The sequence below is a fragment of the Dryas octopetala genome, chromosome 3 (assembly GCF_963921425.1).
Source record: "Dryas octopetala chromosome 3, drDryOcto1.1, whole genome shotgun sequence".
Lineage (NCBI taxonomy): Eukaryota > Viridiplantae > Streptophyta > Magnoliopsida > Rosales > Rosaceae > Dryas > Dryas octopetala.
The window spans coordinates 26,546,324-26,618,412 of NC_141368.1; the positions used below are offsets into that span (position 1 = coordinate 26,546,324).

At 38.7% G+C, this 72,089-nt stretch overlaps 1 protein-coding gene and 1 pseudogene across 1 annotated transcript; one reads left to right on the plus strand and one right to left on the minus strand.

Moving 5' to 3' along the window:
- Nucleotides 1–10,706: 10,706 nt before the first annotated feature.
- Nucleotides 10,707–19,561, plus strand: LOC147292125 (PHD finger family protein). The gene is made up of 13 exons (XM_086237798.1): nucleotides 10,707–10,889; nucleotides 11,000–11,354; nucleotides 12,627–12,804; nucleotides 12,880–12,929; nucleotides 13,598–13,690; nucleotides 13,771–13,859; nucleotides 14,683–14,761; nucleotides 14,987–15,069; nucleotides 15,803–15,881; nucleotides 16,018–16,759; nucleotides 17,457–17,537; nucleotides 17,700–18,294; nucleotides 18,975–19,561. The coding sequence occupies exons 1-13, from the start codon at nucleotides 10,858–10,860 to the stop codon at nucleotides 19,114–19,116; spliced, it is 2,598 nt and encodes an 865-aa protein (XP_086093924.1). The 5' UTR covers nucleotides 10,707–10,857; the 3' UTR covers nucleotides 19,117–19,561.
- Nucleotides 19,562–35,171: 15,610 nt separating this feature from the next.
- Nucleotides 35,172–39,486, minus strand: LOC147292126 (uncharacterized; annotated as a pseudogene).
- Between the last annotated feature and the right edge of the window lie 32,603 nt (nucleotides 39,487–72,089).

Consider the following 72,089-nt stretch of genomic DNA (forward strand, 5'->3'; position numbering starts at 1 on the left):
TGGTAGTGGTGCTTCGTTGTGGTTGTAGCAGGTTGAGGCGCGATGTTACAGGTGAGCTCGGAGAAGAAAGGTGAGGCTCGACTTGCTAGCTGGAGACGATGTGCTCGGCCATTGGTGTTGCAAGCGAGATGAAGAAAGGAAGGAAGGGAGGGAGGGAAGGAGGGAGGGATGAAAGAAGAAAAGAGAGAGAGAAGGAGGTTGGGGGTGGGGTCGGGTGCTACTTGCGGTGGTCGGGTGAGGGAGGGAGGGGGCTGGGTGGGTGGGTCGGGTGAAGGAGGGGAGGTGGTCGGGGTGAGGCTGAGAATGAGGGGTGTGTTTTTTTTTTTTTTTTTTGTCTGAGAATAAGGGGTGTGTTGGGCGAGGGGTGAGTATGTCTCTTTTTTTTTTTTTTACAAAATGGTGTGCAAAAAGAAAAAGAAAAAGGTGTGCAAATAGCAGCCCTCATTTTATTTATGAAGGCTGCTATTTGAACATCTTTTTTTTTTTTGCACACTTTTTTTTTTCTTTTTTTCTCCTACACACCCTACACACTTACCTCAAATTCAAAACCTCTCAACACACACTCAATCCATTACCAAAATACCCTTATTTCATTACACACCCCATCCTTCTCTGTCAACACACACCAGCACACACACCCCTATCATCTCTCACAAGCTCTCCCTTTCTCTGTCAATGCATATGCACCACCACCTTGCAGTAGGCAGCACCACCCCACACCTTCATCTCTCTCTCCTCTTCTCTGAATGGCGCATAACCACCACCACCACCACTTTCTTCTTCTTCCCCTTACCTGAGCCAAAACAACCACCACTACCACCACCACTTTTTTTTTTTTCTTTCTCTCTCTCTCTCTCTCTCTCTCTCTCCTTTCCTTTCTCCTCTCACCCAAGCAGACAAAAAAAAAAAAGGGTTGCAAGTAGGGGTGAGTTCGGTATGGTTACCGTACAGAAACACTCATACCGAATTCCGACCGATAGGGGTCGAGATGAGGATTTTTGGTTCCGATACCCTACCATCGATAGTCAGTAACCATTCACTTCGGTATCGGTCGAAGAATGGCGGTATCAGAGCGGTATTGGGCTGCCGACTACAACACCAACAACCAAATTAAAAAAATCACAGAGAGAGGGGGAGAGATAAGACATAGAGAGGGAGAGAGGGAGGCGATGATAGTTTCATGGTGGAGTTCGTGGTGGTGGTGGCAGGTGGGAGTCTGAGAAGACACAGAGAGAGTGAGAGAGATAAGACAAAGAGAGGGAGGCGTGGTTTAAGGGTGGAGTTTGTGGTGGTGGTGGTGGACCAGTGGTGGCTAGGATGGCGCAGAGAGAGAGAGAGGGCTGTGATCGAATGGATATGGTGGGAGTGGTGGCTAGGTAATTGGATATTAAAGACTTAAAGTATGTGTGAGTGTGAGATTTTGGACTTGACTAAAAAAAAAAAAACACAAAACAAAAGGCCCAAAAAAAACATAAGTCAGAGGCCAAAAAAAAACAAAAACTAAAGGACCTAGTAAACAGATAAAAAAAAAGAAGAACCTGTTTCTGCACATCTGAAACCAGATAAGAAGAAGAAGAGAAGAAGAAGAAAAGAAGAAGAAGATAACAAGATATGGTATCGGTACAAATTGGTATACCGTCGGTATGAGTATATCAATACCGTTTTTAGCCGATACGATACGGTATTTATTCTGATACTAAAAAATATATATATCATACCGATCGGTACGGTACCGATACGGCATCGGTATTTTCGATAAATCGGCAAAAAAACCTAGCCCTAGTAGGTTTCGTTCGGTGGTTACCTGCCAAACGAAATCGATGAGTTCGGCACTGGTCTGCCAAACCACCTGCAACCCTTTTTTTTTTGTTGGCTGCTTAGGCGAGAGAGAGAGAGAGAGAGAGAGAGAGAGAGAGAGAGAGAGAGAGAGAGAGAGAGAGGAAAGAAGAAGGTGGTGACTGTTTTGGTGGTGTTATGGGGAAGAAGAAGGTGGTGGTGATGGCTGTTTTGGTGGTGGTGGTGTGGTGGTGGTGCATGCAGAGAGAGAGAAGGAAGAAGGTGGTTAGTGGTGGCTCGGGTAGGGGGAAGAAGAAGAAGGGAAAAAAAAAAGGAAAAAGGTATGAACGAGAGAAAAAAGAGAGGGAAAAAGGGGAGGGGTTGTATGGTTTTTTTTTTTTAATAAGGGTGTGCAAATAGTAGCTTTCTTATTTATTTATGAGCAAACTACATTTTAGTACCTTAACTTTACATGTTGTTTCAAGTTAGTACTCAAACTTTGGAAACTTGTAAAAAAAGTACCTCAACTTTCATGTTTTGTCAAAATAATACCTCTATTAGTTTTTCTGTTAGTGAAACCGTTATCTGCTGACGTAGCATGAGTATTTTCGTCCTTTTCCTACATGTAAAAACAATATTTAAAAAAACTTTTGAATAAAAAAAATTCTTAAAAAAATTAAAACATTTAAAATAAACATTAAAAAAAAACTTCCCCCACCCACCCACAGACCCCACCCTTCTGCAATTCCCTTTCCCCCATCCCCTTCCCCTAGCCTTGCCTTACGCAGCACCACCCCCCCAGCCCCAGCCACCTAGCTTCATTGCACCTCCACCTAGCACCATCCCCCCGACCTTTCTCCCCCCAACCTAGCCCCTCCCCGACCCACCCCTTCTCACCCAGCCTCGTCCCGCCCCGCCCCATCCCCTTACCCAAGGCCGACCCACCCCCACCCCCACCCCTCTCCCTCTCCCTCTCCCTCACCCCCAACCCACTCCCTTGTAGATTTTTTTGGGTTAATTACAATTATATACCTGAATTATACATAAATTTTCAACTTTGTACCTCAAGTTCAAAAATTTGCATTAGAGCACCTTAACTACTAAATCTCGTCAACTAAGTATCTTTGTTACTCTTTCCGTCAGAAAATTCTTTAACTACTGATGTGCCACATTGACTTGGCTTTTAAAATTAGCTAGGTGGATAGAAATTAATAAGGTTAATTAATTACAAAAATATACCTCAATTATATACCATTTTTCAACTTGGTACCTCAAGTTCAAAAAGTTGCATTAGAGTACCTCAACTACGAAATCGTGTCAACAAGCTATCTTCGTTATGTTGGAATATGCCCTAATGCAAATCGTTTTTATAAACATATTGTGTATATTTCTTACATCATGGGCAAACTTGTGTTTTATGCTTCATCCTTCATATACATACTATATCCTAATATATATGTGTATGCATAAAAGAGGTCCATGATTTCAAGTTAAAGGAATAATATCCTAATGAAGTTAGGATAGTGAGACTTATATTCTTTAGTACTTGAAGTCTAAATTGTTCATGGTTGCATGATTGATATATGGACAATATCAAATCCGGTAAAACCAGCATGATCTATCTCTGCTTAACGTCTAGGATAATCAGTCTCAGATTATCGGTGTAGAGACATTAGGAGAAGATTATGGCTGGTGCCAGTATATGGTTCACTAAACGTGACCAAAGTAACAAATACCTGTCATGGAGTATTACACACCCGTAAACAGGAAATCGTTAGTCTTGATAATACAACAGGTCCCTGAACTTGAGACACCATGGTTGTCTTGTGCGCTTGGTCACTATGCTTTGACTGTATCATAAGGCTAAGCGCGCTTCTAGAGTTTATGAAAGGTATAAATTGGGCATAGTCACTGACGTATGAGGACATATGTGTGTTTAACAAAGAATTTATCACTCCTGGTAATATGAGAGATGTTTCAAGAGGCAACAGATGTCTAGATTTATGAATTTTTTGCTAGAGTACTAGATCATGGAAACAAGCTTCCATGATCGAAGATGATCGAATGGAATCTATACATAAGTGTTGGACCTCAAGATCATGCTAGGGTTGACGAAATTCCATACCCGACCATGATTCAGGAAGATAGGATGATAGAGAAACTGTATTGTATTGTAATCAAAGATAGAATAGGTTCTTCTCTCTTTCGGTTAATCCGGGTAGTCATGACACTCTGTTAGGTGTCAATCTTGATTTTTAGAGATCTACGGGTAAAATGATAATTTTACCTGAATTAGATTATTTTGGGAACATGTCTTAATCCACTGCCGAATTCAATTGAAACTTAAAATGTCACACACCAATAGGTGTATGATGGTTTTAGAAATAGGCTTGAGAAAAATTAATTAAAGAGTTAATTAATTGGATTTTAAACTAATTAATGGAAATATAAATGATAAGACTTTTAATTAATTAAGTGGTTAATTAATTTTAGGTTAATGAGTTAATTAATTGACATTGGGCTATTGAGCTTATTAATTAATTAAGTGGTTAATTAATTAATATTGGGTTAATTGATTTATTTATTAATTAAAGGGTTAATTAATTAATAATCAAATTAAAGGTTAATTACCTAGTCAAATAGACAAACTTGGTTCATAAGACTAGGTGGTCGGCCCCCTATAGTGGAAAAATGGTTTCCACTCAAGTCTATAAATAAGGCCTTAAGTTAAGAAGTCAGACTAGTGGAAGTTCCTGTAGAATTCATTCTACGTTCTTTCTATTTCTAAAAGCCACACTCGTGAAAGAGAGCTAACACTCTTATTCTCCAGTGAGCTCAATCCCTCCTTTTCCTCCTAGTGTGGACTAATTAGAGGTCATACATCTTTGTGTGACTAGAAGAACCAAATGATGGAGAGCTTGTGAATTCACACTTTGATGGGATTCCGATTAAGTAAACAAGGTATGAATCCTCCTTGAATAAATTATGTTTTATTGCATCATATTTCAATTTGAAGTATGATCATATGAATTTTTATTTCCGCTGTGTTTATATGATCAATTTCCAACACGTTAGTCTTGTCGTTAGAAAATCCGTTAACTGCTGATGTGGCAATGACATAGCACATATGGACCCCACTACTAAGCATTGACTTAACTTTTAAAAATAGTTCATTAAACAAAAGAAATGGTTAATTACAATTATATACCTCAACTATACACCACTTTTCAACTTGGTACCTTAAGTTCAAAAAGTTGCATTAAGGTACCCCAACTACGAAACCATGTCAGTTAGGTACCTCCGTTAGTCTGGCTGTCAAAAAAGCCGTTATTTAATGACGTGACACACCACTAAAAGGCTTCATTTCAATTTAGTACCTCAACTTTATCATATTTTTCAAGTTCATATCTTAAGTTCAAAAACTTGCAAATCAATAAATGTTTTTCAGTTTTTATCTCAACTTCACCCCAGCTTTTGACCCATCAAATCTCTACCAAAATTATCAATCTTATACTCATTTTAAAGCTATGAATCTCATCTTTACAACCTTATAAAAATCATGCAAAAAGAAGTTATGAAATATGAAATAATTGGTCACAAAGTAGGCTACCCGAAACTGCCAAATTTTCCAAACAAATTGGCAATTTCGGGTAACCTAATTTGTGACTATTTATCTCCCGTTTCATAACTCATTTTTTAATTATTTCTATATGGTTATAAAGAGGGGATTCATAGCTTAAAAATGAATATAAGATTGTTGATTTTGGTGAAGATTTGCTAGGTCAAAAGTTTAGGTGAAGTTGAAATAAAAACTAGAAAACATTTATTTATTTGTAAGTTTTTTAACTTGAGGTATGAACTTGAAAAACATGGTAAAGTTGAGATACTCAATTGAAATGAAGTCTTTTAGTGGTGTGTCACGTCATCAGATAACGACATTTTTGACGACCAGATTAACAGAGGTACCTAATTGACACAATTTCGTAGTTAGAGTACCTTAATACAACTTTTTGAACTTACGGTACCAAGTTGAAAAGTGGTGTATAGTTGAGGTATATAATTATAATTTACCCCAAAAGAAATTTAAAAATGATATGAAATACAAAAAAACAATTAAATAATCAAAAGAAAAAAAAAAAAAAAACGATCATGCAACCTAAACCTTCCTCCCTCCTCAAAACCAATCATCCTCCAGGGCTCCACCCACCTCCTTCCCCCTTTCCAGCCACCTGCCGGAAACCCCTTCCCCCACATCGGCAGCCCACCTCCCAAATGCATCTCTCTTTCTGTCAATCTTTCTTTCTATCTATTACTCTATTTCTTTCTCTATTTGTCACTTTCTTTCTCTCTCTACGAGCGCAACACTGCTAGATCCAAAGGGTACCGACGGCTTCAGCAAATCGAACAAGTCATACAAAGTCCTCTCAGTCGTCTCCCCTATCTCCCTTGTCCGTCGCAAACCCTCTCTCTTTCTCACCTTTCTTCCCAAAATGCTCAAGGGTATGGTTTGGACTTTCACAAAGACTCGACCCAGAGCGTCGTCGTCGAAGGCGAGTCTCTACGAGGTCCTCCAGATAAAGCACAATGCTTCGCATATAGAGATCAAGCATGCGTGTATCGGAGCCACAGAGGCCTAGCGACTGTTCAAGCATAACAAAAAACATAAACAACGAATCAACCCCATCCATCATCCCTTCAAGATTCCAAATTCTAGAATCATCCAATTGTTTTAGGTGCGCTTGTAAATGACTTTTTTGGGTGTACTGTAAATTTGGAAGCTTGGTGATGATTGTTTTTTATTTTGACGAAGAAAAAAAAAAAAAAAAGACTGAAGAGAGAGGCACGGTGAAAAAAAAAGTAAGGAAAAAAAAAAGAGAAAAAAAAAGACGGGGGGTTTGGGGCCTTTGGGCAATTTGAAAGAAAAAAAAATGTTTGAGATTTCGTTTAATTATTTTAAACTTTAAACTCTAATATATTTTTATATAAAAAAATAATTACAAATATTTTAAAGGGCCTAAAACTTAATATCTTAAAGAATAGAGAGTATTTAGGGTTTAATGTATAAATTATAAAATATAAAGAGTATTATGGTATATAAAATATATAGAGTATTATGGTTTAGATTTTAGTGTATAATTAAATTATACAGTATAAAGAATATAATAATTTTATTTATTAATTATACTAATTTTATTTAACAGTATTTGCTCCAACGCGCATTATATTCACCTTATATCACATGAAACCTACTATATAATTTGGTTTATTCAATGTTTTTTTATCAATTTAGTAGATAATATGTTAAATAAATATATGGTAAAGTTTCATTAAAAAATTTAGTATTTTAATAGCAATTTTCGTCGTTTCAATCTAATTTTTGTTGAAATTTAAAAATCTTCGAAATTTCATTAAAATCCAAAATTTAATTTCTTGGTTATAAACAAGGTGTTAAATTTCGATTTTTAGGGGTATGAAAATTTTAACACTATATTAAAAATATTTCGAAAATTTCAGCGAAATTTTCGACTGGAGACAAGAGGCAGCGATCAGTGGGAGAAGACGGGAGAAAAAGGAGAGCCGGCCTTGTCGCCTGTCGTCGTTGGGGAGAGAGAAGAGAGGAGGAAGAGATCGGCCCGGGGAGAGGAGATTGGCGCAGAGAGAAGAGAGGGAGGAGAGAGAAGAGATTAGATGAGTTAGAGAGAGAGATAAAGAAAAGGTAACTGAAATAATGGAAATGGAGAGGGAAGATGGCCACTGGATGAAGACTTACGGGGAGAATGGCCACTGGAGGAAGACTTACAGGGAGAATGGCCACTGGATGAAGGCTTACGGGGAGAAAAGGAAGGAAATAGGAAAGGAAAAGGAAGAGGAAGGAAAGAAAGAAAGAAAGAAAGAAAAAAGAAAAAAGAAAAAAGAAAAAAGTGGGGAGTCTCCGTCTGGAGTCTTCTGGACTCTAAGACTTACGGGGAGAAAAGGTTTGAGATGGGAAAAGAAGGAAAGAAAGAAAAAAGAAAGGAAAAGAAAAAGGAAAAAAGAAAAAAAGAAAAGAAAAAAAGAAAAGAAAAAAGAAAAGAACAAAGAAAAAAGAAAAAAAAAATAAAAAGAGAGAAAAAAAAAAGATTTAGGATTGATTGGGGTTTGGGGCCTTTGAGCAATTGGAAAGAAAAAAAAATGTTTGGAGTTTCGTTTGGCCGTTTTGGGGTTTTGTTTAGTTATTTTTAAACCTAATATATTTTTATATAAAAAAATAATTAAAAATATCCTAAAAGGTCTAAATTCTAATATCCTATATTATATTCTAAACAATATAGAGTATACATTATAAAATATATGGGGTTTAGTGTATAAATTATAGAATATAAAATTAGGGTATATAGAGTTTAATATTAGGATTTAGTGTATAGATTATAAAGTATAAAGAATATACTAATTTCATTTATTCATTATACTAATTTTATTTAACAGTATTTGCCTTCAGCGCACATTATATCCATCTTATATCACATGAAACTTACTATATAATTTGGTTTCTTCAATGTTTTTTATCAATATAGTAGATAATATGTTAAATAAATATATGGTACAGTTTTATTCAAAATTTCCGTAGTTTGATAGCAATTTCCGTCGTTTCTTTATAATTTCTGTCGAAATTTAAAAATTTTTGAAATTTCCGTCGAAATTTCCATCGAAATTTCCATCGAAATTTCCTCGAAACCCGAAATTTTATTCCTTGGTTATAAATAAGGTCAAATCGTGATTTCTTTTAAATTTATTCATGAAAGCCCACGTGACACACACATGCATGAATATTTCGGTCTTATATGTGGATATGAAATATTTTATGGTGGCATAAAAAGGTCGATGCAACTCGGATGTACGTACCATCTATTTATTTCATTAATTAGTTTGATAGATTTCTTAATTTCCTTAAGTGATACTATTAATTATTGATACATGGATCATATTAATTTGACCAATGTCTATTGGTATAGATAGACTCTATTATGTGGGCGTGTACTGAGTAAGGGGTGTGAAGCGAGAAATCTAAACATAATAACCCTAATTGCTAGACCCATGTCTATTGATATAGTACTTGTCATCTAAAGGCACCCCAATTACTTTTCCTAACCTCATGTTAATTTTTTTTTTTTTTTTTCAAAAGCCCTATTTTACCTCAATTGAAAAAAAGAGAAAATCACACACAACCTAGATCATACTCACCCCCCACCCCCCACCCCCCACTATACTCTCATCCCACCCACCCACCAGCTTGCTCTACCACTCTCACTGGTCATCGTCCTCCTTCCCCCTCTTTCTCTATCTCTCTTTCTTTATCTCTCAGACCTAGAGCAAGGGGAGATCGGCAAAGTATATAATATCCCAAATAACTTTTATATCAAGATATTGCTATGGTTCAAATTACAATTTTGGATCTTATAGTTTTTGTCGTTTTTCTACTTTAGTATCCATATTTTAAACTTTTTTAATTGTATCATGTAGTTGTAAAACAGTTGTAAATCATGTCAAAAAGTCATCATTCTGTTAAATTTATCATGAAATGGCCATGTACCGCACAGCATGAATATTTCGGTCTAAATATGTGCATAGGTAATATTTTATTGTAGCATAAAAAGATCGAAGCAACTCTACACGTACACAGCATTTCGGTATTTCATTACTTAATTTAACAAATATCTTAATTTTTCCTTAATTAGTATGTTAATTAATGATATCATTCATAAAATTGAAACTACGAAAACCAACATAGAAAGTACCTAAATACATAATATTAATTTGACGCATGTGTATCAAAGATAGGAGAAATTATTGTGTAAGACCATATGACCACGTGACATAATGACGTGATGTTACTAATCCACTCAAATTATAACAAATGTATAATAATTAATTTCTAAAATCTAGGAAAAAAATCCTTAAAATCGTTCAAGTGTTATAATTTGAGTGAATTTGTAATACAATGTCATTATGCTACGTGATGTTACGGTCACATACAATAATAATTTTTCCAAAGATAGACCCCAATTCTTATTAGAGATAATTAGATTTAGGTCCTTTAGAAAAACAGTTTTTAGATGAAGATTGAAAATATTTTAAAATTTATAAGAAAATCCTTTTAATTCATAATAATTTATAAGAAAATCTTTTTAATTCATAATAAAGTCATTCCCCAATTTGAAGGGTATTTCCCTCTATTTGAAGGGTATTTTCCCCTATTTGAAGGATATTTCCCCCTATTTGAAGGGTGTAGAACGCTCAAAATTTCGGAGTTAAAACCTAACATAAAGTCGTCAAAGAAGAAAAATAAAAGGACTTAATTAAAAATTTTAAATCACTACCGGGCTTAATTTAAGAAAAACTTATAAATTAAACTGAACTCTAAGTCTCCCTTGTTATTATGAATCTAAGTCCTCCCACTTAAAAAAAAAAAAAAAAAACCTTAGTCAGACTCATAGTTCTCCTCCGCATTTACAATATCGACCTTATATCAAAATTTCGGAGTTAAAACCTAACATAAAGTCGTCAAAGAAGAAAAATAAAAGGACTTAATTAAAAATTTTAAATCACTACAGGACTTAATTTAAGAAAAACTTATAAATTAAATTGAACTCTAAGTCTTTCTTGTTATTATGAATCTAAGTCCTCCCACTTAAAAAAAAAAATAAAAAAAAAAAACCTTAGTTTGACTTCCGCATCTACAATATCGACCTTATAAAGCCCAAAGTCTTAACAATCGACGAGGTCTGATCGTCCACAGCCGAAAACACGACCAAGGCCCACAAAAGCCACAAACCCCCTCTCTCTCTCTCTTTCTTTCTCTCTCTACAAGACTACATCTCTCGACTCTCGCTCTCTTACTCAATCTTCGTCATCGTATTACCCACACAGACCCCCCCCCCCCCCCCCCCCCCCAAAACACAAACCCACCAAATCAAATTTTATTTTCCTTTTTTATTTTTATTTTATACAATTTTTTTTTTTTTTCAATGTAAAAATTTTTAGGAGGGCGATCCCTAAACAGCACACAACAATTTTTGAAATCTAAATCTTCTAAATCGCAATATGGCATTTCACGTCGCTTGCCCAATTACATGGTACCCTCTCTCTAAAACCTCTTTTCTCTATTCTCTCTCTCTCACTCCCTCTCCTTAAACTCTTCATTTTCTCTCTGACTCTCTGTTTGTGTGGTCTTCTCTCTGTGAAGTCGGCGAATCTGCTACTGCTCGCTAGGGTTTCCGCGAACCCTCGCGAGCTCGAACGCCAAGGCCTCCTTCCTCGAGGAGGTGCTCAGGGTCCAGGAGTTTCTCAACGATCCCTCGGGAATTAGGGCTCGGGATGAGGGCAAAACCGTTCAGGTCGCCGTTCCGAGAGTCGCGCCGCCGCCGCCGCCTCCTCAGCCGGTGGAGCCTGCCGTCGTTGGAGATGTGGTGGCGGTCGAGGATGAGTCGGCGGCTGCGGCCTCAGCGCAGGCCAAGCGCGCCGCGCTCCAGCGCAAGGCCGCCGCTGATATGGTCGCGGCGGAGGACTTTGCTCGCCGCTTCGAGTCCGGTGATTTGTCGGTGAGGTTCTTGAAAGTCACTCTGCTCACACATCTAAAAATATAAATTTTATATTATGAATTGGAGCTAATTTGAATTGTCGGTGAGGTTCTTGAAATTATTTGAATTTTTTGAAGTGCAAGTCTAGTGTGAATTGGAGCTAATTTTGGGTTATCTATGTATTCATTTTGTATCTGATTCAATGATTTGTCAAATTAGGATATTTGTAGTGTTAGTTGTAAAAAGAACTACAGATTGTTTAAAATATGGTGCTGAGGGAGTTATTGCTGAATGCTGATAGGTTCTTGGCTTTTGCTGCTACATAATGATTTTTAGATTCATTTTGGGTTTATTTGGGTTTGCGGCAGCAGAGAGTGAGAGGCTTTGAATATTTAATAATTGAGAGTTTCCGTGAATAATAGCTTCTATTTACTGAGCAATGTATTTGTATATATTTGCTAAGAAATGTATCTCAGTTTAGATTTTCTGACAGTAAGTTTGTTGAGCTATGAATATTTATAAGGAGGGTTTGAGTTTTTCCTCTAAATCTCTTCATCAATGTACATTGGGCCTATTATTTAAATTTGAATTGTGTAGGAATGAAGATACTGATATCATTTTGTTTTCAATAACAATATTTATATCAAATTTTTGTTCCAAATCAAAAGGTGGATTTTTAAGTTATTCTTGTGGAGGGCATAATGTTTGAAAAACAATAGTACTTAACGAAAAAAATTAAGAGGGAGAAAGCAAAAGCCTGAATAGGGGAAAATGTCCTATGAAGGGTGTCTCAAAGTGGTTGCAGCCCTTTTAGTTGGAAAGAAATAGCTTTGAAGTAGCTTCTCTATGAGAGTGCATGAAGAAGAGTTTATCAGAATCTCCATTGTGTTTACTTTCTTTGATTATAGAGACTCGTTGCTTATGAATTACTCCAATACGGAAGACCTAGTAAGGAATGAAATGGCGTATAGATCCTATTAGCTGCAAGTTTTCTTGAGACACATATTCCTGAATGTCAGATCTGTATGTGATACTTCTGCAATTCTTATGATGTGTTTTTTTTTCTTGAAATTTGATGTGTTATGATAAAGTTGAAAAAAAGTCCTGGCTTATTTCTTCATTTCTTTTTCTTTAAAGTTTGGGGGGGGGGGGGGGGGGGGGTGTTGATAGTTACAATGACAATTGATTTCATGTTGCAACATAGATCTTATGGTTCTTTAACTTTATATATATATTTATATTCTTTCTGTATTTGCCACACTGGAAAGCATCAGTTCTTTTTCCTTTTAACAGGACACCTCAAGAGGTGTTGTGGGAGAAGAGCAGGGTCAGTCCAATGTGAATGTTATGTGCCGGATATGCTTTTGTGGTGAAAATGAAGGAAGTGAGAGAGCAAGAAGGATGCTTCCATGCAAAACCTGTGGCAAGAAGTACCACAGGAACTGCGTGAAAATTTGGGCTCAACACAGAGGTGAGACTGCGAGTCTGAAATATTTTTGACAGCCTACAGATTTCACATATTAAAATTAGTGGGAGTTGTTTGCAGATTTATTTCACTGGAGTTCATGGACGTGTCCCTTGTGCCGAATTTGTGAGGTAATGAGTGACTTGCAATACTCATCCATTTTCTGTTACTTATTTTCATGCTTGAAAATCCAAATTTTGCATAACCTTAATTATTTTTTAAATGCTCTGTTTTTGTTGTTTTACAAAACTTTTTATGTTTCCATTTTGCCATGCACCTCCAGTCATGTTTTCTAGTATTTTTCTGATACGTATATATAACAAGATCATGAAGAAAATCAGAGCAATTTATTTCTTGTATTCTTAATTACGCAAAAGCAAGACCCAATTACATGAGTAGCCTATTTATATAGGCAGTCTAATAATAAAATCCCTGCTAAAATGAAATTAAAAAAATAAGCCCAATTAACACTGTTCTGCCTATGCCTAAAATCACAATGTTAGCTACCATTACCATTTTCATCGAGGCACCAAGACTTCAACAACACTGTTCATTCATCCAAAGCTAATATTCTTTACAAGAAATAGCCTTATTTATATGTACCAAAAGTAGCTTATTAAATGAACAAGAATCATTAGTAATAAAATACTCATTAAATAATTGGAGGACTTGTAGAAAACTACAGACATTGAGACTTTCTAAGACAAAAAAAATTGACTCTTAATAACACTTGACATTCAGTCTTAGAATGACTCTTTGACTTATTTAAGTAACTATTGCATCATTTTTCTTTCTCCAGGTATGCCGAAGAACAGGAGATCCAAACAAGCTTATGTTCTGCAAAAGGTGTGATGGGGCTTACCATTGTTACTGCCAGCATCCTTCACACAAGGTGGGAGTGTGCACCGCTTATTCCTGAGTTTTTATATTTTGGCTTAAAAATATGCTTATGTTTGTTAATGCATGGTGCAGAATGTTACTCCGGGTACTTATGTGTGCCCGAAACATACACAGTGTCACAGCTGTGGGTCAAAAGTCCCAGGAAATGGTTTAAGTGTAAGGTAATAATTGTTAATATTTTCCGCTGTGAATTATATTATCTTTTGTCAATGGAGATGTTAAGATGATTGTTATTCTACGCAGATGCTAAGGTGATTGTTCATTTACTTCATTGAATTTTTTTTTTTTTTTTTGGGAAGGAAACTTTATTAACACAAACTCAAAATTACATACAGTGGACAAGGAATCCACTCATATAGTACAAATCACATCAAAACCAGCACTAATACCATACTCAACATTACAAACAGCTAACTAATCTTCCAATCCCGAAAAATGGATAAAAGACTCGCACTCCTAAAAGCAACTGAAACAGATGCCCAGAAAGAGGACCAAAAACCACCGTATCCCACAATGAAAGCCATTGTGAGACCTCATTTAAGTTTCATGATGTTTTGCATTTTTGGTACTTTTAATACCTAAAAGCCATCCAATGCATGTTTTCATACCTCTATGCATGCTTTGCAATGAGTTTGGGCATGTGTAAGATGCTTGTTATGCATTTAGATTTGTTTTTCTTTATTTATCCTCCCTCCATTAATAACTTTTACCTAAACTGGTCATCCAAATTCTTGGTCAACCGAAAACCAGCAAGTGAAAACACTTTAAGGATATACTTTCTTTTACTTGTTTCTTTTTTCTTATAATATAGAAAGTTAAATTATATATGTCCATGGAAATGTTCTCTTGCCAGTCCTGCGAATCTAAATCCTTCATTAGGTTGACTCAATGTGTGGTCCAAATTCATGTTTGGAAAGAGAACATTACCCTATACATATCTATGACCTTATGAGTTAACTCACCGTTTACTTGTTACATTGACAGGTGGTTTCTGGGATACACTTGCTGTGATGCATGTGGAAGATTATTTGTAAAGGGGAATTATTGCCCTGTTTGCTTGAAGGTATTAATTATTTTGCAAGGACTGGTTTTTCTGAGATGCTTTTGTTTATTGACTTGCATATTTTTGTTACATATGATATATCAGCTCTATCTGTCTGTCTGTCTCTTTCTCTCTCTCTGAAATGATAATCCCTATGTACACATCAGTCCTCAGACACAGGCACACAAAGAAAGGAGGGAGGTTGGGGAAGAAAAAACTCTTGACCATATCTGTTCAATTTTGTAGGTTTATAGAGATTCAGAATCAACACCGATGGTTTGCTGTGATATTTGCCAGCGCTGGGTGCATTGCCATTGTGATGGAATCAGGTTCATTATTTTATAGACCCAGAATAATTTTGCTGCATTATCCTGCCTTTAATTTTGCGGTTTCCAAAGGAATTTTTTTAATCAAAAGGGCGGGTTTTATTATCTAATTATGGCTGGCAATATGATTGTTTGTGTGATAGAACATTTCTCTACTAATAAATAGAACTTGTTATTTAGCCAAGAGTGATGGAACATATACTGTGGTCCTTTTTTATCTTATAAATTAAATGTGTTTCAGTAGCGTTTAGGGTCTGGCTAGCAGGTCCATTCATCCAATAATCCTCCATCCAAGTATAGTGAATCCTCCTTTCCTCTTAAGCCTCCCTGTATAATGCAACACTACTTTTACATATGATTGAGGCGAATTCATTATCCACAGCTAATACTTCGCTTTATTTAGTAAAATTACGTTTCTTCTAAAATAAATAATTCAACACTATTTTTTACTTTAAAATCAGTAGTGCTAGATATACCACATTTTTATACCATAATTTCATACCACCTTATGTGGCAACTTACATGGCATTCATACATTGGATACTAAAAAATAAAAATAAAAACCCAAAAAGAAAAAGAAAAACTTTGTCCAATAAAGTAATGACACGTGAGATGGTATAAGAATGTGGTATAAGAAATGTGGTAAGAATAGCATTATTCTTTTAAAATAGATGAATTATTTTCTCATTTCAATCTGAGATTGCTTATTTCCAAAAGGACGAATTTATTTTTTCAGTGATGAGAAATATCGACAGTTTCAATTAGATGGAAATCTCCAGTACAAATGTGCCACATGTCGTGGAGAGTGCTATCAGGTTTGCTAAATTAATATGTGGTTTACACCCTCCTTCTGCTCTAAAGATTTTTTAATCAATATTTTGTTGTGTTTTAGAAAAAAATTGATCTTCATATTTGGTTTGATCATTTCTTAATTTTGAATTTATTTTCCAGGTCAAGAATCATGAGGATGCTGTGAAAGAGCTTTGGAGGAGAAAAGACAAAGCTGATCGAGATCTAATTTCTAGCTTGAGGGCTGCCGCTGGGTTGCCTACTCAAGAAGAAATATTTTCTATTTCACCCTATTCTGATGATGAAGAAAATGGCCCTCAATTATTAAAGAATGAATTTGGGCGTCCCTTAAAATTATCTCTCAAAGGTTTAGTTGATAAGTCACCAAAAAAGACGAAGGACAGTGGAAAAAAATCTTTTAATAAAATGTCTTCTAAGAAGAAGGAATACCAGGAATTCTCAATCAGTAAAACTGAAGCAAATCAGAGTTTTGGAGGACATGATGATCCCCAGTCTTTTGGTTCCAGCTTGGGCTATGACAAGAATGATGAGATGCAGTCCTACAAAATTGCAGAACTAGATGCATATTCTTCTCCTGTTGCTGGAAGTCTGAGTCACACTGAAGAGATTTGCTCTGTCAACGAGCCAGGGGTCTTGAAGCACAAGTTTGTTGATGAGGTGATGGTAAGTGATGATGATAGGACTTCCAAAGCTGTTCGTATCAAGGGTAAGTCTCATGGTCCGGATAGCGGAGAGGATACTGGGAAGCATGCTGGCAAGTCAAAGCTTGTGAAAGGGAAAAAGTTAGTGATAAATTTTGGTGCGAGAAAGATAAATATAACTAAATCTCCAAGGTCTGATGCTTCAACCTGTCAAAGAGAACAAGATTTGGTGGCCTCCAACGGTATGTCATCCATATGGCGTTCTACTTGGCTATACTGTTTTTACTTTTAGCATTGTCATCAGAAAAGAGTTAAAAAACTACAAACTTAATTTGTTTTTGCCTGAGTTTGAGAGGAATACCAATGAATGACCCCCAAATTTATCTCTAAAATGATAAAATCTTCCCGATGCTGTACTTGTCATATCTTTCATTCAGTGTTTAAAAGGTAGGGTGGGTCATCATTTTGGGTTTTTTTGAACCCAGACACTGATTAGGGGTTGGAAGGTATGTATTTCCACCCTGTTCCCGACATCCCGGAAATTTGTCAGTGAGATGTTGGAAATTTGAGGTGGAAAGCCTCATTTCCCTGATAGACTTCTGAAAACCCACCGAAATTTTGGTGTTGACATTGACTGTCTGTCATTCTTTTAGGTATTTTCTTAAATTTATAGCTGTTGGAACAGAGTCCCAACGACATTGTACTCCAGCAATAATATTCTCTCTTCTCAACTGCAATATTTTTTTGGAATAGAGATAGTATCACTTGATCTTGAGGGCCAAAAATCAATGATAGAATGAGTTGCTTAATGTGCAAATGTGTTATTTAACTTTGACATTGTTTTTGTAGAGACCAATATTATCCAGTTTCAGTAAAGGGAAAAATCAGATACTACTTTAGCTTTCTCTCTTTATGACTTGTGTTTCTATTCATGGGCAGGCGGTGAAGATGCAAGCCAGTTTAGAACAACTGTTATGGTGGATAGACATGATGGTTCTCCTAATTTTGGTGATGCTAAAGGTATTAGGATTGCAATTCATTTATGTACTGGAAAAATTTTGTCCCTCTCTTTTTCATTGATTAATATTTTGGTTGAATTTGATATATCTGTATTATGTAATTGTGATCTTCATTGTGGTCTGCAATTTGCATTTAAAATTGATCATTCTGGCCATTTGAAAGGTTCAAAGGTAGCAGCAAGAGAAGGAAATTTTATAAAGTTGGGAAAAGTTAGGTCAGGAGCTTCTGATCATAACCCCAAATTTGTGAGAGGGGATAGGGCTGATGGAAATGAAGCCATTTCTCTTGAGCAGATACATGTTTCATCTGGAAAAAGCACTGAAGGAGGCATGACAACACTTGAGCCTGTCAGTCAAGTCCCCACTTTGAGAACGGACAGGGTATATTCACGGAAACAATCAGGAAGCAGGTCTGATGTATATACTGGGAGCAATGTTGATCATGGTCAGACACCTACTTTACAGTCTTCATCAAAAGATCCTAAACCTTTGTTGAAGTTTAAGCTTAAGAAACCTAATCCCGAAAACCAGAATTCTTCTAGTCATGAGGAAGAAAAGAGTTCTGTGAAAGGCCAACGATCAAAAAGAAAGAGACCATCACCGTTTATGGATAAAACATCATTTAGTGAAAATGATGATAGGACACAATTGGTTCAAGATAATCTAATGGATGTAGATGCTAATTGGATATTGAAAAAGTTGGGTAAAGATGCAATCGGAAAGCGAGTTGAAGTTCAGCAGCTATCTGACAATTCATGGTGAGTTTTGCATCGCTCAGTATCCCTACATCGATATATTCTCTGCCAAGTGTTATTTATTCAATTTCTCTTTCGATGGTGCATATGCAGTTCTATCCTTGAAAGAGTATTTGATCAATCACAATTTAGAAGGATAATGTCTAGTCATGTTTTGTCATTTCCCTGACTCACCTTGTAATTTCAAGAAACCAGACTCAAAATAAGAATTGAAACATCAATGCCTGCATATTGGGTTACAATCTATACAAATATACAAAATGATGCCTTGAGTAGTGGTGTCAACAGTAACTCATCACTATGTAATGTAGCATCCACATGGCTTTGAATTGTCCATAACCGCCTATAGATATGTATATATTTCTTTTTAATTTTTTTTAAGGAAAGTAGGGGAGTGATTGTACATGCGAGCTTGTGTAAGAGAGCTAGTTTCTACAAATAAAAAAAGTTGAAGTCTTTACCAAATAATAATTAAAACAAAAACGGTAGAGAAGGTTGAATGGTTCATATTGTAAATGTCATGGGAAGAGAATATGATGAATGTCTTTCATGCATCATTTTTTTTTTCTGTCAAATGTCCCTTTTCCATGAAAATGTGTTTGACAATGCTAACTTATTTTGATGGGAGAATTTTAGGTGCATTCAATATGTGTTGATTTCTTGCTTTCCCCCCTTTTATCCAGGCATAAGGGAGTGGTTACCGATGTTATTGAAGGCACATCAACATTATCTGTTACTGTAGATGATGGCAGAGTAAAATCTCTGGAACTTGGGAAGCAAGGGGTTCGATTTGTATCCCAAAAGCAGAAGAGGTCAAGAACATGAAGGCAGTACAATCTCTTCATTCATCTGGAGACTTTCCTCCACATTAAGTTGGATATGTAGTTCTCCATTTTCAAAGGCCTGAAGATTCATGTTGTTTTAAGGCCTGAAGGTTCATGTTGTAGCATATCTTTCTGGTTCCTTGTGTTTTTGCTCATTCTTCAGTCTTCACAGACGAGTTGTTAGTGGGGCTCTTCAGTTTTCCTTGAAGAATTTACTCTGTCCAACTCGGGTTTACTTACAAGGCAGGCTTTTCTCTCGACAACTACCTCATTCTCTGCCAGTATATGAATAGGTCTCTGACGAATAGGCCTATGAGACTTGATATTTCTGAATTTGCTGTAACAGAATTGGAACGACCAGCCCGAAATCATTGGGGTGCTGTTTTCATGTCAGGCTGCATTACCCATATTTATAAATTAGTTGAATTGATTTTGATTTTGTTCAAGTCGCTGAAGTTATCTTACTCTAACCTAAGGTTTGAAAAAGAAAATATAACTTTTGACTTTTGGGTCTTGCACACAGATGAGTCCTGAAAGTGCCACTTCCGAAACCAAAAACCGTGAATGCAGAGCTTATGAACGGTGGTGCCTCTTGCATCATGCTAGTCTCATAGGCGCTATTGGCACTCCCAAAGTACCATTTCGTACTCTGTCTTTTTTTCTTCTTTTATAATTTCCTTTTACCATCTCAATTGCCAAAACTCTTTCTGAAAGACGGACGGTTTACTCATGTTGTTGAATGAGATTCGTAGCTATGTTTCTGAGTCTGTTTCCTCCACCCCCAGGAGCATTGCCAGGGAATTGGAACAATCCAAGGAGGTAGTTATTTAACACTGCCAACCAGAAAAAGGGTTCATATATTAAATATGCCTTAAGGTTGGAACCGATTCTTTTTTACCTAAAGTTTAGTTTCCTAGAACCCAGTAGGGTTGCATACTTGTTTCCAAGAAAGTCCGGCTCCTTTCATATTGGTGCTCTAGCCGTTTTCAAAGGAAAGAACCAAGTTTCTTGTGTTTTTCTCTATAAGAGGAAGACAACTTCAAAGGATGGTTTACTAGAAATGTAGGGAACTCCTAGGTACCTTGTCGGTAGTTTCTCTCTAACTCATAGGTATTGGCAAAGAATACCTTACTTTGATCTGAGTTTGCTTTCTGCAATCTTGGTGAATAGAGCAAGAACTGTTTTAATTTTCCTGACAGAAGTTACATCAGCAGCAACACCAAGTCATTAGCAAAACACAGATGGGAGGGTTTCACTTTCACATCTCATGTGAAATTTAAAGTTATTGCAGTTGTTTGATTCCTCACTTTGTAAAAGCCTGCAAAGAGGTAAGGTGATGAAGGGTCACCTTGCCATAAATAAGCCTCTTTCCCCTTAAAATATCTAACCACTGAGCCATTTATGCTGAAAACTTTTGACTGGCTATGAATTTTTCTGGTTCAGTGAATAAATTAAGAGCTTGTTTGGCGGTGCTTTTAGAAGGCTTAAAAACGTTTTCAAATAATCAAAAACATTTTTGCTTATGTTTGGCAAAAAAAAAAAAAAAAAAAAAAAAGCTTTTTTGGGTTTTAAAAACACTTGGAAGCGCTTCATTAGGAAACGCTTCTAAGTATATTAACAAGCACTTAATTTTTTTTCCAAAAAATCTATAAATTTCTAACAAAAGCGCTTATAGTGAAAACGCTATTGAGCAAAAACGCTTTTTACATAAACATTCCCAATCAAGCCCTAAGTTGGAACTCCAATTGCAGCTATATATGAAAATGAACTCCTAGCTTTTTGAGTTGTAGGCTTTGATGTTTTATTGCACATCTAGCAGGTCCTGAGTTTCTGTGATAACATTTGAAAAGCTCTTGAGCTAATAGCATTCTGTGTCGGTCTTCCTGCCTTGAACAATGCAATATGATTTAAGCTATGCGTACCCACTGGAACGGATGTTATTGTGGTTTAATATAGCGAATACTGATTGAAATGGTCCTGATGAAGGAATTGTATCCTTCAATTATGCTTTACATATATCCGTTCTTTTCTTAAACAAAAAAAGAAAAGGTTAATTATGATGTCTAAATTGTGGGTTTTAAGTTCTGTGTTGCCCTTTGGTCTGGTTGCTAAGAAAAAATGAGGTAGAGAATAATTAATAGGACTTGAATTTTGATTTATGTTGTTGTAGTGTAGGCTTTGTTGAGAGGGCGTGTATTGGATTCAGACAAATTTGAGAAAATAAAAGGTTATTGTGGTGAATATTCTTATTCATCCGTCTCAAAAAAAAAAAAAAAAAAAGGAAAGAAATTTCTTTGAGATTTTGGTTTTAAGTTTCTTGAATATGGTGATGTCGCGCATTATAAAACCCCCAAAATCGCTACTGATTCTCCTCACAAATAGCCAAATCAAACAAAATAAGAAACAAACCCTAAGATTTCTTTAAAGCCCTAGTGAGAATCGCAGGTTTTTTTCTCTGACTACCATTGACTACTATTTGGAAGCTAAATTAATGATGCCCTTGAAAATGTGTTGCACGTAGTCACTTTTGGACGGAAACTCAAATAGGGTCATATTAGTATATATCAAACCTAAAGTTGAGGGAGTAGATTGGTACACTCTAAAGTTCATATTCTTAACTAGCACACGAAGTAAAGTTCAAGTCATTTTTTTAAATTTTTTCCCTTCTGACAATTATGTGGGTCACCTACCCAGCAGAGAATCAAAAGGCTATTATTAACCATTGGATTGTATAGTAGGCGATGTGATAGCCTATTATTTGGACCAAAATGCAAGTAAAACCCAGCACTCATAATCTCTGCAGGGATCAAAAGGCTATTATTAACCATTGGATTGTATAGTAGGCGATGTGATAGCCTATTATTTAGACCAAAATGCAAGTAAAACCCAGCACTCATAATCCCTGCAGAGCATCTGCATTCCTTAGAAGACCTACCAGCTGAGCTCACCACCCTGTCATAATTAATTAGTCACGAAACCTTAGAATAAAAACTTTAGTACTACCATGCAAGTATTTGGGATTGAGTAATTGTTGTTTTCTATTGCAGTTTCCTTCATTGTTAACATTGCACAAAATCAAAATGAAAGAAAGAGTGTAATCTGTCCTATATGCATAAGATACCCGGCCTGTTTGAAACCCAGTTACTGTTATCAAATTGTATGTGTCTTTGTTTGTCATTACTCTGTTTTTAAATTGCTTTGGCTAATAGTTTTTTCAATTCTGTTTTGAATCAAATTCTGAGTAATTTGTTTTGTGGTACCCAACTCGAATTGGGGAACAAACTTTCATTTTGCATTTGTAGAATCAATTGGACCCTCCTCTATCTGTATGAGTTGTTATATCGGAGTTTATATCAGATGAATATGTCTCTTGGAGTCTTGGGTCTTAAATAGCATTTAAATGGATCAATGTGATATTCAATTGCATTGTATTTTCAAAGCATTGTAGCTTTGATTTTCTGTTTTCTGGTTGCTTTGTATTCATCACAAGCTCAATTTTTGCAGGTTGTAAAATTGGGAAAAATTCAAAAAACGGGATTTTGTCAGATTTTGGGTAGAATACCCCTCATTTTATGTACCTAGTTGAAAATGAGAATGTTTTAATTTTCTGTAAAAAGAAGAAAAAAGGAAAGTAGAGTTTTTATATTGAGGTTCATCACTTTGTTAATTTGCTTCTACAGAATTAATTTATGTTTTCTTTTTAATGCAGATGAGGGAGGGCATACATAAAAGAAGATTAAATTCTCTCTAAATAGGATGATGGATAATTGTAGGTGTCATTCAAACACTTAAAATTGGATTACTACCAAAAAAAACTCTTCAGTTGAGTCCAGGTGTACACTCTCTCTCTCTACAACTGCATTCTTTATTTTGTAGATATTAATTGTTCCTCATGCACCGACCTTGTTGCTTCAAAAACCAGTGGAAGCTGTTACAATGGTATGCATGGGTGCATAGGATCAACCTCAAAGTTTATTAGGACCGTTTATCACAGTGGGCAGTGACAGATCCAACCACTAGGAAATGAGTAATTTGGCAATTGGGCCAGGATTCTAAAGTCATTTCCAACTTCCAAGTCCCCTGCCCATTTTGTCTTCTGTTTCTTCTGTCAGAAAACCTAGTTGCTGCCAAAAATCTTTGGAGGTTGCTAGACCTTGCTGTGGTCATTTTTGCTCGGAAGCTCAGACATACTTCCAATCTCATTCCATACTCATCTTGCCCAATCAACTCCTAATTCATTTCCTCCAGATAGGGGTGACAATTTGTACTAGTGGATCACGTACGTTGGAAAAGTTGACTATAAAGTATAAACCTATAAGTGATCCATGATTATAGGATTATTTGATTATCTTTGGTTATGTTATTTTAAAATGAATTAGTCTTGAAATTATGTAATTAGGCTTAGATAATGAAATTGGATTATTTTCTTAGTTAAACATTGTATCTTTACTATAAATTGCTCCAAGATGCAAAAGAATAATATGGCTTAGAATTTTTTTTTTGTCGATGTTTGTGTTGTGTCATTTTGTGTTCGTGTTGAATATTAGTTGATTATAATCCTATTCGTTTAATTAATTGTATCAAAATTTACTACAACAAATACCCCCCTTATATATATATATATCAGTGAATACCTGATGTCTTTTCATGTTTTCGGGCGATGTCTAGGCAGGTGATATCTAATGTACCTACTTAAGATATCAGTTTTATACTGATATCTATAATGAGGTTATATATCTTTTTTCTTTAAATTCTGATGTCCAATGGGTCCTTTAGATATCAATTCTCCAATTTTCTGGTGAATTAATATTCTGAAACTGATATTAAAGATAGGAAACACATTGTTAATTACTATGAAAATTATCTAAATTCTGATTTAGACATCGATTCTCTTATATTTATCGATATGGTAAACCCATTAAATGTATTTTTTTATGCTTTCTATTTCGTATTTTATGTGTTTTTTGATATATAAACTACCTTAGATATCATTTTATGCTCCCAGAACTGTTCTACATGCTATGTTACATATTGAGTTTTTTTCTATAAATAGATGTTTGAATGTATTTAAAACATCTGTATTTGATGTATAACTGATATAAAAGACATTGTTTGACATTAGGTTTTTTATATTTATTGATATTGTAATGTTACTATGATATTGGTTGTTGTTGGTAAACTGATGTGCATGCTGTTTTATATTTCTGTGTTTTAACATAAACTGTTATGAAATTTATAATATAATATCACTATTATTATCCAATTTGTACTACAATCCTGATATAAAAGATATAAATTGACATTCAAGCCTGAAATTGGTGCAATCTCAATCCATTCCATTACCATTAATTCCAACATCCAATACAAGTATTTCAAGACCTTCCGAAAAAGAACTCATATGTACAAATAAAGAACTCACATAGAAGGCTCTATCTTCTATACAACCTTTTATAACTAAAAGAAAACATAGAACATGTCAGACCTTTATCAGATCCAGCTGCCTCTCAACAAGTTCTTGGTCATCTGGGGTTGTAAACCTTCCAGAGTCCAGACCATGTAAAGACAGTTGAAACACTATGTAATATGTAAGAGTAGAAGGAATTCAAAGATGATGCAACTTGGGGGAAGGGATTAAGGAAAAAACAGTGAAATCAGAAAGGGGTGAATGTTAACAAGTATAATATTTCCATATACAGGACAAGTATATGTGTGTGCGCGCAGACACAAAACAGCACAATAGTCTACAAGTATAACATTGCAAAAAAAAAAAAAAAAAGGAAACTTACTACTTCGACTTGTATTGCTTGCATATTATCAGGCCCCGTTCCTTGGACACGAAATAATGCAACACCATCTTCTTGATATGTCTCATTTGGAACTTCTTTCTCCGCAACATAATTTTTGTATCCATCACTTAGACCACCTTGATAGATTTCATAGTCTATTTTTTGGTCATTTGAAAACATGCAATTATGTATAAATGTTAAATAAAGAAAGTTTGTTTCTTAATTTTTTTTTTCCAATTTTTTTTATGCTATCTGAGAATCCACAAACCTTCAGAACAATTATGCTTTGGAAGATTGAATAGAACTGAATTGGTTCATTTCCTTTGTAGATACGAGCCTAGAAGTTTAAAAGGAAATAAGGACAATTAATTACATCAGGGTAACTATAGCATTTACAGTCGAAGGAAAACTACCTGGGCAGGCAGAAACTTCAATGACTCAGCCATCTTGGTTGCTAGTGAAATAGCTGACGCTCTTTCTTCCTATTTTAAGTAGTAATTCCTAGTTAGAAAGCCTTCCATCAGCGGTGCAATCTAGATGCATTTATATGAGCTCTATGCATGAACAAACGTACAACTCTCTTATCTCTTGTAAATATGTCACATTTAGCATGGAAAAATGAGGGAGGAAAAAGACTTCAGTAACTTGCTGAAAGTTATTTTAGTTGAGTTGATGTCGTATAAGCACGATGTGCATCAAGGCAGTAATTTAAGGTAATTTGAAACAGTTTACAGTCACATTTTAAGGACATGTCCCAACACCAATCACATTTCCAGCGAATGCTAAAGATTTAAAGTAATCTGATTTCATGCATAGAGAGGGGGAGGGGACAAGGGAAGAGAGAGAGAGAGAGAGAGAGAGAGAGAGAGAGAGAGAGAGAAATCTTCAGCCATCTGTGGTAGGTTTCAGGACCAATAATACATTACAAAAAATGCTAACCTCTACTTTAGCAACAGGCTTCTCTTTTTTCTTTTTAGGAGCATTTTTATCATCTGCTGCAGTCCTTTCACCAAGTAATTCATGAAATTTTGCATAAATGGATTGCTGTCACATAAAAATGCATGGCAGACACAAATGCAGTAAGAAAATTATTTAGCAATTACTTGATAACAAAAGAAAGAGTTCAAAGGTTTGACCAAAGAAAAAAGAAAAAGAAACATGTTCAAAGGTAGTAAAATAAGATCACCTTGACAATTTTTGGATCAGCCCATGGATGCCTCTTCCTAACATGTGCAAATAGATCACCCACTAGAGACAAAACAATAGAAGAAGAATATATACTAACAAAATGTCAGAAGAAAGTGTTGATTACAATGGAGTGACATGAATCAGACGACACAAACATAGATTGGTACGCAAGATCATAGGCAGTTCGAGAAGACTTTAGACTTTGTTGCATTGGCATATATAAGATCATATATATTGGGTACTCTTCCTCTCCCTTTCAGGACCAAGGATAAGTATTCAAGCACATGCATGTGACATGCCCAATTTCATAGAACTTAAAAGTAATTATGATGCTTAAAAACCATATATGTGCCATAAAAGAATGCTTACAATTATGCTATCTACAGAAAGTTGCATTCTGGATATACATCATATATTTTTCCCCTTAACATTGAATAACTTCCGAACCTAAGTGCGAAAACGCCTATGATAGCATAAAACAATAAAGTTCACAACAGATAGAGTATATACTTGTTCTGTTTGCATGTTTTTCTATGATATATGTTTGCATGTTTTTCTATAAGACCGTAACATTTTTTTTCTATTGTGAGTATGTGTAATTAGTAATTCCTTAAGGGACTAACCATTCGTTCGATAGCGCTGCTCCAAAATTGCATTCTTATTTTCTTCGAAAACCTCATTAACAGTCTGTTTTATTTCTTCCGGCCTCTGAAACTTCAACACCTGTTGCAAATGCAATAAGGTACGTTATCAACGTCTATAATTCTAGAAAGGAAGCAAGAAAACTAACATGATACAATCAATTTGAACTGAGGAAGTGTTAGCTTTAATAAAATCATATGCAACTATCAGCAGAATTAGTAAATGGAATCAGTAAGAACTTGCATTAAATGCCAGAAATAAAACACTACGTAACATCCTAAATGCACCCAAATCATTATTGAGCAAACATTATGTAAATTTTCATATCAGAGAGAAGTAGAATAATAATACTTGAAGATCAGAAGAATATGATGTGAATACTAAATAAAGCCTTGGTTAAGAATACAAGGAAAAGAAATGCAATATTTAGGAAAGCAACAAGCAGGGGCTATTGGACTTGGAGGAGTAGCTCTCGCATTCGAATATTTTAGTACTTGAACCAAAAGGATAAAGAGCATCACGATCAAACTCAAACTTACAGGTGCATGATATTAAATCTCTCACCTTGATGGCGTGGATAATGTAACAAGGGATTGCAGGAACCTTGCACTCCAGGCTACATATATATAGAGACTTATCACCATCAACCTTATCTTTCTTAATCTTCACCCATTGATCCATACTCGATCGCCCTAGACCCTCATGTTTTATAGATCTCCGAATGATCAACATAATCTTTTCTGGAAAAATATTCTTTAAAACCAAGGATAAATTAATGTGTTTAATTACGGTTATTCCTAAAACTAGATCGTTCAAATTCCTCAAATTCCCAAAGTCTAACACCAAGGCTCTAATACCACGTCAAAAGTCTAGGTTTAGGGTAAAAAGATGTTTATTCGATCTTCTCCATAAAGGAGGTATTTATACATGTCTTCAAATACAATAAAACCTTCTCTATATAGGATAACTATATGAAGCTAAATATTTACAAAAGAATAAATATATTCCTAATATAGACACAACTAATGAATAACGTAAAAAAGCATATTCTTGTACATGTTAATGAATAACATGAACTCAAATGATGACCATAAAAAAGACACAACTTTGATGACAGCTAAATTGAAATTAAATTTTTGTAAAAAAGGTACATAATACATGTCTGAAATTAGTACTATACTTTCTAAATCAACAAAAAAGAGAAACACTGACCTGGACAACAACATATGAAGAGTCTACTACTTTGTAGAGCTCACCCCAAATACGTTTACTTTGTCCCTTCTCAAACATTGTATGTCGGACAAGGTCCCTAAACCCGTCCCCTTGGCTTCCTTCTGCAGCAAACAAAAAAAACATCTTCTAGCTTCCATATCATAAATCAATTTGCACCTATTATTGTACGACAAAAAAAAAAAAAAAAAACCAAACAAAAATCCTAAATCCAAAAAAAAAAAAAAAAACCCAAAATTATAACCCTAATCAGTGTGGGATATTGAAATTAAACAAAACAACTTCAAAATTTAAAAAATTTATTTAGACATTAAAGACTTTTAAGATCCTTCAGAGATAGAAAGGGAAACCTTATGTATGCTTCCCTATTTCGCATCCAACGACAGTTGGCAGAGAGAAAAGGGTGAGAGAGAGTGAAGGAAGGGAGAGAGAGAGTGAGGGGCGAGAGAGAGGTCGGAGCAGATCGGGTTGGCTTGAGAGAGACAGCAGCAGAGAGGGTTATAGAGAAGGAGAAAGCAGCAGAGAGGGTTAGAAAGAAGGAGAAAGCAGCAGAGAGGGTTAGAGCGAAGGAGAGAGCACAGACGCACGCGACCACCGACGCACACCACCACAGACGCACACGACCACCGATGCTAGGTCAGTGACAATGGCAACGTCGACTGAGTGAGGATGAGAACGAGATCGGAGTTACGGGGTGAGTGTGAGAAAATGGTTTTGGGCGTGAGTGAATGGGTCAATATGTCTAGTGTGAGTCGACGTGTCTAAGGGCCAGTTTGGTACTGCTGTGTGAAAAAATAGCTGTGAGGTAAAACAGCTGTGAAGTAAAGTCAGCTATAAAGTAAAACAGCTGAGTGTTTGGTAAAGTATGTTTTCAAAAGTGTTGTGAGTGTAAAAAACAGTATCAAAGTATTTAGTAAATGTTAATGTAAAAGTGCTGTAACTGTGTATAATTACTAAAATAGACATGATACTAAAAGTGTTTTTCACTTATTTGTTTGGTAAAAATAAAATGTTTTTTACTTGTTTTTTAAATTTTTTGCTACAAATTTTTATTAGCATTAATTTTTCTAAGAACAACATTATTAAATAAGTATGTGTATTATTTTTTTAGGTATATTATAATTTTAATCGTGCAAATAAAATATCATAATTAATTATCACAATATAAAATATAACTAACAATGAACATATTTTTTAATTTAAAATAAACAAATTAAAAAATATAGAAATCAATGAGGATATTATGGGTAAAATAAAATATTCATTGTTGCTGTGATTCACTGCAGCTTTCAAAAGCACCTAGAAACCTGCTTTCTATTTTTGTTGTGGAGAGTTGAGAATTGTAGGAAAAAACAGTTTTTAATTTTTTTACCAAACACCAAAACTGCTGTAGGTGATTGAGAATTGTCATCCACAGCAGCTTTTGGGTCTTCCACCGCAATTCCAAACGGGGCCTAAGTGTGAGAGGGAGTTGGTGTCTGAGTCTTGGAAAAATTTAAGTTGGGTGGAAAATTTTGTGCCTCCTTTTTTTTGGATAAAACAAAAATATCAGTTAAGGGCTTAGATATCAGTTTTTAATCAAAATAAAAAAATTAAGATATCGCAAAAATTATAAAAAATTATTAGGTGATATCTTAATAGATTAAGATATCGTCGAAAAAACTATTTGACATCTAAAATGTTTTAATATCAGTTTTTACAAAACTTGATATTAAACAAGTGATGTCTATTAAGGTTTTTGTTGTAGTAATTTTCAACCCTAAAAATCAGGTTGTATTCGACTTGGAATATACATATGTACATATTATAAAATAAAACTTAAAGCTAAGTCGTTTTCTTTATTTGTAAAGCAAAGCTATGATACTTGAATGAAAAATAAAAAAAAACATATACATGTTATAAAATATAAAAAAATGTAGAGAGAACATAAGACAGAATTGAGAGGAATCAAAAGTTGTTTCTCATTCACATAAGGCCTCTATTTATAGGCTCTTGGATGACCTGAGATAAACCCTTAAGGTCTCCTATTTTACAATAAATTTGACTATTCTTAATTATCTATACAATTATTCTAAATAATACAGAACATAAATATTAAACATGATAATGGACAACCACAAAATTAATGATATTTACAACACTCCCCCTTGGATGTCCATTGAATATGACAGTTGTCTCATTAAAAACCTTACTAGCCAAAACCCTATGGGAAAAAGACTAGCTAAGAAAAATAGTACAATCTTTATGTGTTTCTAATAGCTATGATGGGCGCGCGACACTGCCTCATTAAAACCTTGCCAGGAAAACCCAATGGGACAAAAGCCTTGGACGAAGGAAAAAGAATACAATGTTTGATGACACGCTCCCCCTGATGTTGATATATTTCTCCAATCAGTGAAGGTTGTCTCGTTAAAACCTTGCTTTGAAAAACCCAAAAGGACAAAACCAAGCGAAGAAAAAAGAGTGCAACTTTTGCAATATCACTGATACAATGTTGAATGCCCTTTGCCTCATTAAAACCTTGCAATATGGCAATTTTGACCATATTTATAGTGTTAAAGTTGCGAACATACTTTGAGCTTCAGGCTCTTTCAATCCTTCAAGGATTTGCTTTAAGCACACAATATTTCATGGCACTTTTCAATTTGGGATTTGACTTAGTAATTTGTTTTATATCTTGTAGGAAATCGCTTCTAGTGATATATGTTTCAGGCATTTCATAATGTTTAAAGGTTTTCTCCATATGCAATGAACATATTTAATTTACCAAATTTGTTAAAATGCGGTTGCATCTACAACAGAAGAATATATAACTACAATCCCATGTTTCTTTGGAGAAACCTTGTGTCATTATAAATAGTGATTTTGTTCACTTTATTTCAAACACTCTATAACCTTCAAGGTTAACATCTTTGGTGTCTGAATTATAGGTTTTCATTATTCCACGTTTATAATGGTATTCAATTCTACTAGAATTGCCTCTTTCCAGTTTGGCCAATCATTTAATTTTGTCGACATTTATAGTAAACGTGGTTCCACATTATTATAGCCCATGATGATTTTTAGTAGCTACTATAAACAAAATATATCATCATTATATCAACGATCTCACAATTCTCATTTGCATGCATTAGATATATATATATATATATATATATTTCTAATCGGTACACATGCCTCTTTAGGGGCTTTTATAGTCTCTTTAGGGACTGCCATCTCTTCTAGGATGATTTGTGTACAGAATGTGGATCTTTAAATTTAATTAATTGGGCTTATGTGGACCATTTCATATAATCTCCACTTCTGAGGAGCTAAACTTTGGAACCTATAGATTTGTCACGCTTCAGGCGTGCAATAAACCATTAATTTTCTGCCAAATTGATGGATTACCATGTTAGAATATCAATCCATGTTGGCATATATAAAACTTCTATATGTGACTTTGCAATTTCGTTGAATATATATGCATCTAGCTTTCAAATAAATGTATTCACTAGATTTGCATTATCATTCATATCTCATTCTCATATTGAATGGTATGAAAAAGACTAGCTAGTATATGCATATTATGCTATTTCATGCCGTTCTTCGAGAACGGTCATTTATCCTCCTAATGGCGGGAAAATTTTCATAAGTGCATATATAAAAATCAATAGAGTTAGTGGTTAAACAAACTCAAATGCTTATATAACTTCAGGTTATATAAAGACGAAACATAATTAGGTTTGCAATGCACATGTAGGTATATGAAACTTCTGGTTTCAAATAATTCTTTAGCATCTAACTTCAGGTTATAATAAGAATTAAAAAATTAATTATGAACAACTATGAACATATATGCCCATATGTTCTAAATTAAAGCTATGAAACTTTCAAGTTCATTAAAAAAAAAAACATGAAACTTCAAGTTTCTATACAAAATATAAGCAGAACTTCAGGTTCTTAAATTTTGTTAAAGTATAGAACTACAAGCTCATATGAATAAAGGCTTCTAGTTTAATCTAAACTTAATCAAGAACTTCAGGTTCATAAGAAAAAATTATGGAGTTATAAAAAATTTGAGTTCTAAATCATGGAATGACCTATCAAAGAACTTCTGGTTCAATTTGATTCTATAACATAAAGCATGAAAATCAAGGAACTTCAGGTTCTAACCAAGTTTAATCACTATTTAATCAAGTTTTAAGGAACATCTCTCGTTCCAACTTTATATAATAACAATAATGAAATGCAATATGCCAATGAAGTAACATTGATATCATAAGATTTAGCTCATATATATAAAACACATGTTACAATATATGAGGAGAAAAATTCAACAAAAAGTAATTCTGGCTATCATTGCATATTGTTCCAATATTGATTGATCATCGTGAAACATTGAGTTTTGATTGGATCGCAAAACTTTAGGTTTCAATTGGATTATATGATAAGGAACTTTAGGTCCTTATAATAATTAAGGTCAAAGAACTTCAGTCCCTTATAATAATTAAGGTCAAGGAACTTCAGATCATTGTATGAGAAGGAACTTCAAGTCCTTGTATATGAGTCAAGAAACTTCATAATCCATATGTTCATATAAGGAAATTCAGGTCCTTATGATTAATAGGATCAAGGAACTTCAAGTCCTTAATTAAAATTCATGGAACTTCGGGTTCCCTATTTATTGTATATACATCGAGGAAACTCATGTCCTTCCTCATTCATATAAATAATTAAATATAAAACAACTCCTAAAGAGAGTTGATTCGGATCTGCAATGGTTAATTCCAATAAAATAACATACATATAAAATATGTATATATTAATCTATGTTGATCACCACTTTGCTGGCTTCCTTTAGACTTAATATATATCCTTTAGTATATTTAATATATGCTGCCGACCAATGAAACAAAAACTATGCAACAATATATGTTGAGCAATAGTACATAATCTCATAGACTAATATTATAATATAAAAGAAAAAGAAAACCTTTACTGTTTTTTCTTTTTGCGTGTGCTGGGAGAATCTCTCCTTTCTTCTTTCATTCTGTTTCATCATTTTTTTTCTTTTTTCGTTCGATGTTCTCTCTTCTAGTTCTCAAAATTAAGAGCAGTTTTGCTCACACCCTTTAACCAAGGTGTATGCTTATCTCCCATCTAAAATACTGGCATGTGTAAAAAACTAACCATGAGTTAAAAAGTTAACCATTTTATTATTTCTTGTTTTTTTTTTCCCCAAAACCCGGTTCCCCCCTTTCTCCTTTTTTTTTTTTTCTTCTTCTCCTTTCTCTCCATCTCCCGTGCTTTTCTCTCTCGGCGTCTCCATCCCCAGCCCAACTCACTGGCGCCGACCACCTACAACCAGTCAACCACCCTCTCCCTCTCCTCTCCCTCCTTCAGCCTCTCTCTCTCCCCAGCTTTCTCTCCCTTGCGCGGACGTTGCACACATCCAGACATCTAGAAGCCCATGGCATTTTCTTTTCAACCCTTTTGCTCTGGTTTTCTTTGCACTTGTCCCTTTATATTATGTCAGCTGGTCCATTTTTATAAGGTCTATATTTAAAAGAAAGAATAAATGACAACAAGGTGTTGTTATTGATGCCATCCAAATCAAACATCAAATACCCTTGAACATGTGCAGACAACCCACCTCAAAAATTTAAATGATAAATAAAAATGGTGGGCTTCTAGATGTTCTGGGTTAACTCATGGTTGCAGGTGTTTGAAGGAGAACATGCATGTATGGTGGGAGGAGGGTGGGTGCAGAAGATCGATGGAAATTGTTGCTTTAATCTTTGTTGTGTGTTGTCGCATACAATCTGCTGTCACTTGGGCAGACCAAGAGTTTTTCCCAGTATCTGGTGGGTGATGGAGAGAAAAGAGGAGAAGAAAAAAAAAAACCGAGCAAGGGAGAACCGGGTTTTTGGGGGAAAAAAAGGAAAAAAGAATAATAAAATATTTATGGGTTAACTCATGTTAGCTTTTTAAACACTTGGCAGTATTTTAGATGGGAGGTGAGTATACACCTTAGTTAAAGGGGGTGAGCAAAACTGCTCTCCTCAAAATTAGAAAACTCAAACAAGAGCTCATGGCTTCCCTGCAATCATTGACGACCTCATGGAATGGAACTTGCAAACAGTAAGAACACAACAAGGGGAACTAAACCAACACAAGACCATCGGCCAACAGCAGCCAGAGTCACCAGAAAAACAGAGGGAGCCACCGTGGGTTTCGATGCTTCGCTCCAACGGCTACAGTGGTCGGTTGGGCTGGGTCGCAGCGGTTGAGTCGCGGTGGGTCATGGTTGCAGATCACGACTCTGGGCAAGTGGAGGAGCAAAATGCTTCACGACGGATTGTGGCTGCAGATCGCGACAGTGGGTCGATGCTGCCGAGTGCTCGTTTCCGATAGCTATTCGTGCTGATAATGTGTTATAAAATAAAGAGAAATGTAAAGAGAATATAAGAGAGAATTAAGGAAAAATCAAAGTGTCTTTCTCATTCACATAAGACCTTTATTTATAGGCTCTTGGATGAGCTGAGATAGACCCTTATGCTATATATATTTCATACAAAAAAGAGTTGGAAAAGTAAGTTTTGAAGGGAGAAAGTTAAAAAAGCAATTTGGGTATTAAAGTAGGTTATTTAATTTAATTGCTCAATATAATTGCATATCATATCCGTCAATGTATTAAAGACTAGACTGATTATATTTCCACCCTCTTATTCTATTTTTTCACCCACCATTAAATTTAAAAAAAATATATAAAAGTACCCTTCACATCTTTCATTATTCCTATAATACTCTTTGATATACCAACTTAAACACCCACCCAAAAAACACTCTTCCCACCCCCTTAACTATTATTCCACCCACCCATTTTTTTCTTAACTATAACATGCTGTCGTTTGGATACACATATGGTTCTCATTCTCTTAGGTTTTTCGCACCGTTTCTCAACAACCAAGCATACCTTTTACTATTCACTAATACCAATGTTTTGACAGGGCCATTTTGTAAAAAGGTATAGAGAAAACTTTTGTAATTGGGCAGAATGATTTTTATTATGTTGGAAAAGAACTTTATACAGAAGTAATCATATAATCAAGCAATTAGTCCTACAATCTTGCTATACAGAAAGGAAACTAAAGTGCAGAGTCAAACTATACAATAAAGATACAATCCCTGAGATGTAGGAATCCCAATAATTTCTCAACACTCCCCCTCAAGTTCGAGAGTGAATGTCTAGAATTCCTAACGTGCGTGTCATCACTGAAAAAGTATCTTTGCCTAAAGGCTTGGTGAAGACGTCTGCCACCTGCCGTGATGAAGCAACATGCTTTGTTGCAACAGAACTATCTTTAATCTTGTCTTTGACAAAGTGGCAATCTATCTCAATGTGCCTGGTTCTCTCGTGAAATACTGGATTGGCAGCAATATGTAATGCTCCTTGATTATCACAATGAAGTGTGGCAGGTTCTGGATATATATATGTTGCAGATGCAGGTCGTGTAATAGATATTGCATCCAAGAGAGCTCGCAACAGGTGCTTGCCATAGCCCTGTATTCAGCTTCTGCTAAAGAAAGAGAGACAATCTTTTGTCTCTTTGCCCTCAAAGAAATCAATGAATTCCCAAGAACACGCAGTAACCAATAGTCGATCTTCGTGTTGTTGGGCAGCCAGCCCAATCAAAGTCACAATAAGCCAACAATTTCAAGTCATTATGGGCTGGAAAGAATTAACCTTGTCCTGGGGTATTCTTAAGATACCTCAAAATTTGAAGAGCTGCATCCATGTGTGGTTTTCGGAGCTTATGCATAAATCTACTGAGTACATGCACTGCATATGTGATGTCGGGCCTTGTGATTGTTAAATAAATTAAACGTCCTACTAACCTCCTATAAATCTATAATGAGAATGGTCGTTGAGCAATTCTCCCTCTTCAGAAAGCTTAACATTCTGTTCCATGGGAAAACTCATTGGCCGAGCTCCCAATAAACTACCATCTTTGATAATATCCAAGGTATATTTCCTCTGTGAAATGCATATACCTTTCTTGGAGCGTGACACCTTGATGCCCAAGAAAAACTTCAAGTCCACAAGGTCCTTAATGCGAAACCGAGTATGAAGGAACCTGTTGAGAGAATTGATAGCAGCCACATCGTTTTCTGTGATTAATATATCATCAACGTAAATCAAAAGTGTTGTAAAAGACTTCCCTAGTTTACAAGTGAAGAGTGAATAGTCGGCTTTGGATTGGATGTAGCTCGCAGCTTGGATTGCTTTTGAGAACTTGGCAAACCATTGTCGAGATGCTTGTTTTAAACCATATAAAGATTAATTTGTTGAGGCAACATACCAAATTCTCCCCCTGACGCTGATAACCAAGATGAAGAGACATATAAATCTTTTCATGGAGGTCACCATGGAGAAAGGCATTGTGGACATCAAGCTGATGAAGGGGCCAAGCTCGAGCAACAGCAAGGGAAATAAGGCTGCGGACAGTGATCATTTTAGCAGTGGGAGAGAATGTGTCATGATAGTCAATGCCCGCAGTCTGAGTATACCCTTTGGCCACTGAATGTGCCTTGAAACGTTCAATAGAGCCATCTTGTACACCCATTTACATCCAATAGGATGCTTCCCAGGAGGAAGAGAAGTAAGTGTCCAAGTGCAGTTGGACTCCAATGCCTGTAGTTTTGAACTCATTGCAACCTACCAAAGAGGGTCAGAAGCGGCTTCTGCAAAAGTTTGAGGTTCCACACATCGACTGATGTTGGCAATAAAAAATAGATGGGATGGTGAATATTTATGATAAGAGAGAAAATTACAAAAGGGATAGCGTGTACCTTGGGTGAGACTTGGCGACGAAGACAATGACCAGGTGGGGGTAGCATCACTTGTGAACAAATTAACAAAATCCTTGAGGAAGACGGACGAAGTCTTTGTGCGTTGGGATTGTCTGAGAGGTGGTACTGTGGTCATGGCTGGACAAGGAATGGAAGCTACAAGTGTGTCGGGCTCAGCAGACAAAGGTGAAAGAGAGAAGGGTGAGGACTGGAAGGTAAGGCAGGGTCAGGAGAAGCAAACGGCGGAGAAGAAGGAGCAGCGGAATTATGGGTGTTTGTAGAGGCTGGGAAGTCGGGTGTGGGGACAGCCGATTCAGGGTGAGGAAGAGGCACGATAGTAATCGTGGATGTGGTGGAAGGTGAAAAGGAAAGTAATCCTCATGAGAAACAGCGTCTCTACTAGTGAAGAGTTTGTGAGTGGCTAGATCATAGAGTTTGTAGGCCTTTTGGCCAAAAAGGTAATCAAATTTATGATTAAGAAGGGTGCACTGTAGTGGCATACGCGAGGCAACCAAAAACCCGCTGGTGCAAATAGAAGAGGGGTTTAGTATAGAACATGGCATATGGTGTTTTTTTGGAAAGAAGTGGGGAAGGAAGTCGGTTAATTAAGTTGATGGCAGTGAGTACACTCTCCCCAAAAACGTAATGGAAGATGGGCTTGAAAACGCAATGCTCGAGCCATCTCAAGGATGTGACGGTGCTTGCGTTCTACAACACCATTTTGTTGTGGTGTGTAGACACAAGTGTGTTGATATATAATCCTATTCTTAGTAAAACAATTGTGCATAGAAAAGAACTCTCCCCCATTATTCACACGGATTTGTTGTACTTTTGAATTGAATTGTGTTTGGACAAAAGCAAAAAAGGATTGAAGTATATTTTGTGTTTCATTCTTATGTTGCATGAGAAAAATCCATGTGAATCGAGTATAATCATCCACTATGGTCAAAAAATAACGTGCCCCTGAAAGGTAAGCTAATTTATGAGGCCCCCAAATATCACAATGAATAAGAGAAAAAGGCTATGAAGTTGAAATTGAACTAGTACCCAAAGGTAGGCGTGTTTGTTTGGCTAATGGACAAACATCACAAGTATTATTCGAATGAAAAGGGAAATTTAACAAAGTTTTAGCCATAAATTGCAAACGAGAAGAAGATAAATAACCCAAACGCCGATGCCACAAATGAGTAGAGGTGGTGACAAGATGATTTGACGGTGGAGGAGGATTCTTTGGATGCTAATGCCAGAAGGTGATAAAGGCCCCCACATTGTTTACCCAAGCCAATTGTTGTCTTCGTAGCCAAGTCCTGCAAAATACACCAGTTAGGAAAAAAAGTTACTGAGCAATTTAACCCCTTGGTAAGCTTACTCACAGATATAAGGTTGAGCTTAAAAGATGGCACACACAAAACATCTTGCAAGGAAATATGAGAATTCATGGATAAATTGCCAATGGATCGAGGAGATAGGTGCCTGTTCACCACTAGGCAAGACAACAAGTGGTAGTGAAGTATTCGAGGCTTTGGTAGTGAGGGAATGAATAGAAGCAGTGATATGATCGGTTGCTCCACTATCAATTATCCACTGATGTAAAGAGGGAAAAGTTTTTGACAAACCTGAGGATAAACCTGCTGCATTGACCTGAATACCTTGTGGTTCATTTACTTTCCCATTCACCAAGGAAAAAATTTGTTGGCACTGACCCTTTGATAAATCAGGCATAGCAATCTGTAGCTCTTGCAAGGTAGGACTGGAAGCTACATTGTTGGCTGAAGAAGAGCCTGTCTTATATTTGCTGTGATTTCCATTAGTCTTGTTAGATTTGTGCAATTGGTGTCTTGGAGGAAAACCATGCAATTTATAGCATGTTTCTATGGTATGATGACCCCTGTCATAGTGCGAGCAATGGAGGGGCTTGCGATTGTGAGTGGAAGGCCGTTGGTTAATTTTGTCTAACCGCTATGGCAGCATGTTCCACGGTCGGTCGAGAAGATCCCAATTCCAACTGCTTCTCTTAATGTGAAATTAGAGAATAGGTCTTGCGGAGAGATGGCAAAGGTTGCATGAGCAATATCTGATCGCATGCTGCAGCATATGATTCGTTCAGACCCATAAGGAACTGAATGACTTTGTTCCTTTCTTCACGCTCACCATGAGCCTTCATGGCTCCACAGGTACAGGAAGGGACATCATTGTATGATGAAAGTTCATCCCAAAATCCGTTCAACTTGGTATAATAGGCAACGACGGTCATCTAGTCTTGAGAAATAGAAGCTATATCATGTTGAATTTGAAAAATATATCCTCGGTGCATTGCTCTGAGAGAAGCGTTCCTCAAGATCTTGCCATTTGTCATGGGTTGTGTCCTGAGTAAATGATGCTATCAACTATGTCTTGATCGAGAGAATTCAAGATTCAAGATAGGATCATGTCATTGTAACGTTGTCAGGAAGAAAAAACATCAGGAGTAGCCTTCTCTGATGGTCTTTTGATATAGTACCATCAATGAAACCAAGCTTGTTCTTGGCACTCAGGGAGATTCTCATGGAACGGCACCAGGTCCCATAGTTATCTCCATTCAAAGGTTTGGAAACAAGGACTAACCCTGGATGATCGGAATGATAAATGAAATACGGACTGGAAGCATCGTTAGTGCTTTTTTCTTTGGAAGGTCCAGAGTCATTACCCATGATTGAAAAAAAGGCTGAGCAAAAAATCAAGAGCTAGAGTCCACGTTCAGGAACTTTTGCTCTGATACCATGTAAAAAGGTATAGAGCTAGCTAGAAAACTTTTGTAATTGGGCAGAATGAATTTCTTTATGTTGGAAAAGAACTTTATATAGAAGTAATCCTATAATCAAGCAATTAGTCATACAATCTTGCTATACAGAAAGGAAACTAAAGTGCAGAGTCAAACTATACAATAAAGATACAATCCCTGAGATGTAGGAATCTCAGTAATTTCTCAAGACATTTCAGAACGTTTTAGAAAAAGCAAACAAATGGGTTCCAACTCCCAAGTCAAAGCCTCTTAGACCAAATAATAATAATAAAAATAATTAATGGCTACTATTAATTAATGTGCAGAATGCGTGAATAGTTGGATTGATGATATTACTAGTGAACTAGGCATGTTGGTTTATATCTGGATGCAAGCTTTGAACTCCAACGAGACTACTACAGGAATTAACAAATATTGTGTAACTCCAAAGAAATAATGATATGAGAAAATTCTAGGGCTTTTTGAGTTTTGGTCATTGTAAGGAAGTGGGTAAGTAGGAAGGGGTGGGTAGAATAGATTTACTTTCTTTATTTTTTAGTTATGTCCTTAATTAGAGGTCATTTTACAATAAGATAAATTTGTCATTATCTTTTTCATTAAAGTATGGATGAAAAAACAAGACGGAGGTGTGAATATAACCACTCTAAAGACAAATTCCCACTTATACTTATAGTAACAGAGTTTCCAAAGCCGTCGACTTTTAGGATTATAGTAGTGCTAGGAATCACAACTTTTTTTCTCAATTTTTATTTATTCCCAACTTACATGACATTTATACATTGGACACTAAAAAAAAAATATAAAAACCTAAAAAAGAAAAATAAGAATTTTGTCCAGTAAAGTGATGACACATAAGGTGGAAAACAAAAGTTAGAAAAAAAAAGGTTAGGAATCTTAGCATTTCCGACTGCAACAAGAGATAATATTTATGCTGCAGCATCCATCCAAAACTGAGAACAGAAGAGGACAACAATTTGCCACATTGATCCAAAAAAAAAAAAAAAAAGTTTAAAAGAGGAGAATAAACTTTCAACTGTTGTGCTTGCTAGATCAAAAGAGAGGCTAAGCTTAGCCATGTGTGTTGGAAATTGATTAAAAATAAAAAGGAGGTTTGCTACAGTAGTTTTGTTTGAAAGGAGAAGAACCATGTGTTTATGACACATGATGAAAAAGGGTGCTGCAGCATGGTGTGATAGAGACAAGCCTCCTTGAAACAAGGAGGGCTATGACAATTGATAGGTAGGGGGCTGAGGAGCTGTGGGCTAGTTGGATCAAGTTGAAAACCAACTCTTGGTCTTTATTAGTTGGCACATTGATGGCTGCCTTTTGTTTGTTGACTTCGGTGGATGAAAGAGTTCACCCACTGCAATTGTTTATAAAAGGCAGCAACCCTTTCATATATTTAAGTAGCAAGGCATTAGAGAATCAAGCCTTGTGAGCTTCTGAGTGCAGAGAGGAAACAAGAGTGCAATACTCTTGGGTGAGATAGAGAGTTCTTGGGAAATTCTATGAGTGTGGGTGTACAAGGGTTTTTTGGGATTGGGTTATGTGATATAACTCAAGTATGTCTTGTACTATTTGTATTCTCATAGTGAAGAACAAATATCTCTGGTGGATGTAGGTGAAAATTTGTCGAACCACATTAATCTTGTGTGCATTATTTTTATTTCTTTATTATTCTTGATATTTCTCTGAAGGAGGATCCTGGAGGGGATTTGTAAATACTCTCAAGTTAATATAGAGAGGTCCAGTTTTGCCAACAATGTGTACAGAAAGCAAAACATGGCGGCCGATGCTCCTGCTGGCTTAGGACATTCCTATATTTCTTGGGTACTCATATCCTGGACTCCCCTCCCCTTGCTGTGGCAAGTTTTTGTGACTGAGTATGGTTTTGGACCTTTTGGTTATGCTAGCTAGATGTAGTACATCCTATTGTAGTTTTTTATTTGAGGCTTTGGCCCACCCATCTACCCAAAAAACAGGGGGTGGGGGGAAAAAAAAACAAAAAGACTAAAGGCTTGCCTCTGCTGTGCAAAGACTGAAGAGAGAGGAAATGCAAAATCAAAGTGAAAGAAACTAAATAAATTATTATTTGGCCATTAATCAAATATAGAGAGCAAGAAAAGCAAGCAGTTCTCATACTGTTAAAGTATATCACACAGACGAAAAAAAAAACCCAGTTTTGTTTTTTATTTTTTTGAGCAGAGAGCAAAATAACACTGAAACAAGCAGATGGCAACAGTACCCTCTTCAAACGGCATCATCTTGCGTAACTCTCCTCTTTAAGCATCTTGATCAATCTGCAAAGCCAAAAACTTGACATTAGCAAGACATGACAAATATCTCCAGTTTTGAATAGTTCACACTTCACAGCTTACAATGATGAAGCCAAAAACTTTTTGAAACCAGCATATACGACATCATATATTACTTTTTGACTTACTACTCTTGAAGAGCATGAACAAATTAACACTCTAGACTGAATGAGGGTAACCGCAATGGAGTAAAAATTAAAATTTTATGAAATTCATTCTGTAACTAAAGAAAAACACTCAACAAAATATCCAAAATTGAAGCTCATATCCAAGTCCTAACTGTTTGTGGGAAAACCCACACCGATCCAAACAGCCTACGTGGACGACCGGTCGGCTCGGGAAAGCGCGAATCACATATTTCCGGGCTTCGAGGACATGCCTCCGGCCGAGCAGGCCGAGTTCTTGAAAGCCCACCGCCTCCTCCAGCAGAAACAGGCGGCCTTCAGGAAACACTCTCCCGAAGGTCTGGGAGGAGACCGTGCCGAGCCGGGCACGGATCAACGACCTCCAATCCGATCCAGGTTGGGGGATGTTAACCCAACTGGTTCGACTGAACCCAGGGTGCCAGTCAGAAGCAGACTTGGTCCCACCATCAGTCAAGGCCCCTCCACATCGGACACTCATTCGGGGAGACGATCCGCCGCGGAGCGATTGGGAGATACTATGGTCATGTCCGACCGTCGTCCACTCAGTGAAAGGATCACCCGCCAACTAGTAAGCGAGAGACTCGGTGATCGAACCGAACGCTCGGGGGAGAATCAAGCCGAGCCGACCACTCCCGACGTGGAAAATTTGGTCTGAACCCTGGTACAAAACCAAATCCGGAGCGTCCACGATCGGCTCGGCCAGGTCGAGGTCTCCAGGGGGTACACCGGTAGAGCCGACCACGGGGAAGAGCTTCCCCTCCCGTACACCAGCAGAATCATGGATGCTGAGGTCTCCCGGGACACCAAGCCTCCCAAGATGGATCAGTACGACGGAACCAAGGATCCGTACGATCATCTTGACAGCTTCAGGTACGCCATGGAAGCCCGCCAGGCGTCTGAAGCCACTAAGTGCCGAATTTTTCCTTCAACCTTGAAGGGATCGGCTCGGGGTTGGTTCCAGACTCTCCAGCCCAACTCCATCAACTCCTTCTCCGACCTCCGGAGGGCCTTCCTGGCGAGATATCGAGTTGTATCCGAACGACTCTACAACTTGAACGATATGTCGCTTATCAAACAACAGGAAGGGGAAAGCCTCAAGGCCTATCTGATACGCTTCAACATCGAGTACACGAAGTGCGACGATTGCGACGACAGATCGGCTAAGAACGCCCTTATGCAAGGTCTGCTCGCCGGGGGGCTCCGCTCCCACCTGATGAGGAACCCTCCCTCTACTTATGATGAGCTTTCTGCTGAAGCCACTAAGTGGGCGCGGGCTGAGGAGTGGGATGCCCAGGTGGAGGCCCTGAATCCCAGGCCGACCTCAGCCAAGAGAAAGGAGGGAGAGGTTGCAAGCCCCAAACCCCAGGTCCAATCCAAGAAGACCAGGACCAAGGAACCACGCCAACTTCTGGGCAAGGGGCCCAAGTTCATCCAATACACGGAGTACACTCCCCTAAACGCCGGTCTGGAGACGATCTTCTCCAAGGTCAAGGACCAGCTCCCAGCTGCAAGGGAGATCAAGGGACCACCCCCAGACCAAATCAAGGAGGGCGTCTTCTGTAAGTACCACTCCAATCACGGCCACGTCACGGGCGACTGCTACGCTCTCCGCGACGGAATTGAGACTCTTGCCCGGGCGGGTAAGATCAATCAATTCCTGGCCGGCGGGCCTAGGGTACCCAAGGCCGCGCCGAAGAAGCCCACCAACACCATCGATGTCAGGGATGCCGCGATCGGATCAATTGGCGGGGGCTCAACCTTCGTGGGAAGCTCGAACCGATCCCAGAAGGAGTATGTCAGACAGGCGGCTCAAGCCCACGAGTCCCTGTCGATCCAGGCAGGTCAGCCCAGCACTTCCAAAAGACAACGGAAAGACTGGGCACCGGTCACCGGTCACCTTTGAGCCGAACAAGGCGAATGAGATCATCTTCCCCCACTATGATCCGGTCGTCATAGTGGCTGAGGTGGCCGGGACCACCATTGCACGCTCCTTCGTCGATGGAGGGAGCGCAGTCAACATTCTCTACCATTCTGCGTTCGCGCAGATGGGCATCGGCGAGGATAAGCTGGAGACCGACACTCCCGCCTTGGTCGGGTTCGGGGGAGAGGTGGTTCAGCCCCTCGGACATATCTACCTTCCCCTTTCGCTCGGGAAGGGACCGATCAAGAAGACTTGCATGACGTACTTCATCGTCGTCAAGCGGCCATCAGCCTACAACATCATTCTGGGCAGACCAGCTTTGGTCGACCTCGACTGTATCGTCCACTACGCCAACCTCCTCATCAAATGTCCGGTGGGCGACGATTGCATTATCATTCAGGGAGACCAGTGCTCAGCTCGGTCTTGCTACGCCGCTTCGATCAAGTAGAAGGGTCAGCTGCCGAACTCGCAGGAACTTGACTCCATCTCCGATTCGGGCAGGTGGCCGAGGACGGAAACATTCGACTTCACTTCCGAGCCGAACCCAGAATCTCGGCCCCTTCCCATCGAGGCCTGGGAGGAAGTGCCGATCTCGGACGATACCCCAGATCGGCTCGTACGAGTAGGGACTCAGATCAGCCCCGAGCAACGTTCTGCCATAATCGACTTCCTCCGTGCAAATGCAGAAGTGTTCGCCTGGTCTTACGATGACATGCCAGGCATATCGTCTGACGTGATCACCCACAGGCTGAACATCGACCCGGGATGCAAACCGGTCCGTCAGAGGAGGAGGTCATATGATCCGGTCCGATACGCCGCCATGGCTGAAGAGGTAACCAAGTTGCAAAGCAACGGGTTCATCCGGGAGGTCAACTATCCCGACTGGCTTGCCAACGTGGTCATGGTGAAAAAGAACAACGGGAAGTGGAGGATGTGCGTGGACTTCACCGACCTGAACAGGGCTTGTCCCAAGGACAGCTTTCCCTTGCCTAGAATAGATCAGCTCGTCGATGCAACAGCTGGACATCGGCTCCTCAGTTTCATGGACGCCTATTCTGGGTATAACCAGATCCTCATGCATAAATCCGACCAGGAAGGCACATCTTTCATAACGGATCGCGGCATGTACTGCTACAAGGTCATGCCCTTCGGTCTCAAAAACGCCGGAGCCACCTACCAAAGGCTGGTCAACCACATGTTCAGATCTTCCATAGGCAAATCCGTAGAGGTTTACGTGGATGACATGCTGGTCAAAAGCATCAAAGCGGACGATCACGTCAGGGACCTCGCAGACATGTTCGGAGTCCTAAAAGAATATCAGATGCGGCTGAACCCCGCCAAGTGTGTCTTTGGAGTTTGGTCAGGCAAATTCCTTGGCTATCTGGTCAGCCAACGGGGGATCGAGGCCAATCCGGAGAAGATCCAGGCTTTGATCAACATGAAGCCCCCAAGGACACGCAAGGAAATCCAGAGTCTGACTGGAAGAGTCGCCGCCCTGAACCGGTTCATCTCGAAGTCCATTGACCGGTGCCTCCCTTTCTTCAAAGCTTTACGGGGAGCAGGGAAGGGCATAGAATGGACCCCCCAATGCGAGCAGGCCTTTCAAGACCTGAAAAGGCACATGGGGGAACCTCCCATATTATCCAAACCAGAGGAAGGTGAAGAACTTTTTCTCTACCTCTCTGTCTCTGACTCGGCTCTCAGCTCAGTTCTGGTGAGAGAGGTCGGCGGTGTACAACACCCGGTCTTCTATACGAGCCGAGCCCTCGCCGATGGCGAGACCAGGTATCCAAAATTCGAGAAGATGGCTCTCGCCCTGGTCAGCTCGGCTCGGAAATTAAGGCCCTACTTCCAGGCTCACTCAATCGTCGTCTTGACCGATCAGCCGCTCAGACAAATCCTGGCAAAGCCCAAAACTTCGGGTCGGCTCATCAAGTGGTCGATCGAGCTCGGCGAGTTTGACATCATCTACCGTCCCAGGACGGCCATCAAAGGTCAAACCATGTCAGACTTCATCTGTGAGTCGACCACCCCGACGGAAGACCCACTGCGCGCCGACGCTACACAAACCGCGTCTGATCCGAACACGAACGGCAATCGCAGCCAGGCTGATCTCCTCACCTGGACCCTCTACGTGGACGGATCTTCCAACGCCATGGGAAGTGGAGCCGGGCTTGTTCTGATCTCCCCAGAACAGGTTGTGATGGAGTATGCTCTTCGCTTCAGATTCCATGCGTCTAACAATGAAGCAGAGTATGAGGCGCTCATCGCCGGACTCAGACTGGCAAGGGAGCTCGGCGCGACCAAACTGAACATCTTCAGCGACTCCCAACTCATTGTCAACTAGATATTGGGAGAGTATGAGACTCGAGAACCTAGCATGACTGCCTACCTCGAGAAGACCTGTATGCTGCTCGGGAACTTCCACGAATACAAAATATCCCAAATCCCGAGGGCAGAAAATTGCAGAGCCGACGCCTTGGCCCGCTTGGCTTCGGCCACGGACACCGGATCCGCTAGGCACGTTCCAGTTGAAATCCTGAACAAACCTAGCACCGCCGAAAACGAAGCCGCCGTTATGCAGACCGAGGCCGAGCCGAACTGGATGACGCCGATCATCAACTACTTGGTCTCCGGGATCCTCCCTCCGGAGAGGGACAAGGCACGTCTCATCAAGACGAGGTCGGCTCGGTTCAGCATGATCAACGGTCAGCTCTACAAAAGGAGTTTTTCCCTACCCTACTTGCGGTGTGTCACTCCCCAAGAAGGTCAGGATGTGCTGAGAGAAATTCACGAGGGGATATGCGGAAACCACTCTGGAGGAAGAGCCCTCGCCTACAAGACGATCCGGCATGGCTATTTCTGGCCGACGCTGAACAAAGACGCGGATCATCTCTCTCGCGCTTGTATCAAATGCCAGCAATTTGCCGCAGTCCCCCATCAACCTCCCTAGTTGCTGACCTCCATATCCAGCCCCTGGCCATTCGCGCAGTGGGGACTCGATCTGATCGGCCCTATGCCGAAAGCGAAAGGGCAAGTCACCATGGCCGTAGTAGCAGTCGACTACTTCACCAAGTGGGCCGAAGCCGAGCCCCTAGCCACTACCACGGCCGAGCGGATGGAGACCTTCGTCTGGAAGAACATCATATGCCGGTTCGGCATGCCACACACCATCATTGCGGACAATGGAAAACAGTTCGACTGCAAGAAATTCAGGAGTTTTTGTTCACGTCTGAACATCAACTTACGCTTCACTGCTCCTTACCATCCGCAGTCGAACGGACAGGTCAAGGCCATCAACAAGATCATCAACTAAAGACTAAACTTGATAGTGCTAAGGGAAATTGGCCTGAACTCTTGCCAGAGGTGCTTTGGTCCTACCGAACTTCCTATCGCAACTCCACGAAGGAAACACCTTACGCATTGGTATTCGGAACTGACGCTGTCGTCCCGGTCGAAATGGGGACTTCTTCATTCCGGACCGGTACGTACAATCCCGAGACCAATGACATCGGACTTCGGCTCGGCCTGGATATGATCGAAGAGAGGCGAACCGACGCCAATCTCTGCCGAGCCGCTTACCAACAGAGGGTAGCCAAATACTACAATCAAAGGGTCAGGCCCAGGAGCTTCGGATTGGGCAGTCTCGTCATGAAGAAGAATCCCCTTGCCGTCAAGGAGAGCTCATTCGATCCGAACTGGACCGGACCATACAGGATCACGGGCATAATCAAGCCTGGCACTTACAACTTGGCCACTTTGGCCGGGAAGCCTCTCAAGCATAGCTGGAACGCTGAACACTTGAAGACTTATTATCAGTAAAAATGTAGTTAGGATCGGGGACTGTCCGACCTAACACTTATTCCAATCAATGAAAAGATGAACACATTTTGACTCATCTTTCTTCTTATTTTTCGAAGCAAACACTGGGGACTCTACTCCTATACACTTTCAACAAAGAGGAAAGATCTAAGTGTTTCCTTCGAAAAAATAATAAACCCATGTGTCGAGCCGAAGTGCCATTTTCGGCCCGACGCTCGGCATATTACAGACTCATAAGGTCTATAAACTCATGTGTCGAGCTGGCGCGCCACTTTCGGCCCGACGCTCGGCATATTACAGACTCATCAGGTCTATAAACTCATGTGTCGAGCTGGCGCGCCACTTTCGGCCCGACGCTCGGCATATTACAGACTCATCAGGTCTATAAACTCATGTGTCGAGCTGGCGCGCCACTTTCGGCCTGACGCTCGGCATATTACAGACTCATCAGATCTATAAAAATCTCTGTCCGAGCCGAAGCGACTTTCTACAGTCCTAACGTTCAACAGGATATTTCTAAAGGAAAAATATACACTCCAACCAAAACTTTCATCGCGCATGCCGAGCCGATCTGAAAGTAGGTTTGAATATTTTTTCCAAAAAACAAAATTCTTAAATATCTCAATGGGTATGCCGAGCCCATCCGGGATCACTAGGGTTTTTAAATTCCTCCTTATCTTCATTATGCTTATCAAGCTTATCCGAAGACAAGTTGTAATTTATCATTACTTTTCTTTTCATTGCGATCGGGAAGCCGAACCGATCTCAAAGAACCTTGGCTTTTATTATGTTTTTCTTGTTCATATGTTATTAGTTATGTCTCTAGCTTAATTATCGAGCTGAACTGACAACAACTTGTTTCATAAAAAGAAAATATTGATAAATTAAACAAAGTAAAACCAAGTACAGATTGTTCCAAAATCAATTTAAACCCGAGCCACACTTCGGCTCGGGAACAAAAACAAAACAACATAAAAATTAAACAAAATTAGCTATCATGCAGATCGCTCGGCAGGCCCTTCCTGGACCGGCTCGGTAGACTCCTCGGGCGTCTCCTCGCCGAGCTGCACCACCTCAACCCCGCTGATCTGCATCTCAGCATTGGGATCGGATTCGGGGACTGGGGGGATCGGGGTCGGCTCGCACTCGGGCAGCGGAGGATCCTCTGGCGTCGGCTCGGTCACTGAAGTGACCACCTCGGCGGCAGCTCGGTGATCAGCAAGAGGAAGGTCTTCTTGATGGCTCTCCTGGGTGTCCCCCTCGCCGTCGGACTCGCCGATGAAGGACAAATCCCAGTCCGGCCTCTTCGACCGGATCTCCTCCAGCAGTTCCTTGTACCCCTCGAACTGGGCATTGGCAAGTGCCTGGACGCTCGGCACTCCGGCTTGACGCCGAGACTCGACAGCCCTCCGCTCGGCAGCCTCGACGTCCCGCTGGAGGTCGTCGGCGAACTGGCCCAGCTCGGCCACCTTCTGCTCGGATACAAGCAGCTCCTTCCCGAGCCGAGCAACCTCCACCTCTTTCTTGGCCAGCTTGGACCGCAGACCTGCCGACCGATCGCGCTCGGCCTTCACCACCCGCTCGGCCTCGGCCAGCTTCTCCTTGAGCTCCTGGATCCGCTCCCGAAGCCTCCCCATTTTCGCCTCGGCCTCGACAGCAGCGTGGGCAGCTTCAAACTGCTTCAAGGCAAGCTGTGAAAACAACAAAAAATTATTAAATCCGAACCGAACGGATAAACATAATCCGAGGTGAAAAAGACTTACCAACATGGCTTGGCGGGATGTGCTCAGAGCCTTTTGACTGAAGCTCGGCTCCTCCTGGCCGACCCGGAGCCCCTACAATACCTTCGGCGTTATCACGCGCTTGAGGCCCGTGACGAACGGCTCGATGCAGGGGTCAACCTCCAACATCTTCAGGGGCACCGAGCCAGAGGCTTCGGCATTCCGATCACCGGGTTCGGCCCGGGTCCTCTTCTCAGGACGAACCTCGGTCGCCGGGCCTTTTCTTTTCTCTCCCTGCCGAGCCGATTTCGACACGGAGGGCCCGGGTCGGGCTGCGACAGCGGCGGGCGCTGGTACCGGGGTCGGTTCGGCGGGCACCCGGCCTGCAGCCTTCTTTTGGGCGCTCTTCTCCGCCTTCCTCCTGAGCCGAGCCTCCATATCTGCCGAGCTCATACCTCTCTCCGCCCTCGGATTCCACCTGGGTACAAACCAGGAGATCCCGCTCGACCTGATCTGGGTCTGCCCGAGCAAGAACTTGGTGGATAGGTATTCAGCCGGCGAGTCTCTGATCACGGCGATCTGATCCCTCAGCTCGCCTCGGAGTTTATATTTGCCCCAGCTGACTGCAAGGATGAAACAGAAAGGAGTTAGCCACAAAATACATATATACAATCATCACAAAACATATACAAGTTGCCCTCGGATCGGCCCCAGTCTTCCAATGCCCACCTGGGATCCTAAAGGCTCTGGGGACCCGAGTCGGGGTGGGTCTGCTCAGATCGGCGAATTCCAAATCCCCAGAGACAAAGAAATATCTCCTCTTCCAAGTCTTCTGAGAGGAGGGATTGCCCGAGAACAACGGCCCCGAGTAGGCCTGCAGATTGTAGAAGCCAAGGTCGGTCTGCTTCGACCTCAGCGCATAGGAGCAGAATAGGATATCCTTGTCCGGCACACACTTATGCACTTTGTGCCACAAGATATGCAAGGACAGGATGATCCTGTACACGTTGGGGTTTAGCTGGTGCGGCGCCGCGCCGATCATGGCCAGCCAGTCCTGAAGGAATGGGTGTAGGGGGAGCCGAACCCCGTTCTCGAACATTTCAGGGTACATAGTCACCCATCCCTTGGGGGGTCGGCTCGGCCTCTCCTCTTCCATCGGCAATCTCATCAGCACGGATCCGGGGACTGAGTACCTATCCCTCAAATCCCCGAGATGAAACTCGGTCATCTCATTGGGGATCTGATCGACCTTCCACGCCAATTCCTCGTAGAAGTCCGGGTCGATCGGACTCCCAGTCACCCCCTGAGCCGAGGTCGACGCCTCGTGACCCCGGTCCCTTTCATCTGAGCTCGAGGTAAGCCTACTCGGGATGGTGGCGATCGGCTCGACGTCAAGGGGTTCCTCGTCATCACCTTCGGCCACCCCTTGTTCCCGATCAGAACTCAACACTTCGGGGTTTTCCTGGTCCCCTCGAGCTCGGCGTTCCCCGCCTGGGTTGTGATCCAGCGCCGAGCCGACCTCATCTAACTCCTCGGATAACCCGTCCCAACTCGCCTCACCTGCCGGTGGGCTTCGGCTCAGCTCGGCGTCGCTATCCCCATCAAATGCATCTCCCGAGCCGAGCCTACCGCTCGAGTTAGTTGTCGACATGACAAACACCTTTTCTCTCTCTCTCTCTCTCTCTCTTATCTTTTTGAATCAAAAAGTGTCTTTTTTTCAAGAACACCAAGAACAAACCCAGAAAAAACCCGAAAATGTAAAAACTCAAAAGTGAGGAGAATCACTTACTGGTTTTCCTCCGCCCAAAGTCTCCGCCCCCAATACCCTCGGAATCACCTCGCCTACGACTGTGTCTGGTCGGATTTGGGATCGGACCACCACTCAAACGACGGAGAGAGAAAGAAAATCACGGTGGGAGAGAGAGTTTCGCAGGAGAGAGAGAGAGTGAACTTCTGAAAATGAGAGGGAAGAGAGAGAAACAGTCACATATATACCCCCATGCAAACCGATCTCAGCCCTTCATTTTTTGGCGCTTCAAATCCCAGATCTTGACACCTGTCAAGCATTCAAAATACCCATAAATGAGGTGACCCTTACGTTCCCCCATGCAGAAACCAAACGTCCCTTCACCTGCCCCCAAGATATTTTGGCCATACACAAGTCATCACCTGTTCGGATCTTCAGGAACATGGGCCTGTCGGGTTCGGCTCGGATCAAGCAACATGCTATCTTTGAGAAAAGTCCTTACACTTCAACTTCCAATCCACCACTGCCCGCTCGGATCGGAAGCTGGGGGACTCCTGTTTGTGGGAAAACCCACACCGATCCAAACAGCCAATCATGGCTCGACACGTGACTGGTCAAAACCAACCTTGGAGTTGACTTTCAGTGGTCAGACTTTGACCTCCACATCATCACTACTCAGCACTTCCTCCGCCAGCTCAGCTCGGGTCTCCATGCCGAGTCCTCCATGTCCGGTCCGAGCCGAACCGATGACCTTCCAGGGATTGAGTGTTCATATTTCCATGGTCATCCCGGTTCGGCTCGGCTCGGCACAGAGATAATTTCCTTCCGAGTTCTGGCGTCGACTAGTTAGGGCTCGGAGAGACCCCTATCTATTGGACCGGCTCGGCCTGGAATCCCATGTCCGATCCGATCACACACGGGCTTCATGTATACGCATAAAAACATGTGTTCGGGTCGGCTCGGCTCTCCGCCGCCATTCCCGGGAAGATCACGTTGGGATGAACCGCCACACTTGAATGCACCTGACACAAATCCTCTGACAGATGGAATATCCAGCCTGCATTCATGACTATTGAGGTAGTTTGTCTGAACCTTCCAACCTTGCATTTAATGGAGCATTGAATGCAGCATTGAATGCTGAGGAAGTGAGTGGCTGTGCATGCAACTAGTTCTGACCAGGCGCGTGGGTCTCTGGCAACCATTCATTCACATGCAGGTAACTTACTCATCCAGTCTTCCTTTGCCTATATAAGACACCATATATGCACAAAGGGGGGGATCAATCTATCAATCCATCCACAGAAACACTTACACAAAAATTCCCACTCTCCAAAGAGCATACCCAACTTGCTGAAAATAACCCAGAACATTTGCCTTGTTCTTCCCATTCTCCCAAGTTCATCCTTTGTTCTTCCTCACCTATCATCAAACACCATCACTGATTTCATCATCGGAGCGTGTTTGGCTGGTACCACACCGGTCCATCTCCTTTGATCTTGTGTTTGTCTACAGGAAGATCCCAATCAACATTCACGTCATCATCCAGCAGGGCTTCGGATCAACCAAGTCATCATCTCTACGTTGTTGCATCTACCTCACGAGAATTTGCATCAACACTAACAGCTTCTAATATCCTTAACATTTTAAAGGATAAAAAAGAGTGTCTTGCAGTAAAAAAAAAAAAAAAAAGCTTGCAAGCCATCACCAATAAATTGAGACAAGCAATCAACCTCAAAATTCAACTATCATTTATATATATTTGATAGGAAACAAGACTTTATTAATCAAATAAATAAAAAAGTAGAGGACCGAGGACAAGGTGTCCTCTAAAGAAAAGCCAATGAGCTACAAGTGTATATCCACTGTAGAATGCTCTAGAGAATAGCAGCCCTGCAATCTGAAAAGATTAACAGAAAAAGAGCTATCTCTAAACTCTGATGACAATGATGCCCACAGAGAAGCCCAGAACCTAACCCTTTCCCACAAATAATTCACCACCTCTCCGTTCACATCCTCATATATCTGTCTATTGTCCTTTCTAGCCAAACGACCCAAAATACAGCCATTACTGCACATCTTCCCAGCACCAACGCCCCCTTTTTTACCTCCAAGAAACTTATGCTTCTCGCAGAAAAAAGCCACACATGCATGTAGCAGGACCATAGCAGAATAAAGCCATAAATCAATCAAACAAAAATAGTCGACAGTTTCTCTTCATCAGTCCCATTAATAACAAACAGATCATGTCAAAAGGATACTAACTCATAAAACACAAGAATTCCTACTTCAATATATTAGCAGAACAGTCAATGATCGAAGTGACTCCAACTATCATCACAATTTCCTACCTAGCTACCATGTGCTAGCACACAGTCACACACAGATAATAGGTTTCGATTGGAACATCAACGTACTGTTGCATAATTTGAACCAAATTAAACATCTTAAAACCCCCACTTATTAGTAATCATCATATATTTAAATTTTAATGGAGTTTGGCTTCTATGGCTTTGAGCCTATGAGTATAAGCATTGGTTACAAGGTGAAGCATGGGATCCATTAAAAAAAAAAACAGAAAGTAGGAAAAAGCATGTGCTTTGCCTGTAAGCTAGCATATCACAAGAAGTTTAGGCTGATATCGTAGAAAAAACTGAAAGAAGAAAAAATATAATAATTATTTATAATTATTTTTTCCCTTAACAATTATAATATTTCTTCTTCTTTAATTATTTTTTCTTCTTTTATTTTTTATATTTTTTATTAATTTTCTTATTATAGTGTTATTTTTTAAATTTTTATAATTATTTTAATAGTGAAAAAATAATATTTAAATATTTTTAATGAAAAATATTTACAAATTTGACGGAATAACCTCATTTGATGCTTTAAGTGAACTAATAGTCCTGACTGATGCATTTTTTAAGGAAGAGTCATGATTTGACTCCAACACACAAGTTGGAGCTAGTCCTTTCCCTCAAATTTTCCCCTTCAATATATTAGCAGAACAGTCAATGATCGAAGTGATAAGTGACTCCAAGTATCACCACAATTTCCTACCTACCATTTGTTGCACCTCACAGTCACACACAGATAATAGGTTTCAATTGGAACATCGAACTGTTGCATACTTTGAACCAAATTAAACATCTTAAAGCCCCCACTTATTAGTAATCATCATATATTTAAATTTTAATGTAGTTTGGCTTCTAGGGCTATGAGTATAAGCATTGGTTAGAAGGTGAAGAATGGGATCCATTTAAAAAAAAAAAAAATTAGGAAAAAGCATGTGCTTTGCCTGTAAGGGAGACCATTTTTGTTGGGATTGCAATACATTTTAATTTTTAATATCTGTTCTGCTTGTACAGGGGCAACAGTTAAACAGTTGAACATTTAAATTGATAGATATACAATAGGAAAAAAAAAAAAATCATAGCAAACTGACATATCAATACCAGTACTGAAGCTATATCAAGTATGAGTTTGCCAAACTTTTGCAGAAGAACAACTTACCATTTATGGGAACCGTCAGATTGATCTTTTATGTTGCTACAACCTTCTAGGATTTGGCTGATGCCCTATTTTATTAAAAAATGAAATGTAAAATTAAAACAAGCTATGTGAAGTAGAGTAATTTTCACTGATACAAAAAAAAAAGGATCTTAAGTTCCTCGTTTTAATCATTTCATCCAAATGGTTTCACATGAAGCTAAAGTCAGAAAACCATATATATATATATTATGCCATTTTCATTGAGGGATCCCTAAAATAATTTTATTTAATAGATTTCTCATGGGGCCCAATTTATATAGTATTTCAACGATCCGAACCATATATATACCTTTTAGGTCTTTTCAAATATCATCATTGCTAAAAAAATTAGACAAATAGAAAATCATTAAACTATCAAACTTTGATAAATTAAATAGACGAACATAATATCTTTGTTAAACACTTGAAATGATGACTGTTTAATCAACGGTTAAATGGTTTTCGATAAACCTAATTTTTTGCAAGAACAATCTTTTAAAAGAGACAAAAAAAAAATAGTCAATTTCGATCATCAAAATATAATGTGGAGTGAACCCTACAAGATATCTCTTAAAAAGCTTATTTAAGGAATCCGTCAATGGAATGGGCCTATATATACATGTTTCTTGAGATATTTGCATAAGTTTTCTCTCGTCTCTATATATCATCTAAAAATTGGAATTCTTAGTGTTGCTATAGGGAGTTAAATATTTGTTGAAATGTTCATCTAATCATGAAAAAGTAGAAACAATTTTTTCACTCTAAACTTGGAGAACGAATCAGGCTTTCCAAGTACAATGAATTAAGTAGGATTTTGTTAACCAAATGCATTGATGTATATTTGAGACTTGAGCAATTTTTCCCATGTCCAAAATGATGAAACATAAATCCATAAAATAAGTTCCAGCTCAATGCAACAAGAGCTAAAAAAGAAGAGTATTTCTCAGAGCAAATTGTACTATGTGATTATGGAATATGAATTTTTTTTTTCTTTTACAAACAGTCGTTATTTGTTAATAAACTATTTCTATCTTTACCATTTGGTTGTATGTGACTATTTGAATTGCAAATTTTTTTCGTAGAAACCTAAATGATCAAGAGCTGGGGGAGCTATCTGAGTGTTGCTGGATTGTTTAGAGAATCTAGTGCTGGTTCCTTCTAGTTCGAATAAAAGATTTTGGAAATTAGAGTCTTTGAGAGCTTTTTCTTGCAGATCTTTTTCAAAACAGTTAATGGACAACTCTTCTCGTTCTTTTGTAAGACCGTTTCATGCCATTTGGAAAGTTTTATTGATTATAGGAGACTGAATACCTATGACATGGTTCAAAGGAGAAGGCCTTCTTAGTGATAAACAATTATCCTCAGCCAATGTCTATTCAACGTCAGAGCCTCAAGAGTCCCCAATTCATCCAAAGGCTACGTCTCTATCTCCTGGGCCATATCCATCTACTGGATCATCATCAGTTTCTATTAGATAATGTTTGCTTTGCTATTATCTCTTTATGTATCACTTATCCTCCGTATAAAGGATGTCTTGTACCTTAGATAGGACTCTTGTATGCTTTTCCTATATATTGAATGCAATACAGAACCCTCTGTATCAAAGAGGATTACAATTTATATTATGGTATCAGAGCCATAAAAGTCACACGACTTCCTTATACTCTGGTTATTTTCTTTTTCTATTTTTCATGGCTTCTATCTCACAACCCAGTACTCCTATCACCAATGAGGATGAAATACCTATCCCAGCTTCACCTGTTGCACCTCCAATCATGTCCACCACCACCACCACTGTTATCACTTCTCCTTTTCCTACCATACCTGTTAAACTTACTAAACTTAATTTTCTGGCCTGGCGTGCTCAAGTCACTCCACTCATTAAGAGTAGAGGTCTGTGGAGTTTTGTGGATGGCTCCAGCAAATGTCCCCCTGCATTTCTTGAACAAGATGTGGTGAATCCCGCCTTTGAAGAGTGGATTCAAAAGGACCAGACTGTGCTTAGTTTTATCAACACCTCTCTCTCTGAACCTATTCTGGGAGGAGTTGCTTTGAGTACTTGTGCTCATGATACTTGGACGGCACTTGAGGCACGATATGCCTCTCAATCTCAACATCGAATTCTGGCGTTACGTAATGAACTATTGCGTACTACACGAGGTGATGCTTCTATTTCTACATTTTTTGAGAAAATTAATCGTCTTTCCGATCCCTTATCTGTGGCAGGACACCGTGTTCCTGAAAGTGAGTTGGTTTCCATTATCATGGACGGTGTTGGTCCGTTATATGACAACACAGTGAGTTCTGCTCATGCTCGTGATAGTTTGATCTCACTTGACGGTCTTGAATCGATCTCTGCTTTTGACTGCTGAACGACGATATCGAAATCAAGGGCTCTTGGGACATGATTCTAAACCGCCATTACAGGCCATGAGTGCTAATCGTGGCAGAGGTCGTGGAGGCCGTGGTGGTTGAGGTTCTTCCACTTACCAGGCTCACAACCACCAGGGGTCTCGTTTCCATGAGTCTCCACATGCATTTGCTCACGGCCCTACTACTAATCCATATTCACCTCATAGGCGTTTTACTCCTGGTATGTTTGCTGCTGGTTCTGTTTGTAATTCAATTACTAATCGAAATGCTTCTATTCTTGGTCCAGCTCCATCGAGTTCCTCTTCTTCTGGTTTTTCAAATAGCAATCACACAACCACAAACAATTCCACTGGGCGTGTTCAGTGTCAAATCTGCGGAAGAACAAATCATTCTGCTATTGATTGCTACCAACGTATGAATCATGCTTATGAAGGTCGAGTGCCAGCAAGTAAACTCTCTGCCATGGCTGCCACTTCACACGGTGGACAGGATCCAAATCACTGGTTGCTTGATACAGGTGCTAATGCTCATATTACACATACGCTTGATAATCTTCAACATCCACGAGATTTCCAAGGGGATACTGTTGGTGGTGTGATTACCGGTTCAGGTTTGAACATTCATAAAACTGGTTTTAAAAATTTTATTCATGATTCTAAGATTTATTCTCTTTCTCCTCTTCTTTACTCTCCTCATGCTTCCGCCAATATTCTTTCTGTTCATCATTTTCTTAAAGATAATAATTGTAACCTTTTGCTTTCTCCTGCTTCTTTTTGTTTGAAGGATCGAACTTCGGGGAAGATCCTTTTCCACGGCACGAGTAAAGATGGGCTCTATCCCATTATTCTTCCTCGCTCCGATTCCAGTCTCAAAGTTTATCATTCCAATAAGGCTGATGTGCATCAATGGCATGCGCGTTTAGGACATCCATCTTATGCTGTTTTGAATATTTTACGTTTCGATCTCGGTTTTTCAATAAAAGACAAGTCTTTTTGTGGTTCTTGTCCGTTAGGCAAATCTACTAAGTTACCTTTTGGTGTTTCGGATTTTGTTGCTAGTAGTCCTTTTGAGTTAGTGCATTCGGATGTATGGACATCTTCAATTTTATCACATGATGGGTTTCGCTATTTTGTTAATTTTGTTGATCACTTTACCAAGTATACCTGGGTGTTTTCTTTACGTAGAAAATGTGATGTTTATGATGTTTTTTGTCGTTTCCTTAAATATGTCTCCACTCAATTTTCTTGTTCCATTAAACAATTGCAAAGTGATGGTGGTTCTCAGTACTCGTTTTCAAACTATTTTACAGGATAATGGTATTTTTCATAAAATCACTTGTCCACACCATCCTGAACAAAATGGTGTCGCTGAACGAAAACATCGCCATCTTATAGATACTACTTTAACTCTTCTTGCTCATGCTCATATGCCATTAACTTATTGGGTGGATGCTTTGCACATTGCTACTTTTCTTATTAATCGCATGCCTTCCTATCGTCTTAAAAAGATGTCTCCTTACCAATTATTATTTAACAGAAAACCTGATTATTCGATGTTTAAGGTGTTTGGCTGTGCTTGTTATCCATATTTACGTCCCTATAATCCTCATAAATTTGCTTTCCGATCCAAACAATGTATCTTTCTCGGCTATTCCTTAAATTATAAAGGATATCGTTGTCTTGATCATGCCACGGGTCGAGTTTATTTGTCTCGTCATGTTCAGTTTAATGAGTCTCTTTTTCCTTTTACATTGTTGTCTTCTCCGTCTACGAATTCTCTTTGTTTTTCTCTTTCTGAACAGGTGGTGTCTTTGCCCTCTACTCTTCCATTAGTCGCGGCTTCCCCACCTGTCCCTTCTTCTCCGTGTGCTGATCATTCCACTATGACATCTATCAGGATCTCATCTACGCCTGCACTTTCTTCTTCTTCTTCCGAGTCTGTGCGTCCGGTTCATGATGCTCCTAGTCCCTTGTCTAGTTCCTTTTCGGCCGGCACTCCCAGTGTTGCTGTTTCTGCTTCCGCAGGTGAGAGTGGAGAGCTCGTGACTGACACCACTCAGGCTTCTGTTGTGTCTAGTCCGGCAGTGGCACCACCACTCTCTCTTTCCTTGTCTAATTCACAACCTGGTATTGGTTCATCATTAATCACCAACACTCACTCCATGCAAACTCGTGGTAAGGATGGGATTGTCAAGCCTAATCCTAAATGGGCATTAACATCTTTATCTTCTCCTATTGATGTGGAACCTAGTTCTTTTTTGCAGGCCAACAAACATGAGGCTTGGCGGCAGGCCATGCGGGTTGAATTTGCTGCTTTACAACAGGCCGGTACTTGGATTTTGGTACCTCCTCTGCCCAATATTAATTTGCTTCCAAATAAATTGGTTTTTCGCATCAAGCAAAAATCGGACGGTTCCATTGAGCGTTATAAAGCTCGTTTGGTAGCCAATGGGTTTCATCAGCAGGAAGGTATTGATTATGGTGAGACTTTTAGTCCCGTGGTTAAGCACACTACTATTCGGTTGATTTTGGCTCTTGCAGTTACTTTTAATTGGCCAATTAAGCAGTTGGATGTTCAAAATGCGTTTTTACATGGTCACATTTCTGAAAATGTTTATATGAAGCAGCCTCGTGGTTTTGAGGACTCTACTTACCCCCATTATGTTTGTAAGCTTCAACGTTCTCTTTATGGTCTTAAACAGGCACCTAGAGCCTGGTTTTCTTGCTTCTCCGCTTATTTGGAGGAATTGGGATTTCAGCCTTCCTCTGCTGACCCATCTCTCTTCACATATCACCATGGTTCCATTGTGGTATATTTGCTTATTTATGTGGATGATATTCTCATTACTGGAACTAGCATTGCTACTATTAATTTTTTGATTACTGAGCTTGCTCGCCTTTTCTCTATGAAAGATCTTGGCAATGTTCATTATTTTTTGGGTGTTGCCATTACCCGCTCGCCTGCAGGAATGTTTTTGAATCAGGAAAAGTATGTTCGTGACTTGCTCATCAAACATGACATGCTTCAGGCCAAGCCGGTTTCTACTCCTTGCATTTCTCATCGTCTTAGTTTGCTTGATGGTGCTCCCTTGCCTGATCCTTTTCCTTATCGGAGTGCCGTGGGTGCTCTTCAGTATCTTACCATTACTCGCCCAGATATAACGTTTGCTGTTAATCAAGTATGCCAGTTTTTACATGCACCAACTACCACTCATTGGGCTGCAGTTAAACGCATTCTTCGGTATGTGAAGGGTACTCTTACTCATGGCATTCTTTACACTCCTGGATCCTTGCACATTAATGGGTTTTGTGATGCGGATTACGCGGGTGATCCAGATGATCGGGTGTCTACTGGTGGATATTGCTTGTATTTGGGTTCTAATTTAATTGCCTGGCAGTCTAAGAAACAACGTGGTGTTTCTCGTTCCAGCACGGAGGCAGAGTATAGACAACTCGCCTATACTGCTGCATCTATCTCTTGGCTTCGTCATTTGTTCAAAGATCTTCGTCTTCCTTTATCCAAGCCTTCCTTATGGTGTGACAACGTAAGTGCTATCTCTCTTGCTTCTAATCCTATTTTCCATTCTCGCACTAGACATGTGGAGGTGGATTATCATTATATTCGTGAGAAAGTGGTTCATAATGAAATCGCTGTCAAGTTCATTTCTTCTCATGATCAAATTGCCGACATCATGACCAAAGGGTTGCCTTCTTCTCGTTTTCACGATCTTACTTCCAAGCTTCCGGTGCTTCTTCCTCCGTTCAGCTTGCGGGGGCATGATAAACAATTATCCTCAGCCAATGTCTATCCAACGTCAGAGCCTCAAGAGTCGCCAATTCATCCAAAGGCTACGTCTCTATCTTCTGGGCCATATCCATCTACTGGATCATCATCAGTTTCTATTAGATAATGTTTGCTTTGCTATTATCTCTTTATGTATCACTTATCCTCCGTATAAAGGATGTCTTGTACCTTAGATAGGACTCTTGTATGCTTTTCCTATATATTGAATGCAATACAGAACCCTCTGTATCAAAGAGGATTCCAATTTATATTACTTAGTGCCTGTCTCCCCATACCAAACACATTTTCTTGTTTTTGAGGGAAAAAACATGGATTTTGAATAGGATACCAAACAGACCCTATTCGGAGGTAGGAAAAAGGGTATGGTGTTGGAAGATGTGCTGTGTAGCCTTTGTTGGCAATTTTTTGGGTAATTTGGTTAGAAAGAAATAGAAGGATATTTTAGGATGCTAGGGGCGAGGATCGAGGTTAATCTGCTGTGGGATAAAGTTCAGTTTTGGTATTCCCTTTGGGCTTCTATATGCTCTGAACCATGAACCTAACGGTTAAAACACAAGAATTCCTACTTCAATATATTAGCAGAACAGTCAATGATCGAAGTGACTCCAAGTATCACCACAATTTCCTACCTAGCTACCATGTGCTAGCACACAGTCACACACAGATAATAGCTTTCAATTGGAACATCAACGTACTGTTGCATAATTTGAACCAAATTAAACATCTTAAAACCCCCACTTATTACTAATCATCATATATTTAAATTTTAATGGAGTTTGGCTTCTATGGCTATGAGCCTATGAGTGTAAGCATTGGTTAGAAGGTGAAGCATGGGATCCATTAAAAAAAAAAAAAACAGAAAGTAGGAAAAAGCATGTGCTTTGCCTGTAAGCTAGCATATCACAACAAGTTTAGGCTGATTTCATAAGGGCCGGAGACCATTTTGTTGGAATTAATGCACTTTAGTGACTTTTGAAACATTTATATTTATGGCAGTAGCCAAGTTAGCTGGTGCAGGCAGAGCATGGCTCATCTTTAGAGTTCCTAGGCAAAGTCTTTTCAGCTTTCTAGGAAAGAAATCTGTAGAGCTATATGCTTTTATATTTGTATTAGCTGTAATGATCAGTAAGCAAATTTAATCAAACACTCAAGAGCTCTGCTGTAGCAACTCAAACCTTTGTGTTCTCTGCATAATTTTTCTGCAGTAATCTCTTGTTTTGTTTCCAAGTTTCATTCCTCATCCAACAAATTGGTATCAGAGCAGGTTCTTTCAATCATACTGGGCGGATAACAAACTGCATCAGAGGAGATGTCTTCAAAGGAAGGTGGATCAGTTTCATACTCTTTTCTTCCCATCTTTGGAGGAGAAAACTATGATTTTTGGAGAGTAAAAATGAGGACATTGCTTCGGTTAGAAGGACTTTGGAGTATTGTTGACAAAGGCTTTAATGAACCAGCAAATGAAGCTGAACTTACACAGCAACAAAGAGAAAGGTATGAAGCAGATATGATGACTGATGCTAAAGCTCTCTCAAAAATACAGAACGGAGTCACCTCAAATATTTTTCCAAGAATCACAACAGCTCAGACAGCAAAGGAAGCTTGGGAGATCTTAGAACTAGAGTTTCAAGGAGATGCCAAGGCAAGAACTATAAGGCTTCAGACTTTGCACAGAGAATTTGAAAATCTCAAGATGAGTGAATCTGAATGCATCAAAGATTACTCATCAAGAGTAAATGAAGTTGTCAATCAAATAAAAACACTTGGAGAAGCAGTCTCAGACCAGAAGGTAGTTGAGAAAATACTGATCAGCTTGCCTGAAAAGTATGACCCCATTGTTGCTGCAATAGAAGAATCCAAGGACATCACCATTTTATCAGTTGAACAACTGATGGGTTCTCTAAAGTCTCATGAGCAGAGAAGACTGAGACGAAATGACCAAGCTATTGAAAGTGCTTTCCAAACCAAGCTCACTTTTAAGCCACAGAAGTTCTACAAGAAAGGAAATCCAAAAGGTAACCAACGGTTTGGAGATCAAAGAAGATGGAAGAAGGGAGACTCCAGCAAGAAAGGAGAAACTAAAAATGACAGAGGTATGACTTCTGATGACAATAAACCTCCTTGCAAAATTTGCAATAAACCAAATCACTCTACTGCTAGTTGTTGGCATCATGAAAAACCCAAATGCAATTATTGTAAGAAATTTGGGCATGTTGAAAAAGATTGCAGATTCAAGGCCACTAACCAAGCAAATTTTTCTGAAAGTAAAGATGATGATGATGAAGATGAAAACCTATTCTATGCTTGTCAATCAGCTCTCGAAGAAAAAGAAAGCTTTTGGAACCTTAACAGTGGTTGCAGCAATCACATGTCAGGAAATGAAAAAATATTTCTTGATGTGGATACTGCAATTACTCCTATGATAAAGCTTGGTAATGGAGCTATTGTGTATGCGAAAGGTAAAGGAATTATTGCTGTCAAAACCAAGAAGGGAGTGAAGCATATCAATGATGTTTTGCTAGTTCCTGAACTAAGTCAAAACTTGCTTAGTGTTGGACAGCTTGTGGAAAATGGCTACAGACTTATGTTTGAAGATGGTGGCTGCACCATTTATGATAAAAAAATCAAAAGATATGGTCATTGCTTCAGTTAAAATGGAGAAAAATAGAAATTTTCCCATTGAATTTCATTATAAGCAACTGGTTGCATTGAAGGCTGATGTTATTCAAGATACTTGGCTTTGGCATAAGAGATTTTGCCATTTAAATTTTCAAGGGCTGAAGCTATTGCAACATAAGAGCATGGTGAATGGGCTGCCTAAAATTGAAACATCATTTGATGCTTGTGAAGGGTGTATTATGAGCAAGCAGCACCGAATTCCATTTCCAAGACAAAGCACATGGAGAGCCAAAGCACCGCTGGAGCTTGTGCACACTGACATTTGTGGCCAAATGTGAACTCCCTCCTTGAATCAACACAGGTTCTTTCTCACTTTTATTGATGATTATTCGAGGATGGCCTGGGTCTATTTTTTGAAAGAAAAATCAAAGACTTTTGGTTTTCAAAAGATTCAAGGCAGTTGTAGAAAAGCAAAGTGGCTGTGCTATTAAAGTTATTCGAAGTGACAGAGGAGGAGAATATACTTCTCAAGAATTTGAAAGTTTTTGCAAAGATGAAGGCATTTGGAAGCAATTGACAGCAAGATATAGTCCCCAACAAAATGGGATTGCAGAGAGAAAGAATCGAACAGTTGTGGAGATGGCAACCTCAATGATGACTGAGAAGGGCTTACCTAAGAGTTTTTGGGCAGAAGCTGTACATATAGCTGTCTACATTCTCAATCGATGCCCAACTAAAGCTGTGAAGAACAAGACTCCATTTGAAGCTTGAAGTGGATTCAAGCCCTCAATAAGTCATTTAAAAATTTTTGGTTGCATTTGTTATGCTTATGTTCCTGCTGAAAAAAGAACTAAGTTTGATGAGAAAAGCCAAAAATGCATCTTTGTTGGCTACAGCCCCAACACAAAAGGATACAGAATTTATAATGTTGAAACTAAGAAGTTGATTGTGAGCAGAGATGTTATTTTTAATGAAAAGGCTGGCTGGAATTGGAATGAAAATAAAGTGCAGGAGATGCCATATTTTGCTGTTCAAGATCAAAGAAAAATTCAAGGAGAGCAAGAAGAAGAAGCTATTCCTCAGTCACCAACACTTACAACAAGCAATCCAAGTGGAGATGGTTCCTCCCCAAGTTTCTCTTCACCCGAAAGTCCTCCATTAAAAACCCGAAGGTTGAGTGATGTATTGGAAAGCTACAATTTTTCTGGTATAGAACCAGCAAGATTTGAGGAAGCTCAAAATCAAGAAGTTTGGGTGAAAGCAATGAAAGAAGAGATAAAGATGATTGAGACGAACCATACTTGGGAGCTTGTTAAGCCTCCAAAAGATCGAGAAGTCATTGGGGTGAAATGGATTTTTAAGACAAAGTTCAATCAAGATGGAAGCATTCAAAAGCATAAAGCAAGGCTGGTGGCTAGAGGTTTCACTCAACAGCCAGGGGTTGATTTTACAGAAACTTTTTCACCGGCCAGTTGCAAGGCTTGAAACTATAAGAACCTTGATTGATCTTGCTGCTCAAAAGAAATGGTTATTGTATCAGCTTGATGTCAAGTCAGCGTTTCTAAACGGAGTTTTAAAAGAAGAAATGTATGTAGAGCAGCCTCAAGGTTTTCTAGTTAAAGGGGGAGAAGATAAAGTCTACAAGCTGAAAAAGGCTCTTTACGGGTTGAAACAAGCACCCTGCACTTGGTATGCTGAAATTGACAAATACTTTGCTAAGAGAGGCTTTCAGAAAAGTCCAAGTGAGCCTACACTTTATGTCTTGAAGAAGGGAGATTCTATTCTCATTGTTTCAGTGTACGTTGATGATTTAATCTTCACTGGCAATGATGAAATTATGATCTAGCAGTTTAAGAAAGATATGATGAGCACCTATGAGATGAGTGACTTGGGTTTGTTGCACTATTTTTTGGGAATTGAAGTTCTTCAATCAGAATCTGGGATTTCACATGAAGCTAAAGTCAGAAAACCATATATATATCATGTCATTTCAATTGAAGGATCTCTCAAATAATTTTATTTAAGGGATTCGTCATGGCGCCTACTCCCTATTGTATTTCAACGATCTGAACCATGTATTTTTTAGGTCTATATTCAAAGATCATTATTGCAAAAAAAAAAAAAAAAAAAAAAAAAAATTAGACATATCGAAAATCATTAAGCTATCAACATTGATAAATTAAATAGCTAAACGAACATAACATTTTTTATAAACACTTGAAATGGTGACCGTTTAATCGGAAACCATATATATATTTATATATGAAGCCCCTTTCATTGAGGGATCCCTCAAATAATTTTATTTAAGAGATTTCTCATGGGGCCCATTCCATATAGTATTTCAATGATCAAAACCATGTACATTTTAGGCCTTTTCAAATATTATTATTGTTAAAAAATTAGACAAATCATAAACCATTAAACCAACAAACTTTGATAAATTAAATAGACGAACATAATATTTTCAATAAACACTTGAAATAATGACTGTTTAATCAACAGTTAAATGGTTTCCGATTAACATAATTTTTTGCAAGGACGATCTTTTAAAAGAGACGAAAAATAAGCGGTTTCGATCATCAAAATATAATGTGGAGTGGACCCCAAAAGATATTCCTTAAATGAGCTTATTTTAGGGATCCCTCAATGGAAGGGGCCTATATATACACATACGTTTCTTGAGATATCTACATAAGTTTTCTCTAGTCTCTATATAGAGATCATCTAAAAATTGGAATTCTTAGTGTTGTTGTAGGGAGTTAATATTTGTTGAAATGTTCATATAATCATGAAATAGTAGAAACAATTTTTTCACACTAAACTTGGAGATCGAATCAGGCTTTCCAAGTACAATGAATTAAGTCGGATTTTGTTAACCAAATGCATTCATGTATATTTGAGTTGAGCAATTTTCCCATGTCCAAAATGATGAAACAAAAATCCTTAAATTAAGTAAATTCCAGCTCAACGCAACAAGAGCTAAAAAAGAAGAGTATTTCTCAGACCAAATTGTACAATTGTGATAATTTATCTTTATCATTTGTGATGTTATTTCTTCATTAAATGTATCAAGTGGATTATATTTGTGAATAAGCTTTTATTATTAATCTTGTGTGTGCACTGTGAAATTCCAAAGTCTGTGATACACTCAAATTGCATAAGGTTAAATTATTATGCATGTACTATTTAATTTCTCTATACATGCATTAATGTTTATCTTTACATGCATAATCATAAGTGCATAAGGAAAGTGTGATTGTGAACAAGGTTAAGAAAATGATTAATTGAGACACCAAGAAGAGAGGGAGATGAACTTGGTGGTCTCATGATTTATTAGAGACACCATGGAGAAAGGGAGATGTACCTGGTGATCTCATGATTTGTGGAAGAATTATTGAAGAAAAAAGTGGAATTAATAATATTCAAAATATTTGAGCTTAAGGAACAGACGGGTGTTGGCTCATACTTGGGACATTCGAGGCCACAGTGGAAGGATGCACGGTATGGGACGTGTATGCCTGTTTGTCTTGGGTATGTGTCAACGGGAATGGTTAAGGAGTGAGTACACACATTCTCAATGCATATAATAGAAATCATTATCTGTATTTTTTTTTTCTTTTACTGAGACATTGATTAAATGTGATAACTGGCCATGAGGGATCACTATACCCTATTGAGCCTTAAAAGCTCACACCCTAATAGATCGTGCAGGTGATGGAAATATGGCAGATGATGTGGAATACCCAAGGGAAATTTAGAGAATTTGCTGGAGTACTATGTTTTGTTTGGTTACCAATACATTGTAATATATAAGAAGATGAACATACATCTAGTATGGTACTCTTGGAACAGTAGTTTGTTAAATAAAATCTATTTTTTTTATTTTCACTTTACTTAGTTTCGTCAATTATTTTATATTCTTTTCTTTTCTTTTCTTTTCACGTCTTAATTGTAGAAATAATTTTATTAATCTGCAATTAGGACGTAAGTCACGCTTCACTCCTAGATATTAGATTTTATTCAGGATTGGGGCGTGACACATATGTTGTTTCCCCATCAAAGATAAAGTGCTGAAACTCAAATGGCCATAGCGGAGTTGCCATAACCAAGATGAGTTCTTGATAAGAGCACTCAAGAAAGTAAAAGATTCATACTTGATATTCAAAGCAAACATATTATCTCCTTGTAATCAGAGAGTTGTACTTGTCTCTAATCACGCAATGGTCTCCTTTGAAAAAAACTTCATGGCCTTTACGAATGAGCTGCCCCACACTTAGAAGATCATAGTTCAAATCTGGAACATATAGCACATTGCAGATTCGTTTTTGTTCTCCTGACTTGGAAAGAAATAGGATATCTCCACATCCTTTAGCCACAAGCTTACCACCATCACCAATTTTTACTTCAGAATTGATAACATCATTAAAATTGATAAATGCATCTTTATTTCTTGTCATATGGTTGCTACAACCACTGTCCAAATACCATGTGTCTGCACAAACTCCTCCCTCCTTGGCAGCTGCACAAGCAAGTAGAACCACATTATCATTTTCATGGTCTGTAGCCTTTTCATGCATAAAGTTGGACTCTTCTCCTCCATTTGTCCTGTTTCTGCAGTTTGCTTTTATGTGCCCATATTGCTTGCAATTGTAGCATTGAATATTTGAGAGAAAGGAACCTTGACCTCTTCCTCTTCCACGTCCTTGTCTCTTCCTCTTGCTAGAACTTGATTGCTTGGAGAGCCTTGAAAATTAGTTTCTTTTTTATCATTCATATAGCCACGACCTGGACTAGTTCTTCCTCGCCCACGAGTAAAGCTGCCTCTTCCTCTTCTAAAGCTTCCTCTGAAAGAGACTTGAGATTGAAAAGCTTGCTCAATAGGACTAGAATCAAATTGCTACAAGCGTAGCTCATGAGATTGAAGAGAACCCATCAGACTGTCAAGTGACAAAGTGGACAGATCTTTGGATTCTTCAATTGCCACCACAATATACTCAAACTTGCGAGACATGCTTCGAAGAATTTTTTCAGCAACTCTTTGATCTTCAATTTTTTCTCCATTAATCCTCAATTGATTAACAAGAGTAATAACACGATTAAAGTAATCTTCAACTAATTCAGATTCTTTCATACGCAACATATCAAACTCACCTCTTAAAGTTTGCAATCTTGCCATCTTGACCTTATCTTCACCCTTGTAGGATGCATAAAGAGTGTCCCTGCATGCTTGCTTTGCAGTAGTAGCAGTAGAAATTCTTTCAAAAATGACTTCATCCACAGCTTGAAAGATGAAAAATAATGTCTTCTTATCCTTCCTGCAAATCTCTTTCAACTCAGTGACTTGCATGCTTGCTTTGCAGTAGTAGCAGTAGAAATTCTTTCAAAAATGACTTCATCCACAGCTTGAAAGATGAAAAATAATGCCTTCTTATCCTTCCTGCAAATCTCTTTCAACTCAGTGACTTGCTGTTATGTGACGTCTTCTTGATTTTCTGGCTCCACAAAACCATTTTCAACAATCTCCCATAAATCTTGAGCAACATACAACACCTTCATTTGAATGCTCCACTGGTTATAATTCTTCCCAGTGAACTTTGGAAGTTGGGGCTGCAACATGTTGTTGTTTGAAGCCATGGATCTACTACTGAGCTCTGATACCACTATGATGGAATAAATATTGATATTAAGAGTCCAAGAGAAGAAACTTGTTCTCTTGACTACGTAGAAAGTTTTGTATAACTGAAAATGCTTCTGATATTGATACTGCAGTAGCATACAACATAAGCTTTAAATAGCTAGACTCTCTAACCAATAAGATTTCTCACACAACATTAAATATTACATAGAAAACTAAAAAGACACATAGAGAAAAACAAAACATACAGCTGACACTTAATTAATTTCAACCACCAGAATAACTAGAGAAGTCTAGATTATTCTCAACATATTTTAACACAAGAGAGCCTTTTTGTTTTCTTCTTTATAGGTAATATCGTTATCGAATGACACCGGATGAGCCCAGGAGCAGAAGCAGCCTTAGAAGTTGGGGTGGGCTGGTCGTTGGGGTCTCGGGGTGGGCTTGGAAGGGGATATGGCGTGAAATATTGGTTTGTTTTATGATTTTTGGAGTGGTTCAGTGCTTGGATGAGCCTACTAGCTGATCATCCTCCATTGAGGATTGCTGGCGGCCGCCAGATGATTCAAGAGCTGCCTCTCCTGCATCACCTTCCACTCCAGAGCTCTCTCCTCTATCCTCATCTTCTAATGAAGAGCGCTTTCCTGTACCTTCACCCATTGAGGAGTCCTTCAGGCCGCCACTAGATCATAGCTCTCCTGTATCATCTGAGCAGCAGCTACATGATTCACAGACTACTTCTGTTGCATCATCTTCCATCGAGGACTCCTTTGGCTTCGGGGTACAAGAAATATCAAACACTAGCTCTACTGAACCATTTCCCGTTCCTGTTCAGAGCGGAGTTTCTGATCCTAGACCTTCTGGAAGGGAACATGCAACTAATATCAATCATACTATACAGCCTTCTATCAACAAAAGGTACGTAAGGCATGATGGGTACATGGGGTATAGAGTACTGTTATAATCCAATAGTTTTTTCCACAAACACATCATATTCTAAAGAAATTAAATAGTCGTATCTTTCTCCATCTTCTTTCATTTCAAGTTTTTTTTAAAGAGAAGTTCATTCTCTCTTCATTTTACACTGTAGCTTCTCTCTCTTTCTCCTTCTTGCTCTCATTTTCTCTCTCTTCATTATCTTGATAGAGGAAAAGATAGTGATAAAAACCTGATTTTACTTGTAAAAATGTAGGCAATTAGTTGGACGTACTCTTAGAAGTCGAGCCTAGCTTATTCCCCTTCACCCAAATTTCATATGCAGTAAATCAATATTCAACATGGGGGATGAAAGATTTGAGAATAAGGTTTTCAATGTTTGTTGCACTGGGTTTAACGGGTTCCTATATTTTCTTAAGAAATTCTCATAAAATTAAGGCCTTTAATGATTCAATAATCAATCTTCATTGAGAGAAATAATTGGCTTTTAAATTTTTTTTTGTTTTTTTTGTTTTTGTGTGTTTAATCCTTCGAATTTGCTAACCTATAAATGAGTGTTTTTTTTTTTTTTATATTTTATTTTCTTTCGAAAACTTATTTCTAGCCATTGGATCTATTTTAATGAAATAGAATCACTGACATTAATTAGAAGTGGAGAGAAAAAAGAAAGACTTAGATTTTGCAAGAAATTAAAAGGTTAAAATAGTACTCTATATAGAAGCTTATGTGGCAATGTCACATCATTATGGCACAAATTATCAGGGCACCCTAGCACACACATATTTTTGTTTTTTTTGTTTTAGGTGCTATATATATTGCACATTAATATATCTAAACTATTATTCTTTTTGTTGTAAATTATGTTGCCTAGCTAGTAACAGTATGTATCATCATGCAGTATATATAATCACTGTAAGGCATAAATTTATTATGCATCTAATTTTTACCAAAATTTTAGATAATTGATTAAACAAATATTATTTGTTAAAGGTGGATTCAAATGCCTAGATCTTTTTATCATTTACATAATTTCGATCTCTCAACATTTTATTAATATCGATATTTTGTCAATATATTTGTATTTTCGGGTCCTCAATATTTCATACTTTTGGTGAAACTCATTATGTCCCTTAAATGGATATGTTTTTGTTTATTTATTAATGAATTTCACTTGTGATATCGAGTTTTTATTGCTATATAAAAAAGTTTGAAATTCTAGCCCGGCCACCAAAATCTTGAATTCTGTTTCTTCCACTGTGATGGGGTATACTGTTGGTTCTAAATTAGGCTTAATTGTGTTTTTACCACCTAAAGTTTACATTGATTCCCACTTTACCACCTAGAACTTTATTTGTCCCACTTTACCACCCAAAGTTTACATTGATTCCCATTTTACCACCCAGAAATTTATTTGTCCCACTTTACCACCTAAAGTTTACATTGATTCTCACTTTATCACCCAAAACTATTTTTCGTGTCCCAGTTAACCTTTTTCCGTCTATTCTGTCACTCTAGATTCAGGGTGTAAAGTAGGAATCAATGTAAATTTTGGGTGGTAAAGTGTGAATCAATGTAAACTTTGGGTGGTAAAGTGGGACAGATAAAGTTCTGGGTGGTAAAGTGAGAATCAATGTAAACTTTGGGTGGTAAAGTGGAACAAATAAAATTCTGGGTGGTAAAGTGAGAATCACCCCAAACTTTGGGTGGTAAAAACACAATTAAGCCTCTAAATTATAGTAGTGGAAAATGAACCCCTTAAGAATCAAGGAGTGGGGGTTATTTCTAATATAACATTGGTGCATTTTGGCCGTTACGAGAATTTTTATCTATCTAAGAATGCAGTTCACCAAAACTGTGCATTTATGTCATATTTTTCTAATGTCAACTTGTACTCCTGTTCAGGAAAAAGAAAAACGGTTGGTTCTGTGGATTCGGATTGGAGCA

What these genes read in the sequence shown, in the direction of transcription:
- LOC147292125 (XM_086237798.1), top strand. Translation starts at nt 10,858, where the DNA reads ATGGCATTTCACGTCGCTTGCCCAATTACATG. An exon ending in CCTTGTGCCGAATTTGTGAG is followed by an intron (nt 12,930 to 13,597) that starts GTAATGAGTGAC and finishes TTCTTTCTCCAG; the next exon opens with GTATGCCGAAGAACAGGAGA. An exon ending in CAGCTATCTGACAATTCATG is followed by an intron (nt 18,295 to 18,974) that starts GTGAGTTTTGCA and finishes CCTTTTATCCAG; the next exon opens with GCATAAGGGAGTGGTTACCG.